The sequence below is a fragment of the Lithobates pipiens genome, unplaced genomic scaffold, assembly GCF_037356315.1.
Source record: "Lithobates pipiens isolate NorthernLeopardFrog02 unplaced genomic scaffold, aLitPip1_a1.2 Scaffold_8, whole genome shotgun sequence".
In the NCBI taxonomy this organism is placed as follows: Eukaryota; Metazoa; Chordata; class Amphibia; order Anura; family Ranidae; genus Lithobates; species Lithobates pipiens.
In genome coordinates this window covers 557,372,117-557,444,205 of record NW_027507903.1, presented here as the reverse complement: position 1 = coordinate 557,444,205, position 72,089 = coordinate 557,372,117, and the positions used below count along the sequence as shown (strand labels likewise).

Sequence of the window (72,089 nt, the reverse complement as noted above, 5' to 3'; positions counted from 1 at the left end):
TGTTTGATAGCTGCTCAGTCCCGCCCTTCCCCGATATCCCAGCTATGCCTGCAGTTACATTACCTGACATTTTCACACACTGAGCGGCTCTGGCAAGTCTCACGTTCTGCTGCATGTGAAACTTCCTCTCTCCCCTGTCAGTGTAGATGAGTGCTGCCAATCAAAGCCCATCAGTGCAGCCTATCATTATCCATCAGTGCCCATCAGTGCTGCCTATCAGTGTCAATCAATGCTGTCAGTGCCCACCAGTGCTGCCTATCAGTGCAGCGTATCAGTGCCTATCAGTTCCGCCTATTAGTGCCCATCAGTGCTGCCTATAAGTGCTGCCTATCGGTGCCAATTAGTGCCCATCAGTGCTGCCTATTAAATTAATGTCAATCAGTGCCCATCAGTGCTGCCTATCAGTGCTGCCTATCAGTGACAATAAGTCCCCATAAGTGCTGCCAATCAGTGTCCATCAATGCAGCCTATCAGTGCCGCCTATCCTTGCTGACAATTAGTGCCCACCAGTGTGGCCTATCAGTGTCAATCAGTGCTGCCAGTTGCTGACGCCTATCAGTGACAATCAGTGCTGCCTATTAGTGCCACATATCAATGCCCATCAGTGATACCAATTACTGCTCATCAAAGTTGCTAATTAGTGCTGCCAATCAGTGCAGCCTAGCAATGCCAATCAGTGCCCATCAGTGCCACCTATTAGTCCTCATCAGTGCTGCCTATCAGTGCCAATCAGTGCTGCCAATCAGTACCACCTATCAGTGCCAATCAGGGCCCATCAGTGCCGCCAATCAGTGCCCATCATTGCTGCCTATCAGCGCCAATTAGCGATGTCAATCATTGCTGCCTAACAGTGCCTATCAGTGCCCATCAGCACTGCCAATCAGTGCTGACAATCAGTGCCAATTAGTGATAACAATCTGTGCTGCCTATTAGCGCCCATCAGTGGACATCAGTGCTGCCTATCAGTGCCACATATCAGTGTCAATCAGGGGCACCTATTAGTGCCAATCAGTTCCGCCTATCAGTGCTGACTATCAGTGCCGCCTATCAGTGCTGACAATGAGTGGCGCCAATCAGTGCCCATCAGTGCTGCCAATCAGTGGCCATCAGTGAACTGAGATGAAATCTGCAGCCAGGCACATTGTCCATGGGGGGGGCGGCCTGGTGGGATACAACTGAAAATCGTCAATGTTTATTAATGCCACATGCCAATCTTTAGTATAATAGGTAATCACCACACTACTATTTACAATAAACTACCAGAGGTAAAGTCAAAAAAGTGTCCGTAAAAGGTCTGCCTCTAAGCATTGTTACCACACCACAAAAAAAAAAAGAAAAAGTGCAGTGCTAACTTACTAATCAATAACTTAATAATGGTGGAGACCTCTAATGTATAGAAATATCAATAAACGTCAATATTACCACAATACTGGTCTCTGTGATAAGCAACTTCAACTATAATACACATAAAACTGAAAACAAGACATAACAAATGAAACTTAGCAGGGATGGTGAAAACCCCTCTTCAGATAATTGCAATACAAATTAACTTCAAGTGCTGCAACAACTTTTAAGTTGGGAGGTTCACACCTCTTTAGAATTTTTGTTTTTTAGATTGTTAGACTTCATTTTATATGTTTTAGTTACTATTATAATGTGAATTATTGCACTTGACGTTAATTTTCCACCACCCCTGCTAAATCCATGTCTTTATGGACCTTTCTCACTGGTGTGCAGTCATGTTGGAACAAGAAGGGGCCATTCTCAAACTGTTCCTGCAAATCTGCGAGCATGAAATTGTCCAAAATGTTTTGGTATGCTGACTTCCCTTCACTGACACTAAGGCTGCTTTCACACTGGGGCGGTATTCAGGCGTTACAGCGCTAAAAATAGCCCCTGTGTAACGCCTGAAAAAAACCGGCCCCTTTAACTCCAGTGTGAAAGCCGGAGGGCTTTCACACTGGAGCGATGCGCTGGCAGGACGGTGAAAAAAGTCCTGCTAGCCGCATCTTTGCAGCGGTGAAGGAGCGGTGTGATCACCGCTCCTATACCACTCCTACCCATTGAAATCAATGGGACACCGCGGCAATACCGCCGGCAAAGTTTAACCCCTTTTCGGCCGCTAGCGGGGGTTAAAACCACCCCGCTAGCGCCCGCACACCGCCGCTAAAACGACGGTAAAGCGACGCTAAAAATAGCGGCGCTTTACCGCCGACGCTGCTCCCGCCCCAGTGTGAAAGCAGCCTAAGGGGCCAAGCCTAACCCCTGAAAAAAACACACACACACCATAATCCCCCTCCACCAAATGATTTGGACCAGTGCGCATAGCAAGGTCCATAAAGACATGGATTAGTGAGTTTGAGGGGGAGGAACCTGACTGCCTACACAGAGTCTTGACCTCAACCCAATAGAACACCTTTGGGATGAATTAGAGTGGAGACTACAAGCCAGGCCTTCTCGTCCAACATCAGTGCCTGACCTCACATATGTGCTTCGGGAAAAATGGTCAAACATTCCCATAGACACACTCCTAAACCATGTGGACAGCTTTCCCAGAAGAGTTGAAGCTGTTCTAGCTGCAAATGGTGGGCCACCTCAATATTGAACCCTACGGACTAAGTCTGGGTGCCATTAAAGTTTGTGTGCATGTAAAAGCAGGTGTCCCAATACTTTTGACAGTACCTTTAGATCGGTGGCCTTGTGTATACTCCCTTTGTTATCTTGCTGCGGCTGTGGGCGGGGATTTTGCGGGTTTCCTGTCCCCGCCGCACTGTCTCCTGGGATCTCGTGTCATTCATCCCAGGAGTCAGTGAGAGCCACCGCAAAATCTTGCGGGATTTCAACTGACGTGACACTTCACATCACAGGGGGCGGGAACTTAATAAGATGTTGTGATGGCAACAAAGAAGTTTACGTCGCTCTGCGCAGTTACCACTGAGCATGCGCGGGAACCAGCAAAGAATGCTGGTACATCTACTGTAAGGGAACAAGGAAGTGATTGCTTGTGGGCTTCAAATGCCCACAAGCAAGATGAAAACTGCTGTGCATTATTTTTATAAATTATGATTTGACAGAAAAACGGACCTGGATACCGGAAAGGAACACTAAAAGTGAGTCTGACTTTAGAAAGATAGTCATTTTAAATTAGTTGTAAACCCTTACAAACCACTTTGACCTACAGGTAAGCCTAGATTAAGGCTTACCTGTAGGTCCAAGAAATATCTCCTAAACCTACACAGTTTAGGAGATATTTGGTGAAAGGCCAGGCACCGCTGTCTACGGTGCACTGAGCGCACCGCAGTTAACGGTGATATGCGTGGGAGTGACATCATCGCGGCTCTGACGAATGACAGCGCCGGAGCAGCGAGACCCACCTAGAAGATGGACGCTCGGAACTACAGGGGACAGCAGTGACTTTGCTGGCTCCTGTGTCAGGTAAGTGACACATAATGGACTATTATGCGATGCACAGTAGCCCATTATGCTTTACCTTTGCAGGGAATCAAACAGGAAGTAAACCCATCAGGGTTTACTTCCTCTTTAAACTGTACACACAAAAAAAGTGGTGGTCTGAAACCCGGACGCATGATTGCAAACCCGAACTGTCCGGGTGAATCCTGGACAGGTGGCAACCCTAGCACACCTATGCCCATTAAGCATTGAAATACAGCACTCTGTCCATTCTTTGTCCATTCTGCTTTTGCACGAGGTGACTTTCCTGCAGTTCCTGCACCGGCAAACTTGCTGCATTTTTAGATGTTTAGGCCACACTTTTAAAAACACAGTGCGTTTGTGTGTGCAGGAACTGCAGGTAAGTCACATGGCGCAAAAGCAGAGTGGATTTCAAGGCCACTGTATTTTTAAAATGCTGCATGCACCTTTTTTTCTGCAGGAAATAAAGGCATGGCAGCCCATTCAAATTAATGGGCTGCTGTGCCTGCGCAAATGTGGGCTTCCAAAACACCTACATGTGAATGTGTGATGTGACAATGGCTGCAATGTAATTGGAGTGCTCGGATGTGTAAATGGGCACTATAATGTGAAAATGTCTGCAATGTAATGGGGCGCTGTGATGTGAAGAGGCTGCAATGTAATGGAGTGCTGGGACATGAAAGGGAACTGAGGACACTGTGGGACTGCTGTGAAGGGGGTCTGCAAAGTTTTTTTTTTTAGATAATTCTATGTGTGTGTCTGTTTTTTGAGATGTTGGGGTGAAGAGCAAAATTGCATTGGGGGGAGGCCAAAATAAATGTTTGCCCAGGGCCCAAACCATATTAACCACTTGCCGACCGCCGCACGACGATATACGTCGGCAGAATGGCACGGGCAGGCATAAGGGCGTATATATAAGTCCCTGCCTTCCCGCGGGTGGGGGGCCCGATCGGGCCCCCCCCCGGTGCCTGCGGCGGTCGGCATTCGTTCGGGAGCGATCCGGGATGAGGGGGCAGCCATTCATTCATGGCCACCCCCTCGCGATCGCTCCCGACGAATAGAAATGCTCCACGACATCACTTCCTCTCCTCACAGGAGAGGAAGTGATGTAATCTCTCCTCCGTGTCTGTATTTTTCGTTCCGGCACCAAGGAGAGAGGATCGGTGAGTTGCACCAACACACCACACGTACAGTAGAACATGCCAGGCACACTCACACCCCCCGATCACCCCCCCAATTACCCCTGCCCCCCCCAGTCACAGTGACACCAATTGCATTTTTTTATTTTTTTTTTGCATTGGTGTCATTTGTGACTGTAATAACTGTTAGGGCAGTTAGGGTTAGCCCCCTTTAGTTCTAATGTGCCCCCCTAACCCCCCCAATAAAGGTTTAACCCCGTGATCACCCCCCGTCGCCAGTGTCACTAAGGCTGGGTTCACATTGCAGCGGTTTATGAGAACGAATGTGATTCGCACCGCACTGCAGTGCAAATCACATCCGATCTCTGTGCGATTCCAGTTCAGCCATACAGATAGTATGGCTGAATTCGCGCCGCACCCGCCGCAAATTCGCACGGGACGCTATTTTTTGGTCCGCAGCAGAATCGGATCGCATGGGTGTTCACACCATGCGATCCGAGTTTGCAGATCGCACTGCGATATGCGAACTGATCTGGGGGTGTCATTAACATTTCACTGACACTCCCAGCAGTTCGCATAGGGCAGTGTGAACTGCCACCGGGAGGCATGCGATGCGGGAACCCGCCGCGGATTCGTGGCGTTCCCGCATCGCTCCAGTGTGAACCCAGCCTAATAAGCGATAATTTTTCTGATCGCTGTATTAGTGTCACAGGTGACGCTAGTTAGGCAGGTAGGTATTTAGGTTCGCCGCAACTTTTTATAGCGCCAGGGACCCCCATATACTACCGCATAAAGCCCCCTGATTGCCCCCTAGTTAACCCTTTCACCAGTGATCACCATATAACTGTTACAGGTGACGCTGGTTGGTTAGTTATTTTTTTATAGTTTCAGGGCACCCGCCATTTATTACCTAGTCTCACTAGTGTACCCCTAAGTTTAGGGGTGTCTACTTTCCAAAATGGGGTCATTTGGGGGGGGGGTTTGTGCCATCTTGGCATTTTATGGCCTTCAAAACTGTAACGCCCTTAGAAAGCCTGAAGGCGGTGCTTGGTTTTCAGGGCCCCGTACGCGGCTAGGCTCCCAAAAAGTCCCACATATGTGGTATCCCCGTACTCAGGAGAAGCAGCAGAATTTATTTTGGGGTGTCATTTCACATATGCCCATGGCATGCGTGAGCAATATATCATTTAGTGACAACTTTGTGAAAAAAAAAAAAAAAAAAAGTTTGTAATTTTCCCGCAACTTGTGGCAAAATATAAAATATTCCATGGACTCAACATGCCTCTCAGCAAATAGCTTGGGGTGTCTACTTTCTAAAATGGGGTCATTTGTGGGGGTTTTGTGCCATCTTGGCATTTTATGGCCTTCAAAACTGTAATAGGTAGTGAGGAGTGAAGTCAAATATTTACGCCCTTAGAAAACCTGAAGGCGGTTCTTGGCTTTCGGGGCCCCGTACGCGGCTAGGCTCCCAAAAAATCCCACACATGTGGTATCCCCGTACTCAGGAGAAGCAGCAGAATTTATTTTGGGGTGTCATTTCACATATGCCCATGGCATGCGTGAGCAATATATCATTTAGTGACAACTTTGTGAAAAAAAAATTAAAAAAAATTAAAGTTTGTAATTTTCCCACAACTTGTGGCAAAATATAAAATATTCCATGGACTCAACATGCCTCTCAGAAAATAGCTTGGGGTGTCTACTTTCTAAAATGGGGTCATTTGTGGGGATTTTGTGCCATCTTGGCATTTTATGGCCTTCAAAACTGTAATAGGTAGTGAGAAGTGAAATCAAAAATTTACGCCCTTAGAAAGCCTGAAGGCGGTTCTTGGCTTTCGGGGCCCCGTACGCGGCTAGGCTCCCAAAACATCCCACACATGTGGTATCCCCGTACTCAGGAGAAGCAGCAGAATTTATTTTGGGGTGTCATTTCACATATGCCCATGGCATGCGTGAGCAATATATCATTTAGTGACAACTTTGTGAAAAAAAAATTAAAAAAAATTAAAGTTTGTAATTTTCCCGCAACTTGTGGCAAAATATAAAATATTCCATGGACTCAACATGCCTCTCAGAAAATAGCTTGGGGTGTCTACTTTCTAAAATGGGGTCATTTGTGGGGATTTTGTGCCATCTTGGCATTTTATGGCCTTCAAAACTGTAATAGGTAGTGAGAAGTGAAATCAAAAATTTACGCCCTTAGAAAGCCTGAAGGCGGTTCTTGGCTTTCGGGGCCCCGTACGCGGCTAGGCTCCCAAAAAGTCCCACATATGTGGTATCCCCGTACTCAGGAGAAGCAGCAGAATTTATTTTGGGGTGTCATTTCACATATGCCCATAGCATGTGTGAGCAATATATCATTTAGTGACAACTTTGTGTAAAAAAAAAAAAAAATTTTTGGGGGGGTTTTGTACTGCCCTGCCATTTTAGCACCTCAAGAAATGAGATAGGCAGTCGTAAACTAAAAGCTGCGTAAATTCCAGAAAATGTACCTTAGTTTGTAGATGTGACAACTTTTGCGCAAACCAATAAATATACAGTTATTGACTTTTTTTTTACCAAAGACATGTGGCTGAATACATTTTGGCCTAAATGTATGACTAAAATTGAGTTTATTGGATTTTTCTAATAACAAAAAGTAGAAAATATCATTTTTTTTCAAAATTTGCGGTCTTTTTACGTTTATATCGCAAAAAATAAAAATCGCAGAGTCAGTCAAATACCTTTAAAAGAAAGCTCTATTTGTGGGAAGAAAAGGACGCAAATTTCGTTTGGGTACAACATTGCATGACCGCGCAATTACCAGTTAAAGCAGCGCAGTGCCAAAGTGTAAAAAGACCTCTGGTCATTTACCAGCAAAATGGTCCGGTCTGAAAGTGATTAAAGACGGCCCTGCACTCAGTCAACAAAATCACAAATTTCGAATAAGTAACATTTTAGATGAGTTTCTGGGACTGCAATAGGAAAGCACAGGCCATGATTTTATATTACCCTAGTGCATACTTCCCAACATTTTGAGATTGGAATGAGGGACACCTACTAGCAAATGTATGTAGGCATAGACACGCCCCATGCCACACCCCCTTAAAGGAGAATTAACCAAAAAGAAAAAAAGTTAATTAAATCCACAAGGGATTTTTTCCACCACTACTATTCCTTTATATTGGCTTTAAAATTTACAAATGCAGTAATTTAGAAATTGGAAAAAGGTTTAGCACTGGGAAACACTTTTTTAAAGTGCATTTTATATACAACTATAATATATCAGACCAGAATGAGGGACAAATGAGTGAGAAAGAGGGACAGAGGGACATTGCTCCAAATCAGGGACAGTCCCTCGAAATCAGGGGCAGTTGGGAGCTAAGTATGTGTGGGCCTATCCATGGAAACAGTAAATGTATGAGTTTAATAATGAATTAAACAAATACCAGCCTATCCTGGGAATACTGGTTTCTGCCTTTGTTGAGCAATTCAAGACATTCAGGTGATAATTTGCATTTATCATTATGTTAAAGCTGAAATCAAGGCAGATGTGAAAGACACACATTATGGAGCTCTGTATTTATTAATATGTAGCGCCGGTAATCCTAACGAGTATGCGCTATATGCTTAAATTTCGTTTTTGCCTAAAACTGTAATGAGTTTTTGGACTAATTGTGCTAAATTGTACTTTGGCATCAGTTTGGCTGGGCTGTATAGAAGTTCTGCCTGGTCATTGGTGAGGTTGTACACCCGCGGGAGGCTATAGAACGCAGTCTGGTTAGACGCATTGGGTACTAATCTCTGTCTCAAAACCAATCAGTGGGTGCGTTTGTCTCACTGCGTAATCTGGGAAGGGTACTTAAGGTGCTGATGTCACGTGGTCGGGGGGTTCCGGTCCAGAAGTGGTTGCTGACTCCGTGGTCCTGGTCCTCCTGACCAGCCCCCAGGGGCCCTCATGGCCTGGGGTGCGGATCCATTCTTTCCGAGCCTCAGAACTGGCTAGTTTGAGGCACAGTAACTGGGAGGAGGAGGTGTTCCGGTGCCGTCTTGGGTTTTGGAGAGGCCCAGAAACTCTACATGCGACCAAGGGAGGACTTTTCAGTAAGAGAGCCACTCACAAGGCTGGCTGCTCGGTAAGAGCCTGGAAGCTGAGCTGCCATGGACATTGACTGAATTCACAATTCTTACGGTATCGCCAGACAGGCTGAAAGATTCTGGTACAGTAAGAAAAGTTCCTACTTCTATCCTTCCGGTTGTAACTAAGTTTCCAACCAAGTCTGCATGAGAGACTTTGAAAAGCTAGAATTACCTGTTGGCTGCTAAACCCAAAACTTAACGATTTATCCAACAGTTAAAGAGTCCAGTTGTGAGCGGCTGTTCCCTGGATTGTGTACATAGAGAGAGACTTTAATTGAAGTCAGCAGTTCCAAGCACCTGAGCTAAACTCTACCCTGATACCCTATATTCCCAACTTAGAGACTGAGGCCGCGTACACACGGGCGGACTGTTCGCCCAACTTAGTTTGTCAAACAATCCGACAAACAGTCCGCTCAAAATTTGCATGAGCGGACTTGACCACACACGATGAACAGTCCGCTGAAAGCGTGCGCGATGACGTGAACGGCACGTACGACGGGACGAGAAATACGACGTCCAATACACTGCAATGCAACCTTCGCCGTGTAAATCCTTTCTGAGCATGCGCGAAACTTAGTTTGTCGAACAAGCCTACACACGAGCGGACTGTCCGCTGAAACCAAGTTTCAGCGGACTGTCTTACGGAAATTCCGAAAAACTTTGTTCGTCAGACTGTCCGCTGAAACTGTCCGCTGAAGCCCACACACTGTTCAGCGGACAAAGTTGGGCGAACAGTCCGCCCGTGTGTACGCGGCCTGAGTTTGTTCAACCGTTTTATGCAAAATAAAAACCCTGACAAGGAATTCAAGTTTCGGTCTCTACAGTTACTGGGTTATCAGCCCTTGGAACCCCTAGACAAGGACAACGAGTGCGAGCTGGAGGAGGTAATCGGTAAGCCCAGAAAAATTCAGCAGCACCTCCTTGGGTAAGTGCTACAAATATATTATTCAATGTTTTCTAAATTCACACAGTGTAAGTTCCTGAATTTATCCTACTATCAGTCTGTTGTAATTCCCTGAACAGCAGAGCTCACACTAGGAGAGGAAGAAGCAGCAGAAGGAACCAATTATTATGTGCTTTAGCTATCATGAGGCAACAAAGAGCGTGCTGATAGGAGGAGAGAAGTTACAGAGAGACAGAGAGACACAAGCTCATCAGTGACTTCCCCTGTAGACCTGTAAGACCTATAATGCCCAGTTTACACTGGGTGTTTGAGGAGGGGTTAAACTGCAGTTTTAATTCTCCTCCCCAACCACCCACGTAAGCTGCAATGGCAGCCATATGGAGATTCCTTCCCAAATGAAAATGAAGGTCCCCTTCCCTGCCAGACAGGGTTGTGCTGTGTAGCAGAGCTGTGTAAACCTCAGAACTGAATGGACAAAAATACAAAAACCTTTGGTAGGTAAAACAACTCCCATAGATATATTTCTTCTGTGTGCCGCACTGACCCAAAGCTCCTAACTGTCCCTGATTTCGAGGGACTGTCCCTGATTTGGAACAATGTCCCTCTGTCCCTCATTGCTCCTCGTTTGTCCCTCATTTTGGTCTGATCTATATAGTTGTAGATAAAACGCACTTTTTATATATCAAAAAGTGTTTTTCCGTGCTAAACCTTTCATCTGATTTCTAAATTTCTGCATTTGTAATAGTAGTGGTAAATAAAGCACTTGTGGGTTTAACCAATCTTGTTTTTTTGTACAATTCTCCTTTAAGGGGGCGTGGCAATGGGGTGTGTCCTATGCCTGTATACCTTTTCTGATAGGTGTCCCTCATTCCCATCTTAAAAATTTGGGAGGTACGCTGACCTCCTCCGAAGCTGGGGGATTAGAGGGGTTGTATCCTTTCTACTGGTGATTAGAGATGAGCTCCGGCGTGTTCGCATGGTCCACGTGCAGAGCCTGCCAGGAAGTCAGCGCAGCGCTGCGCTAATCACAGGCAGTGAGACATTGCCCGATCTCTGCAACCGCGCGTCGGGGGAATGTCTCACTGCATGTGATTAGTGCAGAGCTGTGCCGACTTCCTGGCGGGCTCTGCACGTGGTCCATGTGAAAGCGCAGGAGCTCATCCCTACTGGTGGTCTGCCCTACAGCTGCCCCAAAGAACTTACTGAACTACCAGTGATGACCAAATGACAGATATTGATTCCGTCAGTCATCATTTGCTAAATTTATTGACTCAGTGTCCAAGGGAGAGAGGGTTAATAGCAAATCCCTCTGCTCAATAGTATCTGGTATTATCTTTACCTCTGCCACAGGCTAATGTAAAACTGGGTGGGCCAGTCAAAGAGCTTTCTTGATATATCTTGAAATAATATCTTCAGCCTCTCTCACAGGCTGGTAGTGGACCATTAAACTGCGACCAGCAATCTGTAATAGCGGCCAAGACTGGCAATAGATCAAGCAGAATTCTTTGAAGTTGCTCCCCTTAAAGTGTTACTAAACCCACAACAGTAAAATAAGCTAGTAATGCACGCTTGATATACTCTGTGGAACCTAAGGGGTTAATCCTCTGCATTTTGTAAAAAGACTGTTTGATCCTGTCTTCTCCGACCCTCCCCTTCTTTTACTGTTCCCAATCCATCTGCTGATAGAACAGAGCCTTGGAAGAACTCTGCACATGCTCAGTTTTAGTGTGTATTGCTAGAGAGTTTTTTGTTTTTGTTTGTTTTTGTTTTTTTGGAAGGGTGCATGTGATCAGCACAGGGCCAATCAGCACTGTCCAGACAGAAAGTCAGAGGTCATGTAGCCTCATAGGACAGTCAGAGGAGAATGAAAACTCCTCCTACAGGCTATAACCAGTGCACAGCCAGACACTGATAGAAGTCACAAGACTGCTCTAACTGCTGATGAGAAAAGGTATTTAGCCATTTATATTTGCTAAAATAATTGCATTTCCATGTTCTGTGTACTGTGGGAGACAAGATATAGTGAATGCAGGGTCCTGGGATAAGTAACACTTTAACCCCTTCCCTTCCACTATAACTGCGGCAGGTTGGCTCACCGTCATAGCTGTACGTTGGCTCTTTAAGACGCTCTAACGTGTCCCCGGAGCCGTTGCGTGTGCCCGGCAGATGCAATGACCTCCGGGCACCTGCGATCACTCGTGACAGAGCGAGAACCGCGATCTGTATGTGTAAACACACAAATCCCGGTTCTGTCAGGGGAGAGGAGACAGATAGTGTGTTCCTACTAAGTAGGAACAACAATCTCTTTCCTCCTCTAGTCAGCCACATTCCCCCCACAGTTAGAACACATCTAGGTAATCACATTTCACCCCTTGATCGCCCCCTAATGTTAACCCCTTCCCTGCCAGTGACATTTATACAGTAATCAGTGGATATTTTTAGCTCTGATCACTATATAAATGTCAATGGTCCCAAAAAAGTGTCAAAAGTGTACGATCTGTCCACTGCAATTTCACAGTCCCGATAAAAAAAACGCAGATCACCGCCATTACTAGTAAGAAAAAAAAACAATATCAATATCATTAATCTCTCCCCTATTTTGTAGACGCTATAACTTTTTTTACTTAGTTTCTGTCAGTAAATTTTGTAACTAAGTACATTTTCTCTTTCACTGATGTGCGCTGATGAGGCGGCACTGATGAGCAATGATAGGCTGAACTGGTGGGCACTGATGAGGCGGTACTTATGGGCACTGATGAGGCGGCTCTTATGGGCACTGATGAGGCGGCACTTATGGTCACTGATTAGGTGGCACTGATATGTGGCACTAATGAGCACTGATAGGCGGCATTGATCGGCACTGTTAGGTGGCACTGATGGGCACTAATAGGTGGCAGTGTTGGGCACTAATAGGCGACACTGGTGGGCACTGATAGGCGGCACGGATAGGCGGTACTGATGGGCACTGATGGGTGCCACTGATGAGCTACACTGATGGACAGCAGTGATGGGCATTGATGGGCAGCACTGATAGACAGCACTGATAGCCAACACTGACTGGCATTGCTAATGGGCACTGACTGGTGGTACTTGGCAGTGGTGGGCACTGATTGATGGCACTGGTGGGCACTGATTGCTAGCACTGGTGGGCAATGGTGGGCACTGATTGGTGACACTGTTGGCGCTATATTGTAATCAGGGCACTGATGATCAGTGCCCTGATTACATGCCTAAATGCCCCCCTGCGTGGATATGACACTGATCAGGTTTCCTTGCCACACACTCTGTCAGTGTGAGGCGAGGAGCGCGGATTACTGGCATATCTGTGTTTACATGTGTCCGGCTGTGATTGGACACAGCCGCTCATATGGTTAAAGAGCCGCGGCTCTTTACAGAGATTGGGGTCACGCCATTTCCTAGCAACATGGCACAGCCGTGCTCGACGTTCTGTGTGCCCCCGCGGGCATGTGAGAGTGGCCGTTCTGGGATGCCATCATTTGACGTCGTCCCACAACAAGAGCCGCACAGCCCTGCTGTCATTTGACGGTGGGCAGGTGGCAACTGGTTAAAAAAAATTTGGGGGATATTTGTGTAGCGGGGTCTCTTTAAGGACTATAAAACTACTGTTCCCAGAACCCCGCTGGTTCCCAGGATGTTTTGAGTTATGCCCCAGAGACTTATGGGGGAGGGCATATAAGGAGGGGGAGAGGCCTAGTTCTTTCTCTTTGGACACCCCCCCTCTCTCCTAGCAAGAGGAGGTCTGTGCTGAACTGCTGAAAGCACAAGGCCTGAAGCCTGGGCCTTGTGCTCTTTTCCAAAGAGCTCTCTGCCAGCTTAGTTGCACCTGAGAGACATTTTCTCATCTTTGCTGCAGTACACCAGAAGGATTGAAGACTGGGAGGTCGGTGGATTCCTGTTCCTAGACGAAAAGGCAGAGAAACCGGACTTGGACTTGTCCGGGTAGTGAGAGCTGTTTAAAGACAGATGCTTTATCTTTATTATTCGTTTGGATTACAAAGTTGTTCTTCAAGTGCACCACCGAAAGATTGCTAGCGAATATTGTTTCACTGGACTTCCATCTAGATCAGTCAGGCCTGATTGCATAGGTAGATAGTGTTGGGTGTTAGTTTACCCATGCAGGGAAGTAGCTGAAAAAGGGCAGCGTTAGAGTTGCATAGCAATACTTTATTATGCTGATTACTCTGTTTATCTTTATTACTGGTTACTGCAGGGACCTGATTATGTGTTGCAATCCAAATGTTTGATTCATGTTATTCCTTTTATAAAAACAATAAGTAAAGTCAGTTATATACTTTCAAGGATTGTCTATGAGCTTGAGTTATCCACCCACGCACACACACATATTTAGAGTATAAGCGATTTAATGTGTATTGCTAGATACTAACTGTGCCAAAGTGGGTAGTGCAGATTGCCGGGGGGTTGGCGGAGCTGTGCTCAGGACCCAAACCAAACTTGCGGCCCTCTTAAGTGAGGGTATCGCTATACGTGGGGGCTCGTAAATCCGGGATTTCTGAGACAGCGGTGAACACTCCAGAGGTACCGGCATGGACCCACAGGGAGTCAGAGCGTGGTGTGAAGCGGCTAAGGCCGACCCAAGTCAGTCAGTGGTCATTAGCCTCCCAGGGGAGGAGCCATCGCCAACGGGATCACCGCAGGCTGCGGCCCGTACCTCACCCGAGAGTCCCAGATCAGCACCGGCCACCCTTAGCGCAGAACTCTGTGCTGTCCTGGGGGAGATTGTGGCCCAGTGCAAGAAGGATCCCACAGATTACCCGATGTTGGGGTACAGGAAACTCCGGATGTTTTCAGGGAGGAAACCTGTACCTTCGGAAGAAGAGGGATTTGAAGATTGGTTAGATAGCGCAACTCAGGAATGGGAAGTTCCAGAGCGCAGAAAGAAGCAGAGGATTGTGGAAAGTCTAAAGGGGCCTGCTCTAGAGGCCATACGCAACCTGAAGATGAGCAGGACAGACTGTAATGCGCAGGAGTACCTAGATGTACTACAGACTGTGTTTGGTGGGACAGAGAAAATCTCTGAGCTTGCTTATCAGTTAGAGCATTGCTACCAGAAGAAAGGTGAAAAACTATCAGACTACATGGGACGTTTAGATAAAATCTTGCATAAGATGATCCTAAAGAAGGGGATCAGCCCAGGAAAAGTAGATGAGGCCCGTACTCAACAGGTACTGAGGGGAGCTTAACCCATGGATCCTATTGCATGGACACTGCGTGCCCGACAGGATGGGAAGAGTCTGGAGTACACTGACCTCATCCGAATGATCAGAGAGGAATAGGCCCTACTGGAAGAGAAAAGGGAAGAAGATCTCACCGAGCCCGTCAACCAACCGGTAGCAATAGTTACACCGGCCATGACTCCCGCTAGAGATAAGGAGCTGGACACTTTGAAGTTACAGATGCCCCAGGTGATGGAGATGTTGACTGCTATGATGGCGAAAGGGCAAGGGGGAGCCGAGAAACCAAGTCCTAGAAAGGAGTTGTTTCCAGATACACCAACACCAAGCCCCACTCGAGACCGAGAAGAGATGCTATGCTACAACTGCGGGGGCAGTGGCCACTTCGCCAGTAGATGTTCCAGTCCCAAGAAGAAGAAGATAGATAACCGCCAGCCGGCGGGAAACTTCAGAGGGCCCCGGTGAGGGAGTCAACCGGGTGCCCATGCCTTTCAGTGAACTCCAAACTGAATAGAAGGAAGAGAGAGAGAGAAAACCAGACCCCTCAGAAGGAATGTCTACAAATAAGAGACAATAACATCCCTCAGCGGGTTTGTACTCCCATTACTGTGGGGAGGGTCAATGCATACCAGGCTCGAAAAAGAGTAAAGTCAAAAACCAACTGGATGAAGACGGGTCCCCAGAAGAGGGTGGCCTCAACCCGGCCCTACCCAGAAGAATTGGTCGGCCCGTCCCCCACTGTCTCCATCCAGGTGGAAGGAGTCTACACGAAGGCCCTCCTGGACACTGGAGCTCAAGTGACTTTGTTGTACAGAGACTTCTATGATAGGCACTTGAGCCATTTGCCTATACAGAAGATAGAAGAGCTGGAGATATGGGGCCTGGGAGCTCAGAGTTTCCCCTACAATGGTTACCTGCCCATAAAGCTGACCTTCGATCCCTCTGTGGCGGGGAAAACAGAGGTGTTTGACACCCTGGCAGTTGTGTGTCCTAGACCGCCCAGGGCCAGCAAGATGTCCCTCATCATAGGGACCAATACGGATCTGGTGCGAAGACTTCTGACCCCTCTAGTGGAGACGAGTAACCATCAAGATCCCAATATCCATCCCATGCTGAAGACAGCCTACCAACGGTTGGTCCTAGAGCAGAAGACCCCAGGAGAGGGGATAGGGAAGGAGAGGGGTGTGGAGACTTGGGAGAGAGGGAGTGGTGCTGCAGCCCGGAGAGGTAGCCTGCCTCAGGGCCACGGTGAAGCTTACCTGGGAGCAGCCTGGCCCCTTTGTCATGCTGGAATCCGAGGACCACTCAGGCCTGGAAGTGATACCGGAAGTGATTTCAATCAAGGCCCTGAAGAAGTCTCGAGGAAGAGTCCCAGTGAGTGTGAGAAACCCTACGGAGAGACCCATAGAGATCCCTGCCAGGATGCTGTTGGGGCAGGTGAGTCCTGCGGCCCCAGTCAGCTGGTCAGAAGTAAAAGGAACGGGTGAAGGAGGAGATGTTTGGGAAAAACTTTCCATGGAGAACCCGGACTTACCTGGAGCCTGGAAGGAGAGAGCCAAGGCCCAGCTGACTAGATGGGAGAGGATTTTCTCAAAGGATGAGTTTGATGTGGGATGTGCCAGGAGTGCCACCCACCGAATCCGCCTCCAAGAAGACAAACCCTTCAGGGAAAGGGTTAGGCGGGTCCCTCTAGCTGACCTGGAGGATCTGAGGGAGCAGCTTGCGGAGTTGAAGAAGACTGGTGTGATTCGGGAGTCTAGAAGTCCCTATGCCTCCCCCATAGTGGTGGTCAGGAAAAAGAATGGGTCGTTGAGGCTTTGTATTGACTACAGGACTCTCAACAGGAGGACCATCCCTGATCAGTATACCACACCGAGAATAGAGGATGCCCTACAGAGTTTGGCTGGTGCCAAGTGGTTCAGTGTAATGGACCTCAAGAGTGGGTACTACCAAATCCCCATGCACCAGGAAGACCGAGAGAAGACAGCTTTCATAACCCCAGTGGGATTCTTTGAATTCAACAGAATGCCTCAGGGCCTGTCTGGAGCCCCTGCTACCTTTCAACGCCTCATGGAGAAGACCGTTGGAGACATGAACCTCATAGAAGTCCTTGTGTACTTGGACGATGTCATTGTCTTCGGGAAGACTTTGGAAGAACATGAGGCCAGGTTGGAGAAGGTGTTGAGAAGACTCAGCGAAGAGGGACTCAAGCTTTCTCCCGAGAAGTGGCGGTTTTACCAATCCTCGGTGAACTATCTGGGACACATAGTGTCTGAAAAGGGAGTGGCTACAGACCCTGAGAAGTTGGAGGCAGTTACCTCTTGGCCAAGACCGACAACAGTCACAGAGCTCAGATCTTTCCTGGGGTTCTGCTCCTATTATAGAAGATTTGTGGATGGGTTTGCCCGGATTGCCAAGCCACTAAACGAATTGCTCAAGACTGAAGGAGAAGAGGATGGCTTGGGACCCAGGAGGGCCGGTGAGTCGGTTCAAGATCAGTGGAACCCAAGGTGTGAAGAGGCTTTCCGAACCTTGAAGAGGAGCCTTACCACGGCCCCAGTCCTGGCCTATGCCGACCCCACCAGACCATATGAGCTACATGTCGATGCCAGTCATGAGGGCCTAGGCGGAGTGCTCTATCAAGAGTATGAAGGGCAGCTGCGACCAGTGGCCTATGTGAGCCGGAGCCTGACTCCCTCGGAGAAGAACTACCCCACTCATAAATTGGAGTTCTTGGCCCTCAAATGGGCAGTAGTAGACAAACTGAAGGACTATCTCTATGGGGCGGAGTTTACCGTAAAGACAGATAACAATCCTCTGACCTACCTCTTCACTACTGCAAAGTTAGATGCAACCGGACACAGATGGTTGGCTGCATTATCCGGATTCAACTTCAGTCTAAAGTACAGACCAGGGGCTGGAAATAGGGATGCAGATGCCCTGTCCCGAAGATCTCATGTCATGGTCAATGACTGGGAAGACTGGACCCAGGTAGCACCGGAAGGAGTGCGAGCACTCTGTCAGGGTGCTGAGTTTCAAGCAAGAGGGGGCCCCAGAGCAGAGGAGATAGGAGTCACCGCAGTGGGAGTCCCTCAACCCTACTGTGGGGTAACTCAACTAGCAGAGGAACTCCTGCCAAAGCTGTCCAGAAAGGATCTGAGCTATGACCAATTGGAAGACCCCATGGGGAGATTGGTCCTTGAGGCTTTGGAGGACGAGAATCCAGAGGGGCTTCGACATCACCCTTCCAAGGAGGCTCGCCTGCTGAGGAAAGAGTTGGATAAGCTACAAGTACATCAGGGAGTGGTCTACCGAAGGGGCCCCTCTGATAACTCAGAAGATAAGTGGCAGTTGTTTCTCCCAGAGAAGCACCGAGAGACAGTACTAATTGCCTTACATGACCAGCATGGCCATCTAGGGGCGGAGAGAACTTTCCAGCTTGTCAGAAGCCGGTTCTATTGGCCCTGTATGAGGGCAGAAGTGGAGGAATATTGTCGTTCTTGTGCACGATGCATCCAGAGGAAGACTCTACCCCATCAAGCTGCCCCAATGGGCCACCTACAGAGTCAGGGTCCAATGGATCTGGTGTGCATTGACTTTCTCTGCCTCAAACCCGATTTGAGTGGATTGGGAAATGTTCTGGTGGTAACCGATCATTTCGCCCGTTATGCCCAGGCTTTCCCCACCAAAGACCAAAAGGCCTCCACTGTGGCCAAGGTGCTCATGGAAAAATACTTTGCCCACTATGGATTACCACAGAGAATCCACTCAGACCAAGGAAGGGACTTTGAGAGTCGTCTGATCCGGAACCTACTGGACTCATTGGGAGTAGAGAAGACCAGGACTACACCTTATCATCCACAAGGAGATGCCCAACCTGAGAGGTTTAATCGGACCTTACTAAACATGCTTGGAACTCTAGAGACAGAGAAGAAGCAACACTGGAGCCAACACATATCAGCTTTGGTGCACGCTTACAACTGCACCACAAGTGATGTGACGGGTTACTCCCCCTACCGGCTCATGTTTGGGAGAGAAGCAAGATTGCCGGTGGATCTGGCCTTTGGCATTTCCCTAGACCATGCCTCTGCTACCTCCCACAAGGGATATGTGGACCGACTTAGACACAATTTGAAAGTGGCCCATGAACGAGCTCAGGCGGCCTCGGACCAAAGGGGAGCCCGCAACAAGAGGAACTTCGATCTGAAGGTTCGAGTGCAAGACCTGCAGCCTGGGGACCGAGTACTGCTACGCAATCTGGGGATCCCTGGGAAGCACAAGCTTGCTGATAGATGGAGATCGGAGCCCTATGTCATTTGCAGAAAGCTACCTGGATTGCCTGTGTATAAGTTAAAACCAGAGGGGAAAGTGGGGCCCTTGAAGACTTGGCATAGGAATCATTTGCTCCCGCTTACTGAAGCAGTCAGAATACCTCCAGTGAGAAATTCACCTGAACCTGTTTCCATTCTGGATACCCCGGGACCTAGCACTCGGTCTCAGACCTCCCGGGTTAGAGATGGACAAGATCCCCAACGAGGTGAAGGTGGAAGAGGAGAGCTTGAGTGGCTGTGGCCTTCATCAACTCCAGGAAATTCTGCCATAGATCTCCCACCTACTGAGGATACACAGGATGGGACACTGAACCCAGAAGCTACAGAGTTCATTCCATCTAGTGGTGTGCCTGAAGGCTGGGAAGATATCCCTAGCATATACTCAGAAGAGGAAGGAACCGATGTTCCAGAACCAGTGATGCTGTCAGAATGTGTTCCTGAAGTAGAGCCTGTGGCACCAGAGCCTGAAGTCCCAAGAGAACAGAGAGCTCGCCGAGTTGTGAGACCCCCCAAGAAGCTAACCTACTCTCAAATGGGGGAGAGCTCTGAGGACTCTGTTGTGACTGCTAGAAGAAGTGCTGAACGCTCTAATCCCTCCACTGACCATTTGGTGGAGGGCAACCCCAGCTCACTCTCTGGCACAGTTAGGCAGGCCACTCATGTCAGTGTGACCTGTGGGACAGGGAATCCCACCTCTGAGTTCTGGTGGAAATTCCCTGTACCAACATCATACCCAGCACTTTCAAAATTGGTACAGGATATGTGTTAAAAGTTTATCTTTGGGGACCAAAGAGTTTCAGTGGGGGGAGTGTGTAGCGGGGTCTCTTTAAGGACTATAAAACTACTGTTCCCAGAACCCCGCTGGTTCCCAGGATGTTTTGAGTCATGCCCCAGAGACTTATGGGGGAGGGCATATAAGGAGGGGGAGAGGCCTAGTTCTTTCTCTTTGGACACCCCCCCCCCTCTCTCCTAGCAAGAGGAGGTCTGTGCTGAACTGCTGAAAGCACAAGGCCTGAAGCCTGGGCCTTGTGCTCTTTTCCAAAGAGCTCTCTGCCAGCTTAGTTGCACCTGAGAGACATTTTCTCATCTTTGCTGCAGTACACCAGAAGGATTGAAGACTGGAAGGTCGGTGGATTCCTGTCCCTAGACGAAAAGGCAGAGAAACCGGACTTGGACTTGTCCGGGTGGTGAGAGCTGTTTAAAGACAGATGCTTTATCTTTATTATTCGTTTGGATTACAAAGTTGTTCTTCAAGTGCACCACCGAAAGATTGCTAGCGAATATTGTTTCACTGGACTTCCATCTAGATCAGTCAGGCCTGATTGCATAGGTAGATAGTGTTGGGTGTTAGTTTACCCATGCAGGGAAGTAGCTGAAAAAGGGCAGCGTTAGAGTTGCATAGCAATACTTTATTATGCTGATTACTCTGTTTATCTTTATTACTGGTTACTGCAGGGACCTGATTATGTGTTGCAATCCAAATGTTTGATTCATGTTATTCCTTTTATAAAAACAATAAGTAAAGTCAGTTATATACTTTCAAGGATTGTCTATGAGCTTGAGTTATCCACCCACGCACACACACATATTTAGAGTATAAGCGATTTAATGTGTATTGCTAGATACTAACTGTGCCAAAGTGGGTAGTGCAGATTGCCGGGGGGTTGGCGGAGCTGTGCTCAGGACCCAAACCAAACTTGCGGCCCTCTTAAGTGAGGGTATCGCTATATTTAGTATAGCAAAAAGTTAAATATATTGTTATTTTTTTTCAAAATTGTCACTCTTTTTTTGTTTATGGCGCAAAAAAATAATAATCGCAGAGGGGATCAATTAACACCAAAAGAAAGCTCTATTTGTGGGGAAAAAGGGACCTCAATTTTGTTTTTGTACAATGCGCAATTGTCAGTTAAAACGACACAGTGCTGAATCGCAAAAAAAAGGCCTGGTCATTAAGGGACCAAATCTTCCAGGGCTGAAGTGGTTAAAGTAGAACTATAGGCAATTTTTATTTTATTTTGGATACAATCTGTGTCCCATTGCGGAGCTTCCCCCTCACTTCCTGTCCCATAACCAAATAGGAAGTAAGAGGAAATCCCTGCAAATGAAGGGAGTTCCGTGGGGACCTCCAGGTCGCCAGAACTAATCCCCAGATTTAAGTTACAAAAATAAATATTAACAACAACAACTTTAACAATATTAACATAAAGCATACACTATTCTAACTGACCTGGTGGCGGAGGAAGGAGGTGGCCCAAACTTCAGAGGGACAGCGCCAAGGCGCAAGTCTCCCAGAAGTGAGGAAGGGTACCTGTCAAAAACAGGTACCCATTCCCATCTCCCCCATGAAAGGTGCCAAATGTCACTGGGGGGGGGGGGGGGGGAGGAAGCATATAAGCGGAGGTTCCACTTTTGGGTGGAACTCCACTTTAAGTAAATATTTGAATGCTATATTAAATATAGCATTAAAAAAAATGAAAACCAATGAATGACACTTTCACTGACTTAGGATGTGAAACTTACAGCACTGGACAGGGGAGCGGGATCTGCCAAAGTTAACTTATCCTATGAACAAGCTGGTGATTGGTTGCCAAGCGGTCCGAGCAAACAATCACCAGCTTGTTGATAGGAAAAGTAAACTTTGCCAGCCCCCATGAAACCCCCCTCTCCGCCACACCCTCACCTCATCTAGTTCTTTGCCGACTCCCGCTGTATGCTAGGCCCTTCTAAGATTAAGACAAGGGATGCTGGGAGGTGAATCTGCTCCTGTTCAACACATCTGCAAGCGCCCGCCCCCACCGAACCCCCCCCCCCCCCCCCCCGTTCAGTGTGGCTCCACACTCGCCCTCAAGTGGCAAGTATTCTAATCCCCTTCCACTCTATCCAAAACTTGCATGTCCAAGTAGGTGAGTTTGTTCACAGTTCTACATTCTTGTGCGTGTATCCTCTACAAGTGGTTGTGCTTCTGTGTACTTTACTGTACACCGTATTTTTATTTCAACCTTTTTTTCCATGTATTTTTTGTGTGAAATGTGTTATAAACCTATTACAGTCATTTATTGGGCCAATTGTGTTAGTTGGGTTCCAAGGTTAATTTTGTTGCACTTACAAAACGTGCTCTCGGAATGGAACTCATAGGGGACTTGCTATATTGCGGTGTTTGCACATTATGTAATGACCTTCACTTTATGACACGTTATGAACTTTTTATTGATTGTTTATTTATTTATTTGCACATCAGCACTATTTATGATATTTGTACATAATATGAGTTTTTTTTATATGTGAATTTTATTATAGTGGTATTTGCACAGTTGAATTGAGTTTTTAAAGGCACAGCGTACCAATTTTTGGTTTGATATTGTTTTCATATTTGATATTTGGATGTGCTGTTGACTGCTGCTGAGGTCAATTTAGTTTTGATCACTAAGCACACTTATGAGTTTTTTGCTTTTTTTTTTAATAACCGGAATATCTTGTTATCTTCTTGTTTGCAGGTGTGAATGTCATTGAGTGTTTCATCAACTTTAGAACAAATGTTAATTAGTAGAAATCAGGATAGTAGGACAGGTTGTCATGGGAGGACTCAGCTACAGTATCAGCCAAGTGATCAGTCACTTTTTAAGCTCACAATTAATAGATGAAATGCAAACTGAGATTGACATAATTGTATAACAGATACACAACTATTACGCCCATAGAATTGTTATCAACACTGCAGAGTTACATGTTGGACGCACACATGTGCTATTTAGTGATGGGGTGTCACAATTGCATGGTGCCTTGCAAGCACGTAAATATACTTCAGTTGCTGATACAGGTCTTTAGGACTAAAAGGATCTATAATCATTCAAATTTGAAAATTAGACAAACTGGAGTTATCATGAGCAACAGCCAGTTTTGTTTCACCTTTCATTTTTGGTTATTATGGGAAATATCTCCAGTTTTGTGCTCTTTTCTTTTTATCCAGTCTTTAAAAAGATCTACGGGGATTTTCTGTGCAAGTGGCAGCAGGGGGAAAGAAGACTTTGGCCTTCGGGATGTAAAGATTGTGTTAGGCCATGAGAAGCAGATATGGATGTATTATGGGTTGGGAAGGGTTGCTTTAGGTCAGAGGGGCTTCGCAGAAATGATAACTGCATTTTACATGAAAGTGCACTTACCCTTTAATGACACAGACCAAAATCATAGACACATAAACCCAATAGCCCAAATATGAGCTTAAAACATGATCCTTTGTGCTAAGGTTTATGTGTGTCTTTATCTTGTAAATTATGTATGTGTCTGTAAGACTTTTACGTGTGGCACAGTAAGTAAAGCCCAAAAGAAGTCTCAAATTGTTTTAGTTCTTTATATCCTGATCCCACAGCACATTAGGAATTGTTATATTAAAAAGTGAAAACAAACCAGCGTATAACAATGATAGATTTGCAGTGGGTAAAAAATGGTAGTCCTTTTTATAGGGCAGGGATATGCAATTAGCGGACCTCCAGCTGTTGCAGAACTACAATTCCCATGACTATGACAGCCACAAGCATGACACCCAGAGGCAGAGGCATGATGGGACTTGTAGTTTTGCAACAGCTGGAGGTCCGCTAATTGCATATCCCTGTTATAGGGTATACAGTGGTGTGAAAAAGTGTTTGCCCCCTTCCTCATTTTCTGTTCCTTTGCATGTTTGTCACACTTAAGTGTTTCGGAACATCAAACCAATTTAAACAATAGTCAAGGACAACACAAGTAAACACAAAATGCAATTTGTAAATGAAGGTGTTTATTATTAAAGGTGAAAAAAAATCCAAACCATCATGGCCCTGTGTGAAAAAGTGATTGCCCCCTAAACCTAATAACTGGTTGGGCCACCCTTAGCAGCAACAACTGCAACCAAGCGTTTGCGATAACGTGCAATGAGGCTTTTACAGCATCCTGGAGGAATTTTGGCCCACTCATCTTTGCAGAATTGTCCTAATTCAGTTACATTAGAGGGTTTTCGAGCATGAACGGCCTTTTTAAGGTCATACCACAACATCTCAATAGGATTCAGGTCAGGACTTTGGCTAGGCCACTCCAAAGTCTTCATTTTGTTTTTCTTCAGCCATTCGGTGGTGGACTTGCTGGTGTGTTTAGGATCATTGACCTGCTGCAGAACCCAAGTTTGTTTCAGCTTGAGTACACGAACAGATGGTCGGACATTCTCCTTCAGGATCTCTTGGTAGACAGCAGAATTCATAGTTCCTTTTATCACGGCAAGTCTTCCAGGTCCTGAAGCAGCAAAACAGCTCCAGACCACCACACTACCACCACCATATTTTACTGTTGGTATAATGTTCTTTTTATGAAATGCAGTGTTCCTTCTACGCCAGATATACTTGGACACACACCTTCCAAAGAGTTCCACTTTTGTCTCATCGGTCTACAGAATGTTGTCCCAAAAGTCTTGGGGATCATCAAGATGTGTTGTGGAGAAATTGAGACGAGCTTTGATGTTCTTTTTGCTCAGCAGTGGTTTTCTCCTTGGAACTCTGCCATGCAGGCCATTTTTGCCCAGTCTTTTCCTGATGGTGGAGGCATGAACGCTGACCTTAACTGAGGCAAGTGAGGCCTGCAGTTCCTTGGACGTTGTTGTGGGGTCTTTTGTGACCTCTTGGATGAGTCGTCGCTGCGCTCTTGGGGTAATTTTGGGCGGCCGGCCACTCCTGGGAAGGTTCACCACTGTTCCATGTCTTCGCCATTTGTGGATAATGGCTCTCACTGTGGTTCGCTGGATTCCCAAAGCTTTGGAAATGGCTTTATAACCCTTTCCAGACTGATAGATCTCAATTACTTTCTTTCTCAATTGTTCCTGAATTTCTTTGGGTCTCGGCATGATGTGTAGCTTTTAAGGATCTTCTGGTGGACCTTACTGTGTCAAGCAGCTCCTATTTAAGTGATGCCTTGATTGTGAACAGGTGTGGCAATAATCAGGCCTGGGTGTGGCTAGAGAAATTGAACTCAAGTGTGGACAACCACAGTTATAGTATGTTTTAACAAGGGGGGCAATCACTTTTTCACACAGGGCCATGATGGTTTGGATTTTTTTTCACCTTTAATAATAAACACCTTCATTTACAAATTGCATTTTGTGTTTACTTGTGTTGTCCTTGACTATTGTTTAAATTGGTTTGATGTTCCGAAACACTTAAGTGTGACAAACATGCAAAGGAACAGGAAATGAGGAAGGGGGCAAACACTTTTTCACACCACTGTATGTTGTCCATGACAACTAAGGATCAATTACCCCTTTTTCACATTATGATTTCTTACTGACTTTTGCTTGGAAATGCCTTAAAACAAATTTTTTCTTAATGAAAATGCTGCTTCCAGACATCCCACTCTAGTGCTCTATGCTAAGGAAGGGAGGAGATGTGTCTGACTATTTCTGTTACTGTGCGTACTATTGGACTGCGCAGTCATATTTAGACCTCGTTCAGAGGGCCAATTTGGAATGTATACTGACCAAACATAGTATAAATCTGTGCCGGGTATTCAAAAGGGGGCAGAAGCTTGCATCAATCAATGACAGGCACCATCATTTTCTGTGGCTGTTTACTGTGCTGTATGTTAATTGATCCACATCGGCCTATTCTGCATGATGTGCTGTATGTTCAGTGCTTCACATCGGCCTATTCTGCATGATGTACTATATGTTCGGTGCTTCACATCGGCCTATTCTGCATGCTCAATACTCCTCATTGACCTATTCTGCATGGTGTGCTGTATGTTCAATACTCCACATCCGCCTATTCTGCATGCTGTGCTGCATGTTCAATACTTCACATCCGCCTATTCTGCATGCTGTGCTGCATGTTCAATACTCCACATCCGCCTATTATGCATGCTGTGCTGCATGTTCAATACTCCACATCCACTTTTTCTGCATGCTGTGCTGCATGTTCAATACTCCATATCTGCCTATTCTGCATGCTTTGCTGCATGTTCAATACTCCACATCCGCCTATTCTGTATGCTGTGTTGCATGTTAAATACTCCACATCTGCCTATTCTGCATGCTGTGCTGCATGTTTAAAACTCCACATCTGCTTATTCTGCATGCTGTGTTGTATTTTTGATGTTTCCCGTTGCCCCATTCTGGATGCTGTGCTTTATATTAAGTGCTCTGGAAAGAGGTTTGGAGGTAATAACAAGATAAAGTCAAACTTAAAACCACATTTTTAAGTGTTTTTATTAAATTTATAGTTTGCATGCCACACCCATCACCCATTTTGCTGGAAAGGTGCCAACCTTAACACTGACTCAAGAATAATGTTGCGTGACCCAGTACAATCACCAGGGGTCAGTGGGTGCTGAATTGATGCACTCTGCAATTCTTTACAGTAACTTTGCAGGAAATTTACAGTTTGTTATCAGTTCATCCCTGGCAACGGATGTATTTTATTGTGCTTTATAACTGTACTGCTCTGGTTAGCGTTATAAAGTGCCTGTTTATAGCTTTAGCTAAATAATAGATCCCTAGCAGCTGTTAGGAAAAATAAGTCACTTTTACAGGAGTTCATCCTACTGCTCCCCAAATTCACAGGCAGGTTCTAGGCACCCACAAATCATGTTACTTAAACTTTTAACTGTCAGAGCTATTTTGTGTTTTTGCAAACATAGTAAAAAAATCATTTTAGGCCTGAAGATTACATAAAACCGTGAAAATATTTAATATTTTCTGATGGCAGACACCATAGAGAATAGTATAGTCTTAGTTCCAATTTTTTATGTCACGGGATGCAACAGTTTAGGAAACACAGCATTTTAGTAAAAAATACACTAAAGTTAGTTTTAGCGAAAATAAACATAATAAATTGCCCACTTTTTTGCTAAAATATAAAAGATTGATCTATTGATTGATCGTCCTAAACCAGAGAAAGAGAACACATTTAAGTGGTCTCTCTTTATCTCTTATTCCATACAACATAAGGAGATCAAAAAGATTCTTAACAAGCAGTGGAAAATATTGTTGAATGATAAGGTCCTGGTATACTCCCTCCCTGACCGGGCCGGTATTATCTTTCATGATGCTCGCTCCAGTCAGGGTGAGATTGCCCCTAACACCCTGGATCCCCCACGTACTGTTTCTTTCTTTCAAGAGTGAAAGGGTTACTTCCCATGTAGAAAGTGTAATGTATGCCTTCACAACATCTGTGGCAGACGTAAATATCTGTCAACTTTGTCTCTATGGTCTCCATGCAGAGTTACAATATGAAACACTTCACTACATATGCTACCAAGTTTATAGTTTACTTAATTACATACCCATGCAAGAAATAGTACGTGGGTCGTACGATGAGGACTTGCTCAATAAGAGTGAACAAACACATAGCCAAGATAAAACATGGCTGTATTAAGCACAGTGTCCTACTACACTATTTTTAACACCATAACAGGGACCTCACCGGCACACAATTTCAGGTCATAGACAAATTTTCCCCCCACTGGAGGGGTGACTCGTGCCTTTGGGGTGTGTCATGGCTTGAAACTTATTGGATCCATGAGCTTAAGTGCTACTCACCCCACGGTATGAATGTCGATTGGGACATTAACTGTTTTATTAATCAGGCTTCATTGGCACCAGTGCTCCTGTTGGTTCCTTGTCGTGACGCATCCTTGCCGGATATGTGATCCCACTATCTATGGTTTAAAAATAGGGTCCCATTTTACATATATGTTTCTATCAGTGTTCACAGTAATCGGTGATGTTCTGGCCATTTATTATGTGTTCAGTATCTGTTCTGCTTGTATCTTTCACATTTTATGTTAGGGAGACATCTCTGATGTTCTTTATATTCACCAGCAGGGTGACGTGACCACTATCTACACTGCAGGTCCTAGGCGGCCTTATGTGTATTTTTTCTGAGCTTTCATTGGAGACAGCGTTTGTCCTGTGACTGTGATGATTTGTGTCCATGTTACACCTTCCTGTGATGGCGCTGTGGCGTCACCTTGCATCCGTTGTGGGAGCGTAGGTGCGTATGATGCGCTTTGGGATGGTCGATACACCATCTTGTGGTGACTGGCTGAGCGGTCATCCTGTGACCTGTACTCCTACTGCTGGCGGAATTGACCAACACACATTTACCTATTGAGCATGATGAGTCTTGGAATATAGACCATGGGACTAATATCCACCTATCCTGTTCCCCTCTGTGATGATGCTGTGGTGTCACCCCACTCCTGTTGTGGGAGCGTAGGTGCGTATGATGCACTTCACAAGGGTGTCTACAATAGTCACGGGTGATTGGCTGAGCGGACACCATGTGATCCTCTCTATTGCCGGAAATTAACCAGGTGCATCCACTCGTAGTGTTTTTCACTGTGAGGCTTGGAGTGCGGATCATGTGATCCTCCCTTACTCAACCCATCTCTACTTTTCATAAGGGCCCTTATTTTATAATTAGCCATCGGTGTCAGACAGTGGGATGGACTATGGTCTCGGGTTATCTTTCTCATTGGATTGATATTGAGGCCTGAGATGCACACCATCTCCGCTACATCCGGTCCCGCCATCATGGGAGCAGTTCCATATCCTCTTGTACCATTGACAGTTTATAAATTCAGTAGCAATGTTGGGAGGCAAAGTGATGGCCCAGTGGAAGACCTATTGAGTCGAAACTCGTCGGGATAGCACCTCTTTGCTTCCCACATTGCTTTTATATCTTTTTATGCATGTCGTGATCACTTTTATATTTCTTATCTTGCATTTTGTTTATTTTTTTTATGCTTCAATAAACCATGTCTGGTGACCATCTCTATACCATCATTCATTAGACTGGCTTGGCTGTCGGGTGTTCATTGCTGTTCGGCCTTACAATCCAGAGCCGCATATCGATCATCGTATCCAGCATGGCATCTTCGTACTACCAGAAATCAAGGATTATGAGCTTGTTTGACTCACTGCCATACGGTATGTGTGTCCATCATATCTTGTAAGAGTACCAAACTTCTTATTTGTAAACTCCTTTGAAGTGTCCACAGGCATATCAACCAGATCATCCGGATTATATCTCAAAAGTCTATCTTGAAACGGAGGGAAAAGAACTTTCCCATTTCTCCTGCACTCGTTTGGACTGTGATATCATTCATGACATCATATTGTGTTTCACTAGCATAATTTGTGTTATACTTATTCACATTTTACACAATCCTTTTTTGTGTTATGATTGTGTTTACATGTATTATATTCTTATGAGTATTGGTTGCTTTTAGTTACCAGTGCTTGTATTTATGTGCACCGTAGCTTCTAGTCACTTGTTTATTTGTCTCCACTTACATGGTTAAATTTTTAGCGCTACACTAATTTTTTGTATATTGCTTTGCACTTTGTTTGTTTGAGTGTTAGCAGCTATTGTATTTTTGTTTTAGAGCAGTATTTTCCCTTCCCCTCCCCTCCCCTTTTTAACATAATAAATTGCCCACTTTTTTTGCTAAAATATAAAAGATGAGGTTTCCCCTAGTAAGTAGATACTCAACATGTCAAGCATTAAATTTGCGTGCACCCCTGAAATGGCAACAAACTTCAGTACCCTATATTTTCCATAGGCAACACTTTAAAGTGGTTGTAAACCCTGTTACACCACTTGTACCTGCAGTTAAGTCTATAATAAGGCTTACCTGTAAGTACTGTAAATATGTCCTAACCTGCACAGTTTAGGAGATATTTATCATTTGGGATTGCGCTAACGTCATCGGCGCATGCACACTGAAGAAACGGCTTGATCGTGCCATTTTTTAAAGCACCTGTGCCGTGACCGGCAGCTCCCACGCACATGCGCGTTAGTGACGTCATCGCGACTCCGGCCAATCACAGCACCGAAGCTCGTGAACCCGGAAATAACTCCAGGAGACATGTCGCCAGTCACAGTGGTGTATGGGGACCACTGCAACAGTTCAATCTAACGTAAGTATTTCATAATGAGTTAGTAGGCACCTTCCTTTCATTCTACTGGTCCTATGCTTTTAGAAAATGTATGGTTTAGGGGGGTCTTTCACAATCTGAAAGCTGTAAGGGAAAAATAAAAAACGGAACATATGAAAAATGGCAGGGTTAAAGGGATAAAACACGGGGAAAGCATTCTTTGTTTGGACGAGGTGGGGTAGTGACATAACACCCTCTACTTCATCCAATCAGAGTTTGAACAATGTTGCCTCAAAGAGTCATAGATATGCATAGGGGTAGGTACCATCATCCCATAATTGTATAGAAAAAACAGAGGGAAGCTCTATATAAGGGCTACTCCAAATAGTACCCTTGAGCATTAGTGATGATAGGGACTATTACGGTACCCAGATATAATAATCAAGAGTAATAAAAAAGTATAACACATTTATTTAACACATATTTAGGACAATACAAAATATATCAGAACAAAACAGTAGTTATTAAATAGATCTTAAGTATAAAATACTACGTTTACAAATTTACAATGGGCCCCACAGGCATGTGGGGACACGTTGGTGTGGGGTTGGACGTATTCCTCGACCGGTTTCGCAGCTGTATGCCACTACCTCAAGAGGCGTCACCCATAACATCTATAAAAAGACATAATCTTTAAAACCGTTTTAAAACCGTTTTATCAAAATTTAATTCTATAATAACAAAAACAATTAGTAGGACATCGAACTTGGACTATTCATATAGAACCTCTGTGATTCACCCAAAAAACAAACCTTTGTGGCAACAGGCGACAACCCTTGAGACACCTTGCACTGGGGTGACCCCCCTGGAGGTGGACACGGGGGGCAGAGAAAAGAGAAATAGAAGCCAGCTAAGGATAGAATAATAATGCTTGAATCAGTTAATAAATGTCAGGGGTAGACACTAGTAGATTACCCATGGATGAAAGGAATGCTTGGGTGCTCGAGAAGAGAATGGGGAAAAGGAAGATAAGCAAGAATGGGTAGGAAAGAGAGAGAAAAAAAAATCAAGGATAGAAACTAATAAAAGCACCCAAAGATTCCACAAAAGGCACCAATCTGATCTATGGGTCAAGGTAGACAACAATTTATGAAGATTGTGTACTAGCTAAAAATTGTTAACATACCCTATAGGGACCTTGAAATTAATTAACAACCAGGATGGGCAGAATCCTTTAAAAGTAGAGACCGCCAAGGCCCACTTGCCTAGGCTGACAGGTCATCCGGGGTTATCTACCAGTAAAGATCAAAAAAAAAGAAAAAGGAAACAATATAAATAAGGACCGATATCGTTGTGAAATTATAAGTGTTAACTAAAGTAAAGGTTCCCAATAAGTCATTCTTAACAGGTATCGGTGGTAAGAAAGGTGAGTCCAGTCTGGCAACAAAGCAGCCATCCAGCCTCACCTCCCACACAACCCAAGGGAAAAACAGAGGCTAGATAAAAAAAAGGGAGGAAAAAAAAAAGGAAGAGGGGGCTCCTGTGCCCCTATAGATGATACCTTGTTATGTCTAACAAATCGTCTAGTCCTGGTTGATGCCGCTCTAACACATGCACTCAGTAGAGTGCCTTAAATGCCCCCAACCCGGAAGTGTAAGGACGTCACAGCGGCGTCCAACGAAGCCAACGCTGTGTGTAATGCGCACGCACCAATTGCAGGCTGCTCGCACATAGCCCTCTCGCTGAAGAGTGCCGTAATCAGTGTCATAGGGAAGAAAAAAGGAAGGAGGGGCGCGCCCACTGGAAAAGACGCCAGCCCGCCCCAACCTGACGCACGGCAGGAATGTTTCCGGGTTCAGTCCTTACAATGCGCACGCACAAGTCACAAACTGCGTGCACACATTCCCTTCAGGAAAATGACACTACAAAACAGTATCTGAAGGGGATTATTAAAGGATTATATTGATTAACAGTAAACAAACAACAAAAATAATTGCGAATTCCAAATATAAATTGATGGCTATTAGCCATGGAAAAAGGACAGATCAAAATAAAAAGAAAGATAAACCCAAAACTTGTGTAATAAAAAAAAAAAAGCCGATCCAAAACCCAAACTGGCGAAAAAGTCAATTACAGGAAATATTTATATGAATGGGCTTCATTTAAGCCTGGGGTTGTAAGGGCATTGAGACGCTCGATCCAAAGGGACTCACGTCTAAGGATTTCACAATCCCAATCCCCACCTCTAGGATCTTGTGGAATTACTTCCAGTACCATAAATTTGAAATTCTCGGATTGGAATCTATGATGGATCTCAATATGTTGACCAACAGTAGTTAGCTTGCCATTAGTGGAATAATAAAGATGGTCACCCAGTCTTTCTTGTAGTTCCCTGATGGTTTTGCCCACATAGAAGGACTTGCAGGCACATACCATCAGGTACACTACTCCTCTAGTACCGCAATTAGCATGTTGAGAGGGTGAAAAGTTTTCTCCATTGGGGAGAATAAAAGATTCCCCCTCTAATATCCATGGGCATTTTGGACACTGTCCACATTTTAAAGTGTCACGGGGGCCCTCCATCGAACGTGAATAAATTTATCCCTGAGTGTGGTAGCTTTCCTAAACACAAGCTCAGGGGTGGACCTTACATATTTACCTAATATGTGGTGTTCTGTTAAAAGATGCCAATGTTCAGATAAGAGGCTGCGAAGTTGCTGATGATGAGTAGAAAATTTTGTCACAACTTTAATAGTTGAAAGTTGTTTGGAACATGGAGGGCCGTACAGTAAAGATGATCGAGTACGGGGGAAGGCCTTATTAAAGGCCTTCCTCAAACTGTAGCCTTGGACCAAAAGACGTTCACGTAAATCATTCGCCTGAGCACAAAAATCCCTATCCTCTGTGCAGTTACATCTCAATCTGAGATACTGGGCATATGGAATACTGCGAACCAGAGGAAATGTCAATAAAGGCCTTTAGACCTTGTTTGGCACCGGTCCAAACTACAAACAGGTCGTCTGTGAACCTATGCCAACAAAGGACATGGTTCAAGAATTGCTGTAAGGCCGCGTACACACGGGCGGACTGTTCGCCCAACCTTGTCCGCTGAACAGTGTTTGGGCGGACAGTCCGCTCGTGTGTGGGCTTTCAGCGGACAGTTTCAGCGGACAGTTTGACGGACAAAGTCTTTGGGAAATTCCGAAAAACTGTCCGCTGAAACTGTGTTTGAGCGAACAGTCCGCCCGTGTGTAGGATACTTTCGAAATGAGCAAACTGTTCCCGCTCGGAGGAAGGTCTGCTCATTTCGAGCGCGTGTGAAGGTAGGCGGGGCCCGCGACGGAGACGTCGCGGGCTCCGCCGCCTGGAATGGACTTAAAGGGGAACCCCAACGCCGAAAAAAAATCGGCGTGGGGGTTCCCCCAAAGTCCACAACAGACCCTTGTCCGAGCACGCTACCCGGCCGGCCAGGAAAGGGGGGCGAGCGAGCGCGCCCCCCCTCCTGAGCCGTACCAGGCCGCGTGCCCTCAACATGGGGGGTGCCTTGGGGAAGGGGGGGCCGCGCGGCCCCCCCACCCCAAAGCACCTTGTCCCCATGTTGATGAGGACAAGGGCCTCTTCCCGACAACCCTGGCCGTTGGTTGTCGGGGTCTGCGGGCGGGGGGCTTATCGGAATACGGGAGCCCCCTTTAAGAAGGGGGCCCCCGGATACCGGCCCCCCACCCTATGTGAATGAGTATGGGGTACAATGTACCCCTACCCATTCACCTGTGAAATAAAGTACAAAAAAAACACAACACAGAGAAAAAATATTTTATTGCACAGCTCCGGGGGTCTTCCGTCTTCGGGGGTCTTCTCGCCGGACTCCTCCGCTATCTTCGTGTAGCTCTTTTACTAGCGGAGGAGCCCGGCTTTCTTCCTCCCCGCCGCCGGCCTCTTCTCCCGACTTCGGGGGTCTTGTCCCCCTCTTCGGTTCTTCTGCCGGGCCACCGCACCTTCTTATAGCTCTTTTACAGGCGGCGGCCCGGTCTTCTGTCGCCGCTGCCTTCCGTTCTTCTGTCGCCGCCTTCGGTTCTTCTGCCGGGCCACCGCGCCTTCTTGTAGCTCTTTTACAGGCAGTGGCCCGGTCTTCTGTCGCCGCTGTCGCTGTCGCCGTCGCCGCCTTCCGTTCTTCTTCTTCTTCTTCTTCTTCTTCTTCTTCTTCCCCAGGAGATGTTGACACGTCGCTCTCTCCGGCCGGAATGCCAGAGCCGCGCTGTGCGGTCACTTATATAGTGACAATGGGGCGGTGTCACATGGTATATGTCACATGGGTTGGTCACATGGTGACCCCGCCCCCTTACGATGTCATAGTCTCCATGTGACATCAACCCATGTGACCAACCCATGTGACATATACCATGTGACACCGCCCCATTGTCACTATATAAGTGACCGCACAGCGCGGCTCTGGCATTCCGGCCGGAGAGAGCGACGTGTCAACATCTCCTGGGGAAGAAGAAGAAGAACAAGAAGAAGAAGAAGAAGAACGGAAGGCGGCGACGGCGACAGCGACAGCGGCGACAGAAGACCGGGCCACCGCCTGTAAAAGAGCTACAAGAAGGCACGGTGGCCCGGCAGAAGAACCGAAGGCGGCGACAGAAGAACGGAAGGCAGCGGCGACAGAAGACCGGGCCACCGCCTGTAAAAGAGCTATAAGAAGGCGCGGTGGCCCGGCAGAAGAACCGAAGAGGGGGACAAGACCCCCGAAGTCGGGAGAAGAGGCCGGCGGCGGGGAGGAAGAAAGCCGGGCTCCTCCGCTAGTAAAAGAGCTACACGAAGATAGCGGAGGAGTCCGGCGAGAAGACCCCCGAAGACGGAAGACCCCCGGAGCTGTGCAATAAAATATTTTTTCTCTGTGTTGTGTTTTTTTTTGTACTTTATTTCACAGGTGAATGGGTAGGGGTACATTGTACCCCATACTCATTCACATAGGGTGGGGGGCCGGTATCCGGGGGCCCCCTTCTTAAAGGGGGCTCCCGGATTCCGATAAGCCCCCCGCCCGCAGACCCCGACAACCAATGGCCAGGGTTGTCGGGAAGAGGCCCTTGTCCTCATCAACATGGGGACAAGGTGCTTTGGGGTGGGGGGGCCGCGCGGCCCCCCCTTCCCCAAGGCACCCCCCCCATGTTGAGGGCACGCGGCCTGGTACGGCTCAGGAGGAGGGGCGCGCTCGCTCGCCCCCCTTTCCTGGCCGGCCGGGTAGCGTGCTCGGACAAGGGTCTGTTGTGGACTTTGGGGGGACCCCACGCCGATTTTTTTCGGCGTTGGTGTTCCCCTTTAAGTTCATTCCAGGCGGCGGAGCCCGCGACGTCTCCTTCGTGGGCCCCGCCTACCTGTACACGCGCTCGAAATGGGCGGATTTGCCTCCGCCTTACGTGGGCGAGTCCGTTCATTTCAAAAGTTGAGCGAACTGTTTGGCAAACAGTTCGCTGAAACAGTCCGCTCAAAAAGTGCCGTGTGTGGCCATGTCCGTCCATGCTAATTTTGAGCGGACTGTTTGCCGAAACTGTTTGACAAACAAAGTTGGGCGAACAGTCCGCCCGTGTGTACGCGGCCTTAGGATTCGTCACCAAATATTGACCTTTCCCAACCTCCTAAATAAAGATTAGCATAAGAAGGAGCACAAGATGTGCCCATGGTTTTTGGTAAGTATGAACGCCAATAACTTCAAAATGAAGTTATTCATGGGCCATGTCGTATGATCTTGGTCCATTAGGAATGTACCAGCCATCTGGACGCCCTGCTCATGGAGAATGCTCGAGTAAATCGCTTCGACATCGATAGCCACGAGGAGGTCCGGTGGGATCTGGACATCCTCAATATGTTTGAGTAAATCTGTAGTGTCCTTGATGTATGAAGGTAAACGAAGAACGTGTGGCATGAGAAAAGTATCCACCAGCTTGTTGCCATTTTTAGTCAAAGACCCTATGCCAGACACTATTGGTCGACCCGGTGGTGTTGTCAGATTTTTATGGGTTTTGGGCAACGTATAAAATGTTGGTATCCGTGGTGTTGTAGTATTGAGTCCGGGTTTTTTTTTTTTTTTTTTTAATATGTGATGGGTTCGTATAGAAAAGCACAAATTGAGGGACATGTCATTAAATCTAGAAATGATCGAGATTTTAATTTAAGTTTTTTACTAGTTGCCTCTGGTCTGGATGGATCAGTGCCCCAAATTTGGGGCCAAATCAACCCATCTAGTATGGTCATTCAGGTCGAATGTGTCAGTGGCTCTTCATAAAGTAACATTAGATCCCGCATGGCTCTAAATTCCTGCATAGAGAAATGTTTAGTCCTTTCTGCCAACTCTTTTTCAAGATTTAACTTCTTCCTATCTGGATCAAAAATGAAACCGTAGGTAGGATTCCGGGCAAATAAGTATAAGTCTTTGTTTCATAGATGTTAATTGACTCTGATGGGGAGAAACCAAGTCCTAACTGGAGGAAATGTTCCTCTTCAGGGGTTAGTACGAACGATGTTAAGGGTAGGTGTATCAATATGGTGTAGCTCACTATTATTTATGATGTGCTGGGCAGAGGTGTTTTTTGTGCACAAGCGCATCAAGATTTCCTTGTCTGCTGGAATCTGGAGTCGTCTGTATTAAAAGATTTGTGGGGGAAAAGGGTTTGAATTTGGGGTTGTAGTAACTTGGGAATAATAGTGTGTAGAGTTGAGGTTGAAGCCTCATTCCTGGAGGCTTGTATCCCTGTTCGTTGTATTTTTTTTCCTTTACCCTGTTTTCTACCCTTTCCTTGGTAGGATGACCATTGCCGGTAAGAGATCTTTTTCGAGGGAAGCCTGGTGCACGTGAGTTCACAGAACAGGATGTAACCTGTGAAGATAGTTAAGATCTATTTAATAACTACTGTTTTGTTCTGATGTATATTTTGTATTGTCCTACGCGTTGCAATCATTTAGAAGATGCATAACATTTTCCTAAAGGCCTCTGTGCTGAGCAACTGACCTCCTGGTTTCAGAATGCAACAGGCCAGCCACTGAGCACGGGACCCAGAAGCAAAAAGGTCACCGGTGTAGCGGTATTGAAGTAGGACTTCCAGGGACATCGGCCAGGTATAGTAACGTATATACAGAGTTACATTGATCCAAGTTGGACCAATGTAACTGTGTAAAATTATACCATATTTGTAATTCATCTACAGTATAACAAACCTTATCCCTTGTCCCAGACTCCACACTTAGCACATGCTATATTACCACTGTGCTGCACCTTCCTTAGGCTCACTCTCTGAGATGACAGCAGTGACCCCTCCTCTGCATGCTATAAGCCAGGAGTTCTCTGGTTGTAGCACTGCCCCCTCGGGGGTTGCTTGATAATGCATGTTCTCCTATGCCACCATGACCCTGTGAACTCTCCAGCCTTTCTGACACTCTAGGTTCAGACATACTGTGTATACCTTTAAATGACAAACAGACACAAAGCAAATAGTTTCAACTCTCTTTGTCTTTACTTATTTGAGATGAGAGGTTTAAACGAGAATTATTCAGCCAAATCCTGGGTTCAGCCAAGACTAGGTTGAAATAACACTTGCAGCAAAAACAATTAGTAATGATACATAAATGACAACAATATACAGAATCACCATGGGATTATGTAGGAAAGCAATCAATGGATATAAGGAGATGTGTCTACTTTAAAGGGGGGGCTAGGGTTGCCACCTTTTCTTCAAGTCAAACCCGAACACTTTAGCAGTGCACAGCAATTTTTTTTATAGTATAAACTATACATATATTTTGCTACTAAATAACATTTCTAATCATATGAAGTTAATAACAAGAGTCCACAGAGTTCCCCTTTTACATCTGAACTTGCAGAGTTCCCTTTCACTGTAAGGGGGCACTCTGCAGACTCTGACGTAAGGGAGAACTCTGGGAACTCTAACATAAGGGATGCTCTGGGAACCCTGATTTAAGGGGAAACACTGAGAACTCTGATGTACGGAGAGGACTCTGATGTAAGGGGGAACACTGCGGCCTCTGATGTAAAGGGGAACTCTGATGTAAGGGGTGCTCTGAAAACCCTGATTTGCCTTAGTGTACTCACTCAGAGGCAAGAGAGAGAAGGGGGAGACTTCAGTCACAGACAGATGGATGGATGGTGAGATCACTTGGCAGTCAGCACCTCTTATCCAGATGGATCTGAGGCTGCTGGGAAGCCATAGTCCAGTCTAAATAATGTGTCGGGGTTTCAGACAGTCTGAAACCTGGACGAATGATTCCAAACCCGAACTGTCCGGGTGAATCCTGGACAGGTGGCAACCCTAGGGGGGGCACAGGTTGACCTATAATACCTTCATCCTAACGAGAGATTGTATACTATATTGACCAGTAAAGTGTCCCCTTTAAAAGTACCAACAACACTGTCTCAAAAGCAAGGCCTTGCACTGTCTTCACCGGCTCATAGAACAAATATTCCTGGCTGCAGCAAAGTGGTGATGAACAAGCAAGATAGTAAATCCCAGTTGATAGCAATGCTATTTGTAATCCAAGTGAGTGTCACATGTACACTGTAGTTCTCAGCAAGGCAATGGGATCTGTGGGAGCAAGCCCCCTCACCAATCCTGATAGACCTCAAACCTCCAGATGGGATCAACAAATGATTCTTCCTTCCTCAGAGGGCAGAGAAAGAGATCAGTCTGCTAATTCAGCAAACCGGTTCCGTGGTGTTCATCGCTGCTGCAGCATGTCCTTCTGCCAGGACATGCTGCAACGTCTGGACTAGCTGGGGCTGGAGTGGGTGGCTGTGTGTCGTGTTCTAGGCCGCAATTGTCTTGCACAGCGGCAAAGTGGTGCTTACATGGTGAGATCCAGGAAGCTAGAGAGCGCGGGCCTGGTCCACAGATCCCTATATAGTCTCTCCCACAATTTCCCTGCAGAGCAGACGGCCTGCTGAGAGATGCAGTTCCCAGTCACTTCTGCAAGATCAGCAATGCCTATCCAGTGGACTACATAATGTCTTGCTCTGTGCTTTAGAAGGTGATGTCAGTGATTCAGATCCAGCACTAGGGGGACATAGGAGCAAGGCTAGAATAGCAATGGACAGTCTGCAAAAGTCAGAAAACCATAGACCGCTCCTGGCTACACAGTAATTATTGCAGTAGGGATAGCCATCTCATATGTAGAGATCTGGTGCCCTCCACTGTTTGTATTTGTGTATACTTGTGCTCTAAATATTACACCGTTAATTAATTATATATGCATTTCCCTGTCCCTGGGAGGCTAGATTAAAAACCCCAAAGGAAGGAAGTACATAGAAAGGATTTTGGAGGCCATATATCCACATACAGAAGCTACTGCTGTATTTTATCCAGGCCAAAGGCAGAGTCTATCAGGTAATTGTTCCTGTGTTCTGGTCATTTAACTGTAGCTGCCCATAACTTCTCAATCTGAATCCTAATAATAGATGAATCCATTATTAATATACAAATACCATACTGGTGACCCCACAATAGGGATAAAACTTTTTTGCAAAAGGGAGTTTAACAAGACTCGTGGCCACGCATTAAAATTTGAAGAAAGGAAGTTTAACCTTAAACTACGTAGAGGGTTCTTTACTGTAAGAGCGGCAAGGATGAGGAATTCCCTTCCATGGGCGGTGGTCTCAGCGGGAGGCATTGATAGTTTCAAGAAACTATTAAATAAACACCTGAACGACCGCAACATACAGGGATATAAAATGTTATACTGACATATAATCACACACATAGGTTGGACTTGATGGACTTGTGTCTTTTTTCAGCCTCGCCTGCTGTGTAACTGTGTGTATGTCCTACTGTTATTATCCCACGTGCATACCTCCCAGACTTCTTGGAATCCCTGGGACTGCCCCAGAATTTCAAGTAAGTCCCAGTGTCCTGTGAATCCAGGCTGCGTCATGCAGCAGAGCCAAGTACCGGAACAAGTTCCAGTACTTGACTCCACTAATCCTTCTGTCCGGTGCATGCTGACCCTCACTGCAGCTGGAGAGGCTAATGCTCGCTCAGTGCACTACCCGCCCACTCACTCTCGCCGCCTGCTCTTTTTTCTTTAGGAGAAAGGAGGAGGTGGTAGGTAGAAGGTTTTGCTTCTTTTATTTACTTACAGGTTTATCACAATATCCTGTTTTGAGTCATTTCTCATAACCCTCCCAAAAGAGGGCTACACATATATTTTGCAGACTAATTGCCCTTAAACAGTGGAGACCATAGCAGTGGTAAAGGCTGGAATAATACACACAGACACAACTGATGAATGAGTGGAGGGAGGGAAGAGAGCAAACATGGAGCTGGCATGGACAGGGATCTGACATCCCCAGAAGTGTTGTATGGTAAACTGTAAGTATTTTCTAGTGTTGCAAGTGTTTAAAACACAAAGAGAGGCCCGGTGACAGGTTCTCTTTAAAGCGGTTCTGCACACACTTTCAAAAGTTAGGCTCATTCGTTTATAAATGCAGCAAAGAGTGCACAATGGCCTTTTTTTTTATCGTACCTGTTCATGTTTGTAATCTTAGTTTTCATTCCCTGCGGCTGTGGGTGGTGTTTGTGTGGATATCCGCATCATGTCCGGTGATCGCCGCACTGTCTCCTGGGATCTCATGTAATTCATCCCAGGAGTCAGTGCGGAGGTCCTATGTGAAATCTCGCGTGATTTCAACGCATGACGTCATTACACCAGCCACGTTTGGAGTGCGTTTTGAAATTCGCCATTGTTAGGTAGGGCACCCGTTGCGATGGCCATATCGAAGATTACGCCGCGTGGCGCAGTTGCCACTGAGCATGTGTGGGATCCAGCAAGGAATGCTGGTGGAACAAGGAAGTGATTGCTTGTGGGCTTCAAATGCCCACAAGCAAGATGACATCTGCTGGGCATGATTTTTAAAACTATCGATTAGACAGGAAAAGGACCAGGATACCGGGAAGCTTCAGTACAAGTATGTCTGACTTTAGCATGAATTTACTTTTAAACAGTATAAAAAATAACGTGTGTGCAGAACCGCTTTAAGTGGTGTTCTGCAATATTCCATTAATTGCATTGTACCACATTGATAGGTGTCAACAATGCCATTCAATTTATTGTCTTATGTAATACTAGTAGAAGCAGTGCTAAAGCAATGCCCACACCCAATAAACTCCCACAGACAAGTCATGACATTTATATCCATTCAGCACAATGGAAGACTGTCCTCTCTAACACACCCTTCATTTATCATATTATTATTATTATCTATATTTACCCTGACCTAATTAACAAACTGTTATTTTCCCAGCTTTCATACTTTTCACTGAGACAGATTACATTTTCAAAGGTAAAGTGTATCTATAGCTAAAAATTGTAATAGCTTTGTATAGAGTGGTTAAGTGCTAGAACCCCTGTCTTATTTTTATTGTTATCTGTGTCCCCACTGGGGAGATTTCCCCTTGTCTTGGTGACAGCAGTAATGAGGAAAGCGATAAAACACCCATAGATGTTACAGTTGTCACTAAGATATAACCAATAAGCCTGTGCCATGGAGAAAACATAGAAATGAATGCCTAAAAGTGTGCAGCTGCCGCCACTAAGGTATTTTAGATACTCTTATAAATATAAATAAAAAATGACAGCGCTGTTAATCCCTTTATCACGGGTGTCAAGCTCAATTTCATTGCGGACCACATCAAAATTATGGTTGCCCTCAAAGGGCTAGTTATATCTGTAAGGCTGCGTACACACGGGCGGATTGTCTGCCCAACTTAGTCCGCTGAACCGTGTTTCAGCGGACAATCCGCTCGTGTGTGGGCTTCAGCGGACTTTTTCAGCGGACAGTCTGACGGACTTAGTCTTTTGGAATTTCCGTAATTTTGTCCGCTGAAACACGGTTCAGCGGACAATCCGCTCGTGAGTAGGCTAGTTCGACGGACTAAGTATGGCGCATGCTCAGAAAGGATTTACACGCCCGAAGGTTGCATTGCAGTGTATTGGACGTCGAATTTCTAGTCCCGTCGTACGTGCCGTACACGTCATTGCGCAAGCTTTCGGCGGACTGTCTGTTCATCGTGTGTGGTCAAGTCCGTTCATTCGAAAGTTGGACGGACTGTCTGTCGGATTGTCTGACGAACTTAGTTGGGCAGACAATCCGCCCGTGTGTACGCGGCCTAAGACTACATGTCCAGAGAAAGCCCCTATGGTCAGAAATCAAGAGTCCTCCTCCCTCCCTCCCTTACATCACAGTGCACCCCCCCCCCCCCCCCTTACCATGTGCTGCTGCCAGGAAGAAGCTGAGGGCGGAGCTGGGAAAGTGCAGGGTCTGGAGGAGAATCAGAGGGAAGGAATCTGCTGCTGGTGTCTGCTGAATGCTCGACCCAGGGAGGCAGAAACGATGTGGTGATGTGGCTGCAGAGAAAGGTGCAGAGTGTGTAGGAGGAGTCTTGTCCTCCTCTCTGCTGCCAATTAGTGAGACAGGGGGCATGGGTGAGCCTCTCTGCGGCTGCACAGAGAAGCGTAGGATCTGGCAGAGGAATTATGTCATCCTCTCTGCTGCCGACTTCTGAGACAAGGTGAGGGAAGAGATAGAGATAAGGGTGGAGCTGCAGCTGTAGGAGAGGTGCGCGGGTAACAGAATGGCCTGGCGGGCTGAACTTTGTTGTGTTTGACATATGTGCTCTATGTTCAATACAAATATAATGGGAATAAATAAATACATCTTAGATGCTCGGTTCATATGTGGCATACATAAATAAATTAAAATATAACCATTAAACTATAAAGTCTTAAAACAACACCATGTGATATAATTTGGGATCTTTAATCTCATCACAGATTTTCATTAACCCTCAGAAATAATCCTGAACCATTCTTGGTTGCTTGGGACATGGTCCAAAGATAGTCAAGGTAAACTGCTCTTGAAATTTCTTCTTGTTTTGTTTGTTGTTGCCTATTCTGGTGTGATTGTTACTTTATTTTTTCTATGGCTGATGCTGTTAGGTCGGATCATGTATGATATACTTCCACTGCAGATGTGTCACATTGTCTGACTTTGAGGGGGTTGAAACTGTTACATAGTTACATAGTCGGTAAGGCTGAAAAAAGACTGTTTGGTACATTTGTTTAATATGTTCCTAAAGCATTCCCTTCTGGATTCAATGATTCCAGAATTTGGTCCCAATTAATGTCATGTAGCAATGAACGTAGTTCAGGAAAATTCATTTATTTTGAAATTTTGTGTTTTTGTACTACCTATATGCCTCCTTTTCCTGCGATTCATGCAAAACGCAATCATCCTATGATTACTAGATCCCAAGTGGTCATGTATCTCCACATCTGGGATCAGACTGGGATCGTTCATAATTAATAGATCTAACAGGGCACTCTTTCTAATTGGGGAATCCACCAATTGGGACATGAAGTTGTACTGTAAAACATTCATGAAATGACGGGCCTTTAATGAGTGAGTTGTTCCCTCTGCCCAGTCAATATCAGGGTAATTGAAGTCCCCCATTATGATTACATTGCCCTGTTTCCCTGCCATTTCTAACTGAGATAGTAATTCCAGCTCCTTCTCCTTCATGTTGGGTGGCCTATAACATGCTGCCACTATTCATTTCCCACTTACTTCCTCTCTTTGAAGTTCTACCCACACTTATTCTACTTCCCCCCTAGTCCCATACATATGTCGCTCCTCTCTACCACCCTTGTATAATTTTTGACATATAGACACCTTTCGATACAAGGTATACCCCTGTATATTGGCCAGGAATACCCCTGTATATTGGCCAGCCTGTATATGCGGGGGGGGGGGGGGGGGCGAACTCTGGGAGTCTGAGATGTTGAGTAGATCAGTGAGGACCGGCGTTGTAATGTTGCTCTCTTTCATAAGGTCACCATCCCTACAAAAGGGCCGTTTGACAAGAAAACCATGGACTTTGTCGCTATATACATTTGACATTATTACCAATTCAGGTACAGCATGTGCAGCACCGGTTCTCTATTGCACCTATTTAGTATACCAGCCCTCAAAAATCCCACTCGCCTGCTCAAATGTTGTGGGTGGATTTTGAGGGCTGGCAAGCTGGCAGCCTGGGTTGAAGGGGAGTTCTTTTTCCAGTGATTGCGGAGGGGAAGGAAGAGAGAGAGAGCCTCCCAGGTATTCAGAGCACAATGATAACAGCTTTCATTTCAATTGCTGTGTTCCTCGCCGCTCGCTGTCAGATACAGTCCCTCCTCCTGGTCCTGGGACTTTGATAGACAGATCACCCATCCAATCCTAGGATGGACGATCTGTCAATCAAAGGGGCTGTATATGACGTTGAGTGGTGGGAACACAGCAATTGAAATAAAAGCTGTTATCGCTGTGTTCCCTGTGCTCCGATCATCCAGGAGATTCTCCTGCTCCTCTCCTCCCCTGCACAGGTAGGCTTCATAGTGGACACAGGCTGCATGGTGGGCACAGGCTGCATTGATGGGCACAGGCTGCATTGGTGGGCACAGGCTGCATTGGTGGACACAGGCTGCATTGGTGGGTACAGGCAGGCTGCATTGGTGGGCGCGGATGAAGTAAATGTTATCAATATTTCTTTTTATAACTTAATTCTGCATAAAACATTTCACTGTCATTTCATGAGATAATTTATGAGGGTGTGTTTAGGGGTGGAATTAGGGCGGACAGGGTTGGGTGGGGCAACTGATTGCAAGTAACCCTTGAGTCCTGGCTAGTAGCTCAGGACTTGAAATTTTGAGCCCTGTAATATACAATTAGGGACAGTGTTTTAAATAACAGCACAGCCTAATGCACAGCCAATGTTTATTATTCTTCCTTTATACCAGCTGTGAAAGAAGAATTGTATAATTAAACAAGTGTATGGAACTTGTCGATTCCTTTTATGTTTTAAGTAAAGAGAAGACTTAAGTCACCAAGAAGTTGTCTTTGTCCTTTACTGGGCAGAAGTTTAAGTTTAAGTGAGAGACCAATTGTAACTATGGTCTATCTCATGGACAGTATCTTGGGAGTTAAAGCGGGAGTCCGCCGGGAATCTGCCGTTTTTTTTTTTTTTAAAGCCAGCAGCTACAAATACTGCAGCTGCTGACTTTTAAAATAGTGACACTTACCCGCCCAGCGTGCCCGCGATGTCGTCACCGGAAGCCGATCTCTCGATCGTCTCTCGGGTGCTGCCGCCGCCATCTTGGGTATGGGAATCAGGAAGTGGAGCCTTTCGGCTTCATTTCCCGGTTCCCTACTGCGCATGCGCGAGTCGCGCTGCGCAATAAGGATGGTCCCCGCTGTCTCTGGGATCCGTGTGTTTCCCAGCAGGCAGCGGGGGACATTCGGAAAGGGGCGTAGATTCTGCGGAAAGGGGCAGAATCTACGCCGGAAGTGGGTGCAGATACCTGTACTGTACAGGTACCTGCACCCCCCTCCCCCTGAAAGGTGCCAATTGTGGCGCCGGAGGGGGGGGGGGGTTCCAATGAGCGGAAGGTCCACTTTAGGGTGGACCTCCGCTTTAAAGTGATTTACATTTAACCTCCTAGGTTGAGACACTGGTAATATATAGCAGGCAATTGGATAGGAGGTAATGACCGTGACGGAGACTGTTGTGCTTTATGTCCCTCATCTCACAGCTTGGTCTCCATCTTAGAGCCTGCTGCAGCACAGAGTGATGCCTTGTACACACGGTCAGAAATTCCAACGGAAAAGGTACGATCGGATTATATTGTTGGAAAATCTGATCGTGTGTGTGCTCTATTGGACTTTTTCCATCAGAAATTCCGACTGAAAAAATTTGAGGGCAGGATCTCAAATCTTCTGACAAAAAAATCCAATCTGACTTTTTCCGATCGTTTGTAGAGAATTCCGATCAGACAAAGTGCCACACATGCGCACATCAAATTACGAGACCAAAGCTATTGGCTACTAGCCTCAACATAGTCCCGTTGTAACGAACGAACGTCATCACATTCCGAACGATCAGATTTTCCGACAGCTTTGTCCGACCGTGTGTATGCAACACCAGTTTAGGACAAAATCAGTCGGAAAAAACCCAACGGATTTTGTTGTCAGAATGTCTGTGTACAAAACATTAATCTGCACCTGTGAGTCACAGGAGTGAAGCCTGACATACAATACCATGCAAAGGTTTTAGTCAATTGTTTATTTTTTTTATATATTTACAAAAGGCAAAATGAGCAAACAGAAGAAAAATCTAAACCAAATCAATATTTGGTGTGACTACCCTTTGTCTCCAAACCAGCATCAATTCTTACACTTCCATGCTCTGTACATTTGGACACATTCAGGGAGTTTGTGTGATTGGAGCCAAGTGTATAATTACCATATATACTAAGCAGGTATAGACGCAGTGGTTGACCAAGGAAACTTGATGGAGCAGATGAAAGAAACATCATGCTAACTTTCCTTCAACATTGGAAGATGTCCAGCAGTACCATCAGCACAGAAATGACAGAAACCAGGGACCCAGGTATACCCATCTACTGTCCAGAAAAGTATGGTCAGAAGTGGTCTTCATGGAAGAATTGTGGCCAAAAAGCCAAACCTCTGATGCGGAAACAAGGCTAAGCGGCTAAATTATGCACGAAAACATAGGAACTGGGCAGAAAATTTTTAGCAGGTGTCCTGGACTGATGAATCCAAACTTTCTGCAGCAGGAGACAGTTTATTTGCTGAAGGGCTGTGGAGAGGTACAATAATGAGTGTCTGCAGCCAACGGTAAAGCATGGTGGAGGTTCCTTGCAAGTTTGGTGTCCTCAATGCTGAGAAATACACACAGATATTTAACCATCATGCCATATCATCTGAGAGGTGTGTGACTGGTCCCAATGAACCCAAACATATAGCCAATGTCATTAGGAACTATTGTCAGTGTAAATAAGAACAAGGAAGCCTGGAAGTGATGGTTTGGCCCCCACAGAGTCCTGATCTCAACATCCTCAAAGCGCACCATCCGAATCCCAATTCCCAAACGTAGTTCCTGTACTACTTTTGGCGACTTTGGGGAGGGGCAACTTGTATAGGAACCCACACAGAAGTCTGTCAAATTGACCCTGAAGTGCATTGCCGGGTTGAAATCGTTCAGCTGAACTTGCACGATTTTTAACCCACTCCAATGTGAGCATGGACTTAAGGACATTTTTTTATAAAAAAAACACTGCTATCTGGATTGCTTCTTTAAAATATCTGATGCAATTTTCCTTTAGTTTTTTTCTCCCAAATGAATTGCATATGTATGAATGCCGTGGTATAGCACACGTAAAATTAATATACAAATTATTTCTATACATTTTTATTGGGTGTTGTCCCTAAACAGGCTGTACAAGCTATACACACCTATAGCATAAATTATAGGTTAGCCCAGAGAAAGTCCTTGCCAGTTTACAGGGTGTGAATTTCATGGTGGTGATTAGTATAAAAAGGGACTTGTCTCCATAGTTGTATAGACTGCTCTCTGCTGTGAGAGGTAAGCAAAAAGGTAAGCAAAAAGTTCAGGAAAAATATAGATATTTGTTTACATAACGGTATATTACATTCTCTTGGTATGTCTTTTTCTTCTGTTTCAAGAATTTTATTGTTTTTTCTTAACAGTGTAATAAATACATTGTTACATCAAACAAAGAATGATATAAAAATACAATAGACATATAAAGGTATCCCTAATAAAAAGAAAGTAGGGATATATCAGACAAATAATATAAAAATGAATAAATAAGATATTAACAAAATTAATATTTAATAATGAATTCTTATTTTATAATAAGTATTATTGCAATGAATCACTAATCAAATGAATCAATTAAAGTTGTTCAAGTCAAAAGAAATATATAATAATTAAAAAAAGGGGAATACAGGAATGTGGGTAAGATATGTATGTAAGGTATATCTTTTTCTAATGAACAGTCCTCCAAATCAAATTCAGTTCAAACTCAAAGGCTTGTATACACGGTCAGTCTAATGCCGCGTACACATGATCGGACTTTCCGGTAGACTTGGTCTGGCGGACTTTTTTCCCAAAAGTCCGACGGACCTAGAAATAAAACATGTTTCAAATCTATCTGACTGCCTCAAGTCCGACGGACTAAAAATCGGGAAAACCGATTGTCTATGTGCTAATCCGACGGACCAAATAGGACGCAAGGGCAGCTATTGGCTACTGGCTATTGAACTTCCTTGTTTAGTCCCGTTTATGTCATCACGTTCAAAAAGAATGGACTTTCGAACGGACTTAGTCCGGTCGTGTGTGGCCAAGTCCATTTCATTCAGAAAGTCCGTCCGACCTCTGGCAAAAGTCCGTCGGGAAGACCGTCGGACCAAGTCTGTCGAAAAGTTTGGTTGTGTGTATGCGACATTAGTCTTTTTATTCAAAGGCAGCGCTGCTAAGACTTACATTTTATAGTCTTACATTTGAATGCAAAATGCAGGAAGACAATACTTATGTACACAGGCACTTACACAGTCTTCTTACAGGTTTCGTATCTTTGACTATCTTGAGTAGCTTGGGGTGACATAACTGCATGCACAACTCAGTGTACATTATAAAGAAAGTAGAAATCTTTATGGCAGAAGACATATTTAGGTTGATTTACCAAAGTCAAATAAACTATACACTTTGCAAGTGCAGTTGCTCCAGAGCTTAGTAAATAAGGTAAAGCTTCACTTTGCAAAGAATACCCAATCACGTCCAAGGAAAATAAAAAAGCAGCATTTTTGCTTGCATATGATTGGATGATGGAAGTCAGCAGAGCTTCCCATCATTTACTAAGCCCTGGAACAACTGCACTTGCAAATTGCTCTTTGCCTTTAATAATTCGACCCCAGTAAGTCTCTTCTTCAATTAAATTGAATTTAAAATTGAATTTAAAGGTAAATATCCACTTTAGGATGCCATGCATTTTGCTGTTAAATAACATATGGAAATGTTTGCTGCTGAACTGAATTACATTGATTGCAGAGCTACTGCAAGTCTACAATTTACATTAGCAAGGGACAATTAGTAAGATACTTCTGTGAAGAGTAGTTGTGACCAAAAAATATTTCGCTTTAATTAGCAAATAAAAAATGGACATACATTTTTTCCTTTATGTCTACTGGTAAAACTTTGTTTAGTTTTAGTTTGAGTGGGGAATGGTTAAAAGTCTTGTAAATTTTCTTTTCTTTTTCTTTTGCTGTTTGTGTCTCATTGCAAATTCTGTTCACTTTCTGTTCTGTAGACAAAACAGGAAGAAAGCTCTCCAAATGGGGATGAATCTGCTCTTAGTTGTCACCGGAACAAGTGTCCCCATTGATTTAATCTCAATTCATTGTTGTAAAATGTTAGATTTTCTAATTTCCTTCTCTATGTGACGACACAGACGGCAAACAAACCTGACAAAGTTTCTAACCATTCCACGCATTCCACGCTAAAAACAGTTTTTGCCTTACATGTATTCTAATTTTTCCATTGTACATATTCAAGCACAAGAAAATCTGATGATTAAATGAAAGGAGAAGCATGGCCAAAGCTCTTTTATCATACTTCTCCTGTGGGTCACAGGAGTGCACTGTGGAAAAGTAGCTGACATCACAGAGCTGGCCTATGCTCTGCAGGGATCCCAACAATAATGTTGGGATCTGTCCATATACCTGGATATACCTTTCAGCGTCGCTGCCAGCCTGAGCCAGCTGCTCCCAATGCCTCCACAGCCTGGTGCTCTACTGGGCACTGGAGGGGCAGAACAGAGAGCCGGTGACTGATAGTAAGTCACTGCTATCTGCTCAGCGAAGACCGAGAACTGAAAGTTCAGCAGTCCTGTGATCACTCAGTTTTTAGTATTAGAGCCAATGGGGGACAGCTGCAGCATCGGATCAATGCTGCAGCCACATGTTGACTACTGTATGTATTTTTTTTTTTTTTTAATTGCGCATTTCTCTTTTATCTGAAATTTATATAAAACTACCAACATTCTTTATATTCCGAGAATGTTCATTATTCTAGCAAAAGGTACATTTTTGAATACAAATTAATATGCAAGTTTAATTTAAAGTATAACTAATGATGGGGGTTATAAGCCTCCCTTACTTTATCCAAAATGGGAAAAAAAAATAGTTTTGCCTTTAGATTTACTTAAAGTGGAAGTTTCATCCAAGGGAGCTGCCATCTTGGTCTCTGTTTAATCTTCTGCTGCCATGATGCTGCACATGTGATCAGTTATGACTGCAGTTATATCCAGTGTCGGCCCATCCATTAGGGGCACCCGGGCGTCGTCCCCTCTATCCATGGCTGCCACATCCTAATTGATGCTCTATGATCCACGCCCGCTACCCCCAATCATGTGTCCGTCCCCTTTCAGGACACAGGGCGCATGAATTACAGCGATGTTTTTTTTTTTTAAGCACCTGAAGGCTTCAAAATAGGGTGGGCTTGTGGCGCAGAGCATTGCACCATGAGCCCACCCAGGTGTTACAACAGAGAATGAATATTTGCTGTTGCAACACTGATTCTCTGGCCAATCAGGAAGCGGGTCTGATACCCGTCACCCAATTGGCTGAAAGGGCAGGCGGTCTTATTGGATGCCTAGGAGGAGATGCACAGCGGAAGCAAGGAGGAGAAGACACAGGGGCCACTGCCTGATGCCCGCCACAGCCTGATGTCATCCTCTGCCCTGACCCTACGCTGCTTTTTTTTTTAAGCACCCGAAGGCTCAAAATAGGGTGGGCTCATAGCGCAATGCTCTACGGCATGAGCCCGCCCTATTTTGAGCCTTCAGGTGCTTCAAAAAAAAAGCAGCATAGGGTCAGGGCAGAGGATGACATGTTACCACAGCAAATTAATATTCGCTGTTGCAAAACTGATTCTCCTGCAAATGGGGAAGCGGGTCTGATACCCGTCACACAATTGGCTGAAAGGACATGCGATCCTATTGGACGACTAGAAGGAGATGCACAGCAGAAGCAAGGAGGAGAAGATGCAGGAGCCGCTGCTCGATACCTGCAGCAGTCTGATGTCCACCGCTGCCCTGATCTCCCTGCTGCCTGATGTGCCCGCTGCCTAGTGGTGGTGGACCGGCAGACAGCACGGGGGGGGGTTTAAGGTGCCGTGGGCGGGTGGATGTTTACTGCCCCCAAAAAAACACCATCCACCACTGATTCCAGCCAATGGATGGTTTGACAGTTTGGTTAAGAGAACACCCACTGTGGCAGTTACATTCCCGGCACGTGCAGGAAATGTAACTGTTTTTTGAAACTGTTAAATCTATGGGTTTACTTCCGCTTTAAGTGACAGAGTAGCTTTAAAACAGACCAAAGAAGCTAGAAATAACATTGTACCATATTTCTGATGATCTTTGCCTTGGCTGATGTCACAATATATTTAGGGCAACATTTTGTCCTCTTTTTATTTGATTAGACTTGTATCAATTATTTTTTGGAAATGCTAAACCTAGGAAGGGATGCCTCTAGAAAGAGTGAGAGAGCAGCTCAAAACAAATAAGGCAAAATAAAGTTTGTAGAAATTTGTAAGGTGTTTTTTTTTAACTAATTCATTACTGTGCAGGTATAAGAGGGATTTTAGAACAAGCTGGGTAATAGGAGCTCAGTATAGAGCACATAGGCTGGGGTAGGCTGCAAGGGACCATTTCTGCACAAGTATGCTCCATACAAAACAAAACAAAAAAACAAAACAAAACACAAGGCAAAGTGATGCATGGCAAAAGCATCAGGAGATATGACTGCATATTACCGTATATACTCGAGTATAGGCCGACCCGAATATAAGCCGAGGCCCCCAATTTACCCCCAAAAAAACTGGCAAACTTATTGACTCGTGTATAAGCCGAGGGTGAGACATGCCTGTCCATCCCTGTGTGTGTGTCCGTCCATCCCTGTGTGTCCGTCCATCCCTGTGTGTCCGTCCATCCCTGTGTGTCCGTCCATCCATCCCTGTGTGTGTGTGTGTCCATCCATCCATCCATCCCTGTGTGTGTGTGTGTCCATCCATCCATCCATCCCTGTGTGTGTGTGTGTCCATCCATCCATCCATCCCTGTGTGTGTGTGTCTCCATCCATCCATCCATCCCTGTGTGTGTGTGTCTCCATCCATCCATCCATCCCTGTGTGTGTGTGTCTCCATCCATCCATCCCTGTGTGTGTGTGTCTCCATCCATCCATCCATCCCTGTGTGTGTGTGTATCCATCCATCCCTGTGTGTGTGTGTCTCCATCCATCCATCCCTGTGTGTGTGTGTCCGTGTGTGTGTGTGTGTGTGTGTGTGTGTGTGTGTCCAGCCTACCTGTGTCCCGAGCCTCCGTCCCGTGCCTTGCCTCCTTGCCTCCGTCCCGTGCCGTGCCTTGCCTCCTTGCCTCCGTCCCGTGTCGTGCCTTGCCTCCGTCCCGTCCCGTGCCGTGCCTTGCCTTGCCTCCGTCCCGTGCCTTGCCAGGATCGCCGCTCTTCGTCGGCGCCTCGGCGGCCATTCTAAAATTCAAAAGCCGCGCCTCCGCCTTCGCCTGTGATAGGCGGAACACTGAATTTCCCAGCAGCCTGTGTTCCGCCTATCACGGACATCGTCTCATCCTCGTCCGTAGTACGAGGATGAGACGATGTCCGTGATAGGCGGAACACAGGCTGCTGGGAAATTCAGTGTTCCGCCTATCACAGGCGAAGGCGGAGGCGGAGGCGCGGCGTTTGAATGTTAGAATGGCCGCTGTCTGTCTGCTCGATACGCTGATCGAGCAGGCAGACAGCGATGACTCGAGTATAAGCCGAGGGGGGCACTTTCAGCCTCAAAAAAGAGGCTGAAAATCTCGGCTTATACTCGAGTATATACGGTAATTCATAATTCTGGGGCTCATTGACAGCTATATAACATAACACGTGTTTTTTTGAAGCAATGACTTGCATGCATCTATTCATTTCCTATGGGTCCAAAAGTCCACATTTTTCAGTGAGTTGGCGTGACTCAAAATGTGCCCAGAGCCAGATTAAGAACATCATGGGCCTGGTGCTGAGGATTATGGTGGGGCTTTTTATAAAAAAAATAAAATAAAAAATAATTAAAAATGCAAAATGTTTTTGTTATAGCTAAATTAAATTAAATAGAGAGAGGGAGGATGAGAGAGAGAGAAAGACAGAGAGAGAGGAGATGAGAGAGGGGTAAGGGAGGGAGGATGAGAGAGAGAGAGAGAGGATGCGCATGAGCATGCGTGGAAGTGACAGAAACACAGCCCAGCGAAGGCAAGTGAACAAAGGCTCAGAACCCGTAAGGAAGACCCACCGGATTGATCACAGTGCAGCACTGGAGGGCTCAGTCTGACAGGTAAGTGTACTCTAATGTGCTAATATGCTGTGCATACTAGTACATTATGGCATAACCTACCTCAGGGCCTCTAAAAAGTAGTTGTTAGTGAAATTTACTACCGCTTTAATATCATAATATCAGCCGCCTACTGACTCGGTGGCCCTTGGGCAGTGCCCAAGTGCATAGTTGCCAATATTTCAAAAATATTTTCAGGGACACTTTTTTTTTACCAGTGGTACATTTAGAGTAGCTGACATCCCCTATGTTCCTCTATACATCACAGTAGTAATCACAAAATTAAATGAGTACTGATAATGGGCAGGACAAATATGAGGACTGAGAAGCTTTCCTTTAGTTGAACTAACAAAAGTGTTCCAATTCTAGAGCTGGTAAAGAACTGTTTTTTGTTAGTGAGAAGGCATAGGGGAGGAGTATGGATGGTATAAAAGTGGGGAGTATGTGCTGGTGAGGGAGAGGAATGTGGAGGTTATAACAGTGGGCACTATGTACATGAGAGGTGTGTGGAGGGTATGACAGTGGGCAGTATGCACGGCAGAGGAGTGTGGAGGGTATGCCAGTGGGCAGTTAGTACAGGAGAGGAGTGTGGAGTGTATGATGGGGGCAGTATGTACATGAGAGGAGTGTGGAGAGAAAGATAGTTGGCAGTATGTACAGGAGAGGAGTGTGGAGGGTATGACAGTTGACAGTATGTACAGGAGAGGAGTGTGGAGGGTATTATGGGGCAGTATGTACTGGAGAGGTGTGTGGAGGGTATTATGGGGCAGAATGTACAGGAGAGGAGTCTGGAGGGTATGACAGTAGGCAGTATGTACAGGAGAGGAGTGTGGAGGGTATGACAGTGGGCAGTATGTACAGGAGAGGAGTGTGGAGGGTATGACAGTGGGCAGTATGTACAGGAGAGGAGTGTGGAGGGTATGACAGTGGGCAGTATGTACAGGAGAGGAGGATGAAGGAATCTGGGAAGGAAAAATGTAAAGGTTTGTGGAAGGATGTTTACGGACTGCGTAGTGGTTAAGCGGCCATACATAGATTGAAATTAAGCCAATTAAGCAGAGACCAGCCATAGTTGATCTATGTATGGGCTAGCTGGTTGTACACAAGTCAATCTATTAATTGACTTGAGTACAACCAGCCTGTCAGGTTTTTCCCAAAACAATCAGTGCTGACAGCTATAGTTAGCAACACTGATCATTGTATTCTGTGGGTTGGGAAGGCTCGCCACTGGCAGAACACAATAACACTGCGGAAGTGATTCCCCCATCCACGGGTCGGTAGGTGAGAGGGTGTGTGGGGACAGGCTGGGGAGAGAGGTCTGTCAGCAGGGGGGTGTGAGGTGGTCATGGAGGGATATCAATCAGCGGGTGGGGGGAGTAATTGGGAGTGATATCTTTTGGAATAGGGTCTGTCATCTGCAGGTTGGGAAATGGTCACCTGTGATATAAGTTGATGGAAGGTGGCTAACATAGGAAGTGGCTGGGGAGTGACCTGGTTGGTGGTGAGTGTGAAATGGATGATATGTTTCACGTTTCTTTCACATTTGCGGTAATGCTTACTGCCCTCTTAAAAGTGATCTGTGGTGGATTGCTTTTCACCGAGTGGTATAGCAGCAGCCGACAGGCATTCATAAGGTGCTACTGCTGCCTACTTGTTTTTTTTTTACATTACTGAATGGTATTTTTACACTGTTGGACTATGCTGCTACTGCGAGCGAATTTGCCTTGCAGTTGCACAGTGGCCCCATGGAAATCAATAGGTGAGTTTGACAGGCAGTGCTGCCTGTCATACTCTGCAGGCTCCAAGCTGTCCATTGAGTTCAGTGCCTCTGACAAGAAGTGAGGAGAGGCACTGTGAGCTCATCCTCTCAGTCTGCTGCAAACAGAGTGTTCCAGCTTGTATTTAAACTGGCCGCTCTGTATGTAGCTTCTGACAGGCTGCACAAGGAGCCCCGTATCTCCAGAACCATAGATGATAGGAGCCCCAAATTTTGACCAGGGGGGGTTGTGTTTTTTTTAATAGGCCTATCTTAAGGTAAGGGGCCTGGAGCTGCAGCTCCAATAGCCCCTATGTTAATCCGGCCCTGAATGTGCTCTACCAAATGGTGGAGCAGAACGTTAAAGGGTTAACAGGCTTCTACGCAGCAAAAACAAAGAGATGAATGAACACATAACCTAAAGTAAGGTGACCAGATTTTTAAAATGAAATCCGGGGACATATTTTTTTTTTTATTATTGGCAAATGGTAAATTATTTTATGCGCATATTTTCCTCAAATTATATATGCATTCAGAAGTGTAGCGTAGGTTGTCAGCGCCCGGGACAAGGCAAGAAATGTGCACTCCCTTCACTAGTACAGTAGTACTGACCAACTTGATTCCCACACTGGCCTACCTGCCCACTGAACTAACCTACATGGTTTCCTACCCTGACCACTACACTGACCTACCTGACCACTACACTGACCTACCTTATGCCTACACTGGCCTACCTTATCCCTACATTGACCTACCTGATTCCTACACTGACCACTACACTAACCTACCTGATTCCTACACTATCCTCTACACTAACCTACCTGATTCCTACACTGACCTACCCGATTCCTATACTGACTACTATACTGACCTACCTGAGTTCTATACTGACCACTACACTGACCTACCTGACCACTACACTGACCTACCTTATGCCTGCACTGGCCTACCTTATCCCTACATTGACCTACCTGATTCCTACACTGACCACTACAATAACCTACCTGATTCCTACATTATCCTCTACACTAACCTACCTGATTCCTACACTGACCTACCCGATTCCTATACTGACTACTATACTGACTTACCTGAGTTCTATACTGACAACTACACTGACCTACCTGATTCCTGCACTACTCACACACCCCCCCCCCCCCACATGAACAGCGTAGATTGGTTGATTTTGCTCACCTCTCCATGACCTCCATGATAATCTATCAGAGCAGGGCTATCCCCAGCACAAGGTTTCACCCAGGGCGAGAGTAACAGATGCCCCCCCACCATACCACTGCAATCCGGGGAAAAATATGGGGACAGACTGGCTCCGGGGACAGTGTCCTCAATCCGGGGACTGTCCCTGGAAACCGGGGATCTCTAGTCACCCTACCCTAAAGTGTATACTAGTACACAGGGGCTCTGTATAATTTCTGTCTGCTCATGAGTGTTACTGCAGATAAATGTATATTTTAAATTGAAATAATATAAATTGGATTTTTTTTTCTACTCTTGCAGAAACATGGCGTCGCTGACATTGTTAGTTTGTTGCCTGTTAGTGGCATCCACATGTAAGTATCAGTGATCCTGCATAGCATATACTACTTTTAGTCTGCATGCTAGATAATAGTTTTGATAATGAATTGCCTGTAAATACTTATCTATCCCACTGCCTGTAAGGCTGATCTTCTTGCCTAGAAGCAATGACTGAGGAATCTTTTGCATCCTACATTTCACTACATTAGTATCAGATGTGGTTCCATCCACTGGCCCCATGTCACTTCAGGACCCCTGGGGACCAACACAAAAAACCATAGTGCACAGTGGGGGAAACACTTGTGGCTATGCAGTTAAATATTGTTCTTTACAGGGAATTCTTTTTTTGAACTTTTTTTTTTATCTATGGACAGAGTCACTTTAACCATTTTTTGACCGCCCTATAGCCAAAAGCCTATAGTCAAAAGACAGCTACAACCTGGTCGTCCAAGGATGCCCCACCAGCGGCCCTTTACCATGTGATCAGCTGTGTCCAATCAAAGCTGATCACACTTATACACACTTGCTGGTTATCGACATTCCTCTCCTCTCCTCACAACATGAGGAAAGTAGAGTTGGTAACTGGCAATTGTGACAGGACTTTTACACTGATAATCAGGGCACAACAGTGCCCATCAGTGCTGCCTATCAGTGTCCATCAGTGCCTCCTCATCAGTGCCGCCTATCAGTGCCGCCGCATCACGCACATCAGTGAATGAGAAAAATTACTTATTTGCTAAATTTTATAACAGAGACAAAAAAAAGCCTTTTTTTTTCAACATAAGGAGAAAGGATAGCTGGCAATTGTGACGGGGCTTTTACACTGATAATCAGGGCACTGATCATCAGTGTCCTGATCATCAGTGCAACCCCAATAGTGACCATCAATGCTGCCTATCAGTGCCCACCAGTGCCACATATCAGTGCCTCCTCATCAATGTGACCTATCAGTGCCACCTATCAATGCAGCCTATCAGTGCCCATTAGTGCAGTCACATCAGAGCACATCAGTGAAGGAGAAAAATTACTTATTTGCAAAATCGTATAACAGAAACTAAGAAACACCAATATTGGTGTCAGAGCAGAGGGTAAGAACCTCCAGCACTGATGTCAGTGTCTGCATTAATAACCCCCGGCACCGGTGCCAGTGTCTGCAATAATAATTCCCAGTATTGGTGTCAGTAGCCACAATAATAACCTCAGCACTGGTGGCCGTGACCTCAATAATATCTCCCAGCATTGGTGTCAGTGATTGAAATAATAACTGCCAGCATTGGTGTCAGAATCTGAAATAATGATCCCCAACATTGGAGTGCCTGCAATGATAAACCTCAACACTGGTGCCCGTTCCTGCAGTAATAACCCTCAATAATGGTATCAGTAGCTGCAATAATAAATTCCAGCATAGATGTCAGTGCCTGCAATAATAACCCCCGACATGTGTTTCAGTAGTCTCAATAATAACTCCCCGCATTGTTTTCAGTGCCTGCAATAATAACTCCCAGCATTGGTGTCAGTAGCTGCAATAATAACTCCCAGCATAGATGTCATTGCCTGCAATATTAACCCCCAACATTGGTGTCAGTAACTGCAATAATAACTCCCAGTCCCAGCAGCAGTGCCAGTTGCCACAATAATTATACCCAGTATTGGTGTCAGTGGGTGACAAAATAACCAATATTTGGTCTTGTTTTACTCCATTGTCTCTACAATGTACCCCCAGTCCCTATTATTTCTAAAACACAGCAAATCAAAGAGTGAAAGCCTCATGCCATGAAGTGACACTCACTTTATTGACCATGCCCACAATTGTGTGGAAGCATTTCTTATCTTGTTTCTCTGAAGGTGTCCCTCCTAATTATTTAGATATTTTAATATTGGCAACTTTTACTCTATCTACATACAAGATCCGCTTTTATCAAACGGAGATCTTAGTGGTTGATTTATCATATACTGTATATTTTGGCATGTGTTTGAAGGACATGGGCCTGATTTATTAAGCTGTGATGGCATATACTGCATTGACAATTTCCATATTAAAGCCCAACCGTAGCAAAAATATTCTTTTAGTTTTGGATGTGGAAAGGACTATAAACTCTGTAAGAAAAATCATCTCAAGTCACTAGGGAAAGAGGATTTCCCCACTCTGCAAAACTAAAAGAAAAAGTTGGTCATTATGTATTATTATGATTTGATTCATGAAACTGATGAAAACTGAACTGATATTTCACTGTGGCCCAAAACACCCCCTCAGTAAAACTGTGTAGCATGTTTTACAAAATTGGACCTGATGGGCTCTGAGAAATGGAATGCATCAGGAAGTACATTCCCAATGATCCTGTGAGGTACTCTCTAGATTCCGTCTGAAGTGAATTACAGAGAACTAGGACTAAAGTACAACTGAGTTGACTTTCTGGCTTTGAAATGATTGCATAGTAGCATTAGTAGCTCTTTGACTGGTTCCACTTGTCCAGGATTGCTCTTTAAACTACAGGTATACAAAAGTAATATCAAAGCAGTGGAGCTATTATGTAAGGGCCGGTTCACACCAGATGCAGTCCAGTGCATTTTCAGAAGCATGGACAGTAGATTACATGGGTTCCAATGGCATAGTTCACACCAGTTCATAGCATTCCAGTGCATTTTTTCTGCATTGAACTGTACTTGAATGTGGCAAAATGTAAAAAGAAATGCACCAGAACACATCTAAATGCATTAAAAATGCAGGGAAAAACCCCCCAGGAAAACTTGAAAAAAAAAGAAAAAAAACAAGAGGGGGAAAATGAACTGGAATGCATTGAAAACCCATCAAAAATATGCATGCAGAATCACATCCAGATTGAGTTTTTGTAGTGTGAACTGTAAGCAAAAACACATTTGGAACGCATCCAGAGTGTGTATTTGTGGTGTGAACTGGCCCTTAAAATTTCCATTGAAAAGATGTTAAATAACATAACATATGCAAAAATATCTTGGCTTGTGTTCATATTTCTGCAGATTCTCAGCCGGCTTGGCTTGGAGGATATAACATTTTTGGACCTGGTTTTGAAGGAGGATATCCCGTCTCAGGAAGAAGTAGAGGAAATAGTGGCGGATATCCTGTCCCAGGAGGAAGTGGAGGAAATAGTGGCGGATATCCTGGCCCAGGAGGAAGTGGAGGAAATAGTGGTGGATATCCTGTCCCAGGAGGAAGTGGAGGAAATAGTGGCGGATATCCCGTCCCAGGAGGAAGTGGAGGACACAGTGGAGGACGTCCCAGCACAGGAGGAAATGGAGGATACCCTGGAGGACGTCCCAGCACAGGAGGAAATGGAGGATACCCTGGAGGACGCCCCAGCACAGCAGGAAATGGAGGATACCCTGGAGGACGTCCCAGCACTGGTATTGGCGGAGGATATGAAGGTGGATCTACTAATACAGGAGGATCTGAGTGTAAATGTAAAATTCCAGAACTCAAATGCATAGATAGTAAAGCCAATGGAATTAATTCAAAATGCCCTGCAGGTAAGATATTTTTTCATAATAGATTAGACTGTTTTAAAATAAACCTAATCCCAAGAGAAACATGAATTCTGCAATTTGTTGAAGTCTCCTGAAAAATCGAGTTCCCTGGCTGTCATTCTCTTCATTCTGACCATGTTTCCTGGCTGTATCCTGGCGATTTTACATTATACTCTGGGTTACTGTGTGATCAGGAACAAATAGGCAAATAAGGACATCTGACTGAGCCCTTACCTCATTTCATGTCATAGCCCTCTACTTTTTATTCTGTAAGCCTAGGTTTCCACTAGTGCGCCTTGTCATGCGACTTGGGACTGCAAAAATGCCTGACAAGTCCTACCCCGGGATTTCCAATGACAACCATTCATATCTTTGTGACTTCAAGTTGCAGCAACTTCAAAGTAGTCCCTGCACTACTTTGGTCCCACTTTGATGCGACTTGAGGTCAATAGACCTCAAGAACACACAGGCATTGTTTCAAGTCACATCAAAATTGCAGCAAAATCAGGTCGCAATAGTGGAAACCTAGCCTAAGTGCTGGTTTAACTCCTCCATCCGGTATCCCCACATGACCTTTTATGTAGCTGTCAGGAGAGTAGGGAACGTTAATGGAGTATCCTGTCTCAATCAATGATCCATGGAAATGCCTCTGAGTTAGACTGTAATGTGTTTATTCATAAAATCACATAGAAACTTACATCAAGGCCTTACAATGAAGGGTACATCTGTAGGTAGACACTCTGCAAGGCATCCATCAGGCTGGTCAAACAAAGGCAAGCTGTATCAGCCACTCTCTGGGCTCTCCCGACCGGCAGGAAGATGGTGTAGTGGTGAAGAGCTGGAGAGGAGGCTTGGAATGCTCTCTGGACTGCAGCGCTGGAGGGGATGATGTCACAGGAGTGATTGCAACGCGTTTCTGGGCTGGCGTACCCTGGTGGTGGGAGGAATGCGCGCTCCTTTTTTCAAGCTTGAAAGAGCAGAGCATCTACCTACAGATGTACCCTTCATTGTAATCCTTGATGTAAGTTACTATGTAATTTCATGAATACACACCTTACAGACTAACTCAGAGGCACCTGCATTTGTTTTCTTTTTTTTGCATATCTTGGAGACTGCTTCTGCTTCCCTGCTGCCATTTGGACTTCAGTATTATAGGATCTGTTTCAGTACCAGCGACACATGTATATTTGTTTATTCCATTGATCCATGGAACCCAAGGGTTTCTCCAGAGGTTTACATGGGTTTCTTGAGCAAAGAGCAATGTCTACCTCTCAGATAAGTAACACTAACACTAATGATCTTTTTTGTTATTTGTATGGGGGACGTTCCTCCCACTGACCACCGATGCAAGAAGCATTCTTCTCATTGACTACCAAATTAATGTACCATTATTCGTTGTTATAATAATTATTTGCAGGGATTCCCATAGACCTGTGTAGCGCTACCCCTGTATGGGCCGCTAGTATTGTTTTTTCCCTAAAAGTACAGAAGCTGCCCACCGCCTCAAGCACCAGTCCATACAGGGCCGGCTCAAATAACACAGATGAGGGGATGTCTTTTTAAGATTTATTGTTTGAAGAAACCTTAAACAGGAGAGGAATTAGGGGATGGAGTACTCCAAAATGATTAGCACATAGCAACTAGAGGACAATAAATGTTTTAAAGTCTAAACTCTCACAGCTGAAGACTATGAGGTAACTTTCTGAACAGGCTAATGCTGGCCATACACTATATGAAAAATCGGGCAAAATTCGGTCATTTGGCCAGTTCTTTCATTTTTTGGCCAGTTAATGGACACAAAATCAATAATCGTTGGGACATTTTTGAGCCGAAAAAATGAGGGACAAGTTTGGAAATTTTCTGCCGAACGAACGATAAATTGAAAGGTTAATGTGTTTCCTGTGCAAAGTGTTTGCACTAGGTATATATAAAAAAACAAACAAAAAATTGATTAATTTATGTCCACTGAACGATTTATCGGTCATTACATGATAGCACTATCGCTTTCTCTCACAGCCGAATGTTTCTTTTTCGAAAATGGGTTTGGCCGATTTTTTTGTATAGTGTATGGCCAGTATTAGACCTCACAGTTAAAGACTAAAGCCTTGTACACACTAGTATTTTTTTTTGTTCAACCCAGCAGGGCTGAGCGAAAAAAAAAACCTGACAGCCCAGGCTGGAGCGGCTGTGCTAACAATCCGATGTTAGTACAGTGATCTCCCCTGCTGTTCTTTTGTATTCTGACAGGGAGGCGGCCCCCCTGCTAGAACACTCAAGTCAGCACTCTCAGCCACTGGCGCTGATCGGTAGCCAGTTGGCAAACCTTTTCCGGTCACAACCCTTCGACAGAAGCCAAGTGAGCGGCCAGCTTCTGTTGGACCAATTCCATTACACACGGGTCAAATGAGGTCCAGTTTCTGTTGAACCAGCCGATGCCGCCTGACATTCAGGCCGTGTGTACTAGGCTTTAAGGGCAAGTTTCTTTTGGCATCTGGTTACCTTGCGCCTATGCACAACTATGTACATTACAAGGATTTTAACAAACTTTGTTGCAGATTCCTACCTTTTGTTATTCAGAAGAAATCACTGCTTGTTCCACTGTGCTGAGTGAGTCTAATGGCGGTAGTTTCACTAATGAGGAAAATCGCTCTGCCTGCATCCCTTTAGATGTGATTTCCTATTGGGAGTATCTTACCAGAAATGAAATTTTTGCTGCAGGGGATACCAAAAAATATGATTTGTATCATAGTGTAGACTTTTGGAAAAATCAGTGAGCCAATCACACAAGCAGAAAATTATGTTTCTGGGGGCATTCTGTACACATTCCATGTACAGAACACAACCAGGTAGCCATATTCCATTGCATTTTACAGAAAATTACAGTTGCAAATTTCAAAGGAAAGGTAATTTTTATGACTTGTGTTGCAATTGTATATGCTATAATATATATCTATTTTTTTATTTGCTACTTTTTTTCCCCATGAAAGTGGAGTTACCCTTTAATCAAACATACCAGTATTGTTTTCTGCAGTGTTTTTTCATTTTCGCCCTGCATACTTTTGCATGCAGAGTAATACATTCAAAGCATAGCGATAACTGTCACAATTGCAAGTGTGCTTGTGTCAGTTATTATGTCATTTCACAATTTATCTTTCAAGCCATCAAGATTTTTGACTGTTCTCATGTGCAGCACCATGGCAAATGCAGATCTAAATAGGCACAAAGATGGCGTAGTCCTTGGTGGATTAGATGGTTTTGTTTAAAAATTTCTTGCCTAAGCCCAGTTGTGACTAATTCTCTTTAAATTTATTTTGCCTTTATACCCACAGATTTGATGTCATTCGTCTGCCTCTCTGCCTCAGCCAAACAGAGGAAGCTTTGTATTGATTCATAGAATGCAAAGCTTCCTGTGAATGGCTGAGCAGCACTCAGCCCTACTCCAGTTTGCTAAAACAGTTCTACATACAGTATATGCAGCTGAGGCTACATACAGTTAATACAGCGCACCCAGTGTAATAAATAGTTTGTTTGGGCTAGCTTTGCCCAAAAAAAAACTATTAAAGGGACATTAAATGCGGAGTAATGCTGCGTACACACGACCAGACTTTTCGACGGACTTGGTCCGGCGGACAATCCAACGCACTTTGAAGCTGAGGTCCGCCGGACTTTCAAACGAACAGACTTGGCCACACGCGATCACTCCAAAGGTCAGACGGATTAGAACGTTTTGACGTAGAATAAGGAAGTTCATAGCCAGTAGCTGCCCTAGCGTTGGTTTTAGTCCGTCGGACTAGCACACAGACGATCGGATTTTTTGACTGGACTGGAGTCCGTCGGAAAGATTTGAAGCAAGTTTTATTTCTAGGTCCGTCAGACTTTTGGGAAGAAAAAGTCCGCTGGAGCCCACACACGATCGAATTGTCCGATGGATTCCAGTCCGCCGGACCAAGTTGGTTGAAAAGTTCAGCCGTGCATATGCGCATTAGGCTTTTAGACCCCATTCACACCTGAGCGTTTTGTAGCTTGAAGCCTGAAGCTACAATACGCTAGAGGGGAAAAAATCTATTATTCTCAATGGAGATGGTTCACATCTCTACTCCATGTCACCTGAAGCCGAACGCCTGAAGCTCAAACAAGTTCCGGACCCTTTTTTTTCGCTCAAATTGAGCAGATTTTGGCGTTTTTCTTCTTTTAACATTGGTGACCTTTTGCCCTGCACAAAATCGCGGCAAATCGCGGTAAAAAACGCCGCGGTAAATTCTCGAGATTTTCTGCTTGAGGCTGGGTTCACACTGTTGCGATGCGGGAACGCTGCGAATCTACTGCGGGTTCCCGCATCGCATGCCTCCCGGCGGCAGTTCACACTGCCCTATGCGAACTACTGGGAGTAGTAGCTCAACTTTGTTCGTCAAACAGTTTCAGCGGACAGTCCGCTCAAAATTAGCATGGACGGACTTGGCCACACACGACGAACGAACAGTCCGCTGAAACCGTGCGCGATGACGTGAACGGCACGTACGACGGGACTAGAAAACGACGTCCTATACACACTGCAATACAACTTTCGGCGTGTAAATCCTTTCTGAGCATGCGCGGAACTTAGTTTGACGAACAAGCCTACACACGAGGGGACTGTTCGCTGAAACAAAGTTTCAGCGGACAGTTTTTCGGAAATTCCGAAAAACTTTGTTCAGCAGACTGTTCGCTGAAACTGTCCGCTGAAAGCCCACACACGAGCGGACTGTCCGCCGAAACACTGTTCAGCGGACAAAGTTGAGCGAACAGTCCCCGCGTGTGTACGCGGCCTTAGTTTCAGCGAACAGTCTGCTGAACAAAGTTTTTCGGAATTTCCGAAAAACTGTCCGCTGAAACTTTGTTTCAGTGAACAGTCCCCTCGTGTGTAGGCTTGTTCGTCAAACTAAGTTCCGCGCATGCTCAGAAAGGATTTACACGCCGAAGTTTGCATTGCAGTGTATAGGACGTCGTTTTCTAGTCCCGTCGTACGTGCCGTTCACGTCATCGTGCACGGTTTCAGCGGACTGTTCGTTCGTCGTGTGTGGCCAAGTCCGTCCATGCTAATTTTGAGCGGACTGTCCGCTGAAACTGTTTGACGAACAAAGTTGAGCGAACAGTCCCCGCGTGTGTACGCGGCCTCAATAGAGGCTAAAATCACTCCATCTTGTAAAGATTAGGAGAGTTTAATTCAGCTTTAACATTCACACCATATTTACTTGCTAACATTTGGAATTTAGTGTTTTCTTTTAAAAGGGATCTAAAGTCAAATAATATTCCATTCCCTTAAAGTGTGTTTATAGACATTATCATGGAGAATGGGGGGTGATTTTTATTTCTGTCTGTGCCCAGGCTAGCAATATTCTCTCTTTCTATTTGTCCTGATGACCATTGTTACAGACAGAAAGTGATGGGAAATCCAAGGTTTTTAGAGCTGTCACCAAAACAAGAGGTGGGCATAAATCTTCCAATGGGCACACGTGTTCTGGTGACAACTGTCTAAAAGGAAACCTCTACTTACTTTGCAGAGATTTCCTCTTTTTTCCTGTTGTGTCTCTAAAACAGGAACCGAAGAGAAATCTTCTCCACATGACAAATGTCAAAAAAAAAAAAAAACATAACAAAAAGAAGCCTTCACCACTCTATCCAAAAAAAAAAATAATAAAAAAAATAAAAAAAAGGTTTTACCTGTACATACACTTTAAACAGAAGACATGACATACCTTTGAAATAACAGCCAAGAGTCCTTGGTACCTGGGTAAATATCCAAATGCATTGCCATTTGTCCTATAGTCTCAGCGGAGGGAAAGGATAAGAGTCCTTTCAGCAGCACATATCATGTGGCCAATGAAGTCTTATTTAACTATACAGTAAAACCTTGGATTCCAAGCATAATCAATTCCAGGAAACATGCTTGTAATCCAAAGCACTTGTATATCAAAGCGAATTTCCCCCTAAGAAATAATGGAAACTCAGATGATTTGTTCCACAACCATTTATTCATAAATCCTTCAGTTTATTGTCCATATAAAAAAGATTATAGCAATGTGACCATAAAATGTCCATCCACAAATGGCAGCGTCCACAAGGGGATTAGAAGCAAAATCCAGCAGGAGCTACAAAGTATAAAAGAGAAGAGAGGCGCCTCTAAGTGTAACAATATGGTTACATTTAATGAAGGTACAACATTTAGCAACTCACATGGTTGATGATTAAAAGAGGCACATATAAGTATGCAGGGTAAAGCTGTCCATATAGGCCGTCCTCCGCACCGCCGGCTCTCACCGCTGTCGGGCCCGCAATCGTGACCGGGAAGACTACCTTGCAGTAGAGCGATCTGAAAGCGAGGCTTGAACCCCTCGTGGAGCACTACATGGAAGGGACAACTTTGATGGTGAGGAGGATAATTTATGTGGACAGCTTTACCCCAGATGCCTGCATAATTAGATGTGCCTGTTTTAATCATGATCCATGTGAGTTGCTAAATGTTGTACCTTCATTAAATGAAACCATATCGCTACACTTAGAGGCGCTCTCTTCTCTTTTATACTCAGTTGTGACATGATACTAGTTGTATATCAAGACCGCTTGTATATATATATATATATATATATATGTTAAAACATTTTGTTTGTCTTGCTCTCAAACCAAGTTACTCTCAAACCAAGGTTTTACTGTATATTGGCTTAAAAAGAAAAAAGTGATTGCTATTTAGTACATTTGACCATTATCTTTCAACTTAAAAGTGACATAGTGCTTCCCCAGGCAGATGACGCTGTTCCCCCTTTTTTTTCCAGGCTATACGGCTACTTCATGCTCATGCGCCAATGGCTGTGGTACAAGTATATTTCCAAGTCCTGATTCCTGCCGATGTGAATGCTTTGAAGTAGACTGGACCTTAGCTCGCTGCTGCAAGAACGTCTAATGTACACAGCAGCACTACATATTCATATCTCTTAATTTGCTCCTTTATTTCTGAATAGATCATTAAAAACATTTTGTATAATAACTCTAAGATATGTATGTATCTGATTGATAGACCAAAACATACTACCTTTTTGACACCAAAACACAGGACAACCCAAAAAACAAAACAAAAAAAAAACGTGAAAGTTAACTGTTAGGCAGTTATACAGATTGAAAGTGCAACTGTCACCATGTTAAAGCTGCTAAACTGGCCTCTTGTGCCAAAGGTGTGCACCCATAGGTGCGACAGATGCCTGCACATATCCTTGTACAGCAGGGGTCTCAAACTGGCGGCCCTACAGCTGTTGCATACGTACAAGTCCCATAAGTCATTGCAAGGCTGACAGTTACAAACATGATGCCTTCAGGCAGATGCATGTTGGGACTTGTAGTTTCACAACAGCTGGAGGGCCACCTGGTTTGAGACCCCTGCATTGCAGGGTCTTCAGCCTCCTTCAGCAGCCAGGGCCCTTTGAAATGCAAATCTTGAATTCACCTGAGAAAAGTAATGGTTGGTCCAACCTTTCCAGCTTTTGAAACTCCCTACTGGAGTTGTTGCAGTTAATTTCAAGAACCAACATAAGAGTTATGGCCTGTACACACAAACCGAAAATCATACGAAAAATATCACTTTTGAAGCCACCGTACGATAAGCGGATCGTTAGTACACAGCTTTCGATAGCCAATCACAACAGTTCATCTGGTATTATCCGATATCGCAATTTTCTTCGTAGGATACCAAATTGTCTGATTTTCGTTCAATTAATACAGTTGTTGTCTGAAAATACAATACAAAACATGACACCACTTCCAATTTTTCATTCTGTCATATGAGAAGTTTCGTAACTTTATAAACTCTTTCTTTAGGTAGGGGAAAAGTCAGTTTTTTACTTTCTCTGAAGAAATCAAGACTGGTTTATCAGAATATCCCAAAATGAAATGCTAATGCAACGTACACACGATCGGAATTCTCGCTGGAAAAGGCTCTGATGGTTTTCCCGTCGGAATTCCAACGGAATGCCGCTCAAACTGTCTTGGCTACACATGGTCACACAAGTTCCTGACCACCAAGACTTACAACACATACGACGGGACTAAAAGGAAGTTCAATACCTAGTAGCCAATAGCTTCCATCCGTGCGTGAGTTTTTGCGCGTCGGAATTGCATACACATGATTGGAATTTCCGATAGAAAGTTTTTCCATCTGGAAAATTGAGAACATGCTATCAAATTTTTGCTGGCAGGAATTCGGCCAGCTAAATTCTGATGGCGCATACACACGGTTGCATTTTCCGATGAAAAGATCTCATCTGTCTTTTCCTGGCCGAAATTCTGATCGCGTGTACGCGGCATAACATTGGAACAGATTTAGTAGGCAGCACTTCCCTTTTCTACAGTTTTTAGAAGACAATCCATTTGAAAACAACCTCTTGATTACAAAAAACAATGCATAAAAAAGAAAAAGCTTCTAATAGCAATCACAACCATTTATTTAAAATTGACAGTATGCATACAAAACATACAGTATTTGATCTTTTTTTTAAGGGCAGTTTACATGAAAAGTAAAGATTTCCTATTTGATCAAGACCCTTCTATGTGGTAACATACAGTAGATCAAATTTCCAGAGCCCCCTTCTGAGAAGGACTCCCATCCCACTTTCTGGAAGTGACTGAAAGGTCTGAAGTCCAACCCCAGGTATATGTATAGTGGTTCCTAAGCAGAATCATAGTACTTTATAGTTACGCAACAATGCTCAGTTTCACTAGCAGGCAGTGGTATAAGTACAATTGTGGTCTTAAAGTGTTACTAAACCCAGTAATATGAAAATAGTTCATGTGCCCCCCCACAGTGCCCACAGCTTATAAATCTTTTTACAGTAAAATACTTCCACTAAATACCCTTTTGGCTGATCTGTATACCGCGGTCACGTGATAAACTGCAGGGTCTGCCCGAGTGCTGAGTGTTCAGGTAGGAGAAGATTTCCACTACAGCCTGTGCCCTCATGCTGTTATGGGAGGCAGATCATCCATTAATCAAGATGTAACATCGCAACCACTGGGTTCTTTTTAGTTACTGGGCATGAAGGAGGAGGGGGGGACTGGGCTGTCATTTAGGATCTGTATACACACCCAAATGTGTGATGTCAATATCATGTGACTTGAAAAGCTCAGCTTAAACAGGAAATATTCTCTCCAGCAATAGAGACCAAACTGAGCATGTGCAGCAGTACTACGCTCACTGTGTCTTATCTGGCCTTGCCAAGAGAGACCCTGCAGGAGGGTGAGGATCTGTCCATTCAGGGTCAAAGAGCCTTTTTACACAATACAGAGGATTAACCCCTTAAGTTCCACAGTGCGTATAACAAACATGTTATTCTGCATGTACAGACAGATTTTACTGTTGTGGGTTTAGTAACACATCTAATTAAAAAACACAGTGTAAAAGAAAATAAATAATGATTTTCTTTCCTACTGCCCTTGTCTGCTGTAGCGCCCACCCCCTAAAGGGCCCACTGATTTGGTCCCAAGGTTCTTTCCCCAGTAAGTGCACTAGTAGCCAAGCACATAGTCTTAATCACTCTTCTGGCTCAATGATTAGGCTAGGGACCCTTTTTGGATGGTTTATTGAAAGTTTGAACTTGAATGGCATCAGGGTAACTGTGGGATACTCCTGTAGGGCAAAGTACTAGTTTGAGGACATTTGACTTCTTCCTAAAGTTTCCTAGCTCAGTCCTTGCAGTAGCAAATAATGGAATGAGCCTACACAGGGACACCATAAGCAATATCCACTTTTAAGCACAGACTGACTCTGATGGAAGAGGAATAGAAGCAGTTCACAGTCACTGGGATCTCACACACTGGTATGTACTCACAAATGTCCTTGGCTAGTTGGATGCCCCTTCCAATATCATCCAGACATATCTCCTGTAAATTCTCCAGACCAGATGCCCAGAAAGTAATACCTTGATCAGCTCTAGCAAAGTTCAGTAGAATAGCCACCAAAACCCTTCCTGGATGCACGGGAGCAAGGAGAGAGGACAGCAGGAGCAGGTCAGCATGTTTGGGAGATCTGTGTGGAGAAGTTAGCCAGGGGGGCTAGTGAAAGGGGAAGCTGCAGCCAGGTGGGTTGGTGGTGCTTGAAGAACTGGGGCTGGGATCAGTAGCCATGGGAGTGAACTGAACTTTTGCTACACAACTAAGGGGCCTCGGGTTCTTGCCTACAAAGGGCTATTGCTTTTAAATTTCACTGAGTTCTTTGTCAGATCTTCACAGTGTCCCAGCTGGGTTCTGCAAGCAAGTAAGTGCTGGAGGAAGAAGTGGAGTGCATATAAGAGAATGTATATAGGAAAAGTTGACCCTGAAGTTGTTGAAATCAAGTGGGCATCCTTTAATCTCCAATCCCTATCCAAGTTATTATCCCCCAATAAGCGCGGGGATCCCAGTTACTTACGGCCCTTAAGGGGGCGCGCTACATCAGTTACACTGTCTCCAGCTCTCCCCGTGAACTACAGAACACCTCCCACCGATGTTATAGAGACGATGTAAGGTGTGCCAAGTTCCTAGCACACTTCCTGTCCTAGGGAGACAACACCACTCTTCTATATGTACAGACATACAGCACAGTGATTACTCACCCTAGTACAGAAAGTATGTTACTGGCGGGATCACCAGGTAAAAATAAAGGGGGGAAAAAAACTGAAAAAAATAAAACAAATGCAACCACATTTAAGAACTGATAAGCTGCAGTATATTATATATGTGTTCTTTGGTTTACATAAAACTTAATACAATAAACAAGACATCACCCCTATATACCTCTCTTTAACACACCATTGAGGGAGGTGGGCAGGTACTTCTATCCAATCAATCTGATGTAATTGGGTGGCAGAACAACACCCATATATATTTGCAAAGGATATGTGATGACATGCACAGCTAAGCACAGAATGTTACACGAACATAATGACTTTATTCCACTCCTTAGGACAATTCAATCTTAAACCAGTAAAATATCACAGGATACATTATTCATGTCTGCTTGATTCTATGGCAGTAATTTGTACATATGCCTTAATAAAATGTTTCTGAAATGATCTAGTGGGAAATCTCACCCAGTGGGGAGGTCTCTTCTAAGGACGTCAGCTACGCCACTACATGGCCTTGGATTTACCTCTGGCAATAATGGCACCTGGGCTATACTGGACTTTCCACGCTCTCCAGACAATCTAAAACTAAAATTAAAACATTTTGCCTTTGTTCATACTTTAAGCTGAATTCTGGGATTAAAAAAATCTACCCTTGCAGTGAAGTAGAGGAATAAGGTGTAATATCTTATTCCTTTCTCCAGCAGCCTCTGGTGCTCTCCTTTTCTCTTTGATATTGTGGGTGGGCCTTTTCTGTCCTCACATACAATGTAGGACTAATAGCTCTGCATCATACTTAACCACTTGACCACTGGGCACTTAAACACCCTTAATAACCAGACCAATTTTCAGCTTTCAGTGCTCTCACAATTTGAATGACAATTACTCGGTAATGCAACACTGTACCCATCTGAAATTTTCGTCCTTTTTTTCCCACAAATAGAGCTTTCTTTTGGTGGTATTTGATCACCTCTGCGTTTTTTATTTTTTGTGCTATTAATGAAAAAATACCGAAAATTTTGTAAAAAAAAGCATTTTTCTTCATTTCTATTAAAAATTTTTGCAAATAAGTAATTTTTCTTCATAAATTTGGCCAAAAATGTATACTGCTAAATGTCTTTAGTAAAAATAACCCAAATTAGTGGATATTATTTATTCTGCGTGAAAGTTATAGGGTCTACAAGCTATGGTGCCAATCACTGAAAATGTATCAATTTGATCACAGCTGATGTACTGACAGTCTATCTCATTTCTGGAGACCCTAACAAGCCAGTAATGTACAAAAACCCCCCAAATTACCCCTTTTTGGAAAGTAGACATTCCAAGGTATTTAGTACGT

General features: G+C 44.9%; 1 protein-coding gene across 1 annotated transcript; it reads left to right on the top strand.

Moving 5' to 3' along the window:
* Positions 1–35,701: 35,701 nt before the first annotated feature.
* RETN (resistin) lies at positions 35,702–67,149 on the top strand. The gene is made up of 5 exons (XM_077471582.1): positions 35,702–35,719; positions 35,791–35,903; positions 56,610–56,662; positions 59,625–60,131; positions 66,938–67,149. Exons 1-5 carry the CDS (start codon positions 35,702–35,704, stop codon positions 67,063–67,065), a joined length of 819 nt encoding a protein of 272 aa, XP_077327708.1. The 3' UTR covers positions 67,066–67,149.
* The last annotated feature ends 4,940 nt before the right edge of the window (positions 67,150–72,089 follow it).

Bases quoted from the DNA above. Each gene is read 5' to 3' on its own strand.
- RETN (XM_077471582.1), top strand. The intron at 35,904-56,609 runs GTAAATCTGTAG...CTACTCTTGCAG, and splicing joins GACATCCTCAATATGTTTGA to AAACATGGCGTCGCTGACAT. The intron at 60,132-66,937 runs GTAAGATATTTT...TTTTTTTTCCAG, and splicing joins TAATTCAAAATGCCCTGCAG to GCTATACGGCTACTTCATGC.